We start from the raw sequence: 72,089 nt of genomic DNA, 5'->3' as shown, positions 1-72,089 counted from the left end.
GGACAGATTGCGATTTATTCTACCGTGCACGAATTACATAGGGTAAATTTAATTATTGTTACCGTTATTATTTCCGACTGGTCTTGCATGAAGCCTATTGGATTGTTTTCTCTCGCTCAGTGTCGCTCTAACTACGTCGTATTTTCAGATAAAACTATCAAACTTCACGTTTATGTGGTATATTTATAGTATTGCAGTGACTGTAAATATCGTATATTAATATACAAACTGTTAATACATTCAACAAACTTTTTAATTATCCACCACGCCTATTCACCCTGCTAACCTCCCCTTCTATGGATATTAAATTTAGTGACACTACTACGAGAGATGCCATTTCACCGAAAATTCTTTAATGAGCGTTATCATTATTAATTCGTAATATAGATAAAAATAATATATCGTCGTTTCCATTGCAAAATTGTATATCAGCAAAATTTCATTTTGTTCAGGGGAGCATAAGAACAGTTTAAAAAATGAATGGCACTTGAATCAATTCAAAAAAGGTTTTCATAATTTCAACGAAAATGCAATTTTGTAAATTGTGTTATTTTGCATGTGTGTAAAGGCGATTTTTGCATTTTTAATTATACAAAAATATAAAAAATTCATATTTTGCAGATATACAATTTTGCAATGGAAATGACGATATTATGTTTCTTCATTCATAGATAAGAAGGCGAAAGGCTTCAATAGGGCCTTCTAAATAAGAGTCGCCTAGACTCTTAACAAACATTTTTCAATTTTGTCATTTTTGAGTTAAATATACCAAGTAGTGATTCTAACGGCATTAATATATTTAAATAAAAATAGTTGGCTATCAAAAGTCACTTTAAGCCAAGTAAAAATCGTTGACCAAGAGTCATAACTCACATATTTTTTCAATGAATAACGAAATGCCGTCATCAAGGCCTTTCTAACCAATCAGGGAGCTCTATTTCTCATAGTGTTCTATGGTCTGCAGCCTTAGGAGTAAATTAGTATATATTTTTAATAAATAATGTAAATCGACTCACTCACTCATTAATATTGAAGTGGGTTCAATGGGTACTTTTCTTCTTATTACAATCGATTTTTGGAATATGTGAGTTATGACTAGGCAATTTATTAAAAGAAACGAAAATAGCACTTGTTGACAAAGTTAATTCCTATGTATCTACATATTATATTTTTACATAATCCAAGTACTTTATTTTTTTGTAGTTTTTTTTCTGTGCATAGCTCTATGCTAAAGAAACGTTCACAGTTGTTTTCTCCGATAAAATTTACTGCTCGGTGAATACATTTTTTTTTCATAGTATGTTTATGATTTTCTTAACGTTTATGTATTTTTTATGATTACCAAAAAAAGCTTTACTTAAATATACAAACATTTATATCGCACGCAACAGATTGCGTGATTTTTATTCAACAAAATTTCGATAATTCGTGTGAAGTAGCTATTATAAAATAATATATTTCCGTATTAATAAATAAGAAATAAACATATTAAATGTACCCAATTTTACTCATATTCTACATTACATGTTCGTAGAAGTTAACATAAATTTTAATTTGTGTAGTTCTATGGTAACCTACCGCATGGTAGAAATATTATAGTTCAGTGAATATTCCGGTCACGAAAATTCCAGACACAGAAAACTCTGGACACAGAAAATTAGAATTAAAATAGAAAATTTAAAACTTGAAAATAGTCGTCACAAACATGCCTATATTCAGTTTTTTTTAATTCTACATTATAATTATCGAGTGTTTTTCTATGTATATAAGATTTTCTATGTCCGGATTTTTCGCTAACCTAAATTTTCTGTCCGAAATCTTCCGTTAACCGTATATTATATATTAATAATAAAACATATTAAATTATGATTTATTTTTGGGTAAAAGTTAACTGTTCTCTGAATATTCAAAATCGATCATTCGAACATTTATTATCAATAACTTTTTTTGGATAGTTTTCACAAGGATTAGGTACTCGATCTTTCTTATTGTTGAACGAATATAATTTAATCACTTTTTAATAGTCAAATATATTCTGAATGTCTGATATTGATAGATTTCCTGTACATTTTAATCTTTGCAGCATATGTTGATGAAATAGTAAAAATTTTAAGAGCAGACCCTAAATGTCTAGGAATAGAGTTTTTAGAACAGGCTCGGTTTCTTCAAGGGCAGACTTCTAAATACAAAGTAAAACATAGAAATAACTAGATCGGCTGCAGACCATTTTACTTCTTATTATTTTTAACCGGACACGGAAGTTTTCCCTTCCAATCTCTGTCAGCTAGGCCTAACAAAATCGCCGACTTGCTTATGTGACGAATTGCAGTTTGCAGATGACATCCTCTGAGAGTGTACCCATATGTCGGTTGAAAGGAAAGAGCTTTTAAAGTTTGTCCGACCCTCATTTGAACCGAACAGCCGATGCAACGAGGGAAAAAAATTCAGATCGTTTCTCATACGAATCAGAATAGGAATCACACATACCTACTAGTACACGCCAACTTGAACCTTGGAAAATTACTCCATTGACACTGTCAGCATAACATTTAATAGCACCTAAAGTTCGTTACGCCGTGGTATACGGATGTGGAGACGTGGCGGGTGGTGGAGGAAAACGTAAGTATACATTTCCAAAAAAAAAAATCATGTCCAATTGGTTTAAAAGTATCTATACTTCATCGTATCGATTTTTACTTTAATGTATTAGCTTCAATATAAATATTTATTTTACGTATTATGAAAAAAAAATGAGCGATATGTTTTATGAGTAAAAAATGAAATGTTATATAACAAGTCAGAATATAATAGTAGGTATATTAACAATTAGCATTTTTTCTGTATAGCTTCTATATAAATTAAGACATATAATAGGTACCTATAATGATTTTTTCCGCACAAACAATGCTTTATTAGTCAGCAGAAATTATGTTCGTGTTGTTAATGTCAGATAGGATTGAAATAAAAGTGTTTGTTCACTTTTGCTAAGGCCATGCTTTTATTTTTGATCGTAAAATATTACGCCAATGATGGTGAACAAACGGTAACATTTAAATTCCGATACACCTAATTATTATCAATATCATATTATTATAAAAAAAACATTAAAAACATAATAATAAAATTATATTCTCTATTTTCTCTACCCCCTTCACGATCATTATTTCATCACAGATTTCTTATAAATGTATATCATTCATTCGCTCAAACTACTAAATCAATGTTCTGGGTCCAACATAGATACTTAATAATAACAGATATTTGAGCCGTGACTGGCGGCTTCAGAAACTTATCTTAAATCCTAAATAATTATTATACAACTTGATCAAATGGCTAACAACTAATCTTAACAAAAAGCTGTTATAAGGTAGTTACCTACATCAACATTCGCAACTCAATGTGCGTCTAGAGTGGACATGGCGATATTATTTTTTTTTACTTCATGTTTCATCAATTGGCCTGACCTGCTTTATTTTATTGAAATACATAAAACGTATTGTATTGATCAGTTTAATATATATTATATATATATATATATTGTGAGTTAATAGAAAATATCCTAACAAGCTAAATCAGTAATAATTTATTAAACAAAGTATTAAAAATAAAAATAAATCAAAACGTGATACGTATTACTGTGGTTAATCCGTATGTATAACTACAGATTAATGATAAAAAAAATAATTAACTAAGTATATAATAATGTAACTAAGTATATTTAACTCCCACGGTGGCCGCGCGGCTTAAGCATTGGACTATCACGCCGTGGGTCCCAGGTTCGAATCCTGGGTCTGGCAAGTACACATATTGTTTTTCAATTTGTGTGTGAGTCAGGGTATGGACCTAATTGGTTAAGCAAGTGGCTAACATCCATTTCTCGTAAAAAACAAAATCTGTTAATACAAACCTCTACTCTGTGGAGGCCCATATGATCCTATTAGGATCAAACATGGTCGAAAAAAAAATATATATATATATATAATACCTAATATTAAGTCCAATAATGTTGAATATGTTCGTATAGTATTCTTACATTTCGATTCGATTTAGTTCATTATTGTGTTTGATATAGTGTAATGTTATTTAATTTTAATTTGTGCGAATTACCACATCGTCAAAGAGCTGTTCTATGAAAATTAGTTTCAATTTGATTGCTTTCCAGCATTTTGTAAATCGTCGTCATTGTATCGCCTAATTTTCTAAATAAAACAGATTTCATATACATTTCCACATAACTGAACAAAGAGTTGATAGAATATGACAATTAGATTAAATTGAAATAACTATCCAAATTTTCGGAATCAACCTGATGATTTAGGCAAATTTTTATTCGTAGAAATGACATGAAAATTCCTATTCAGTTTTAATGCTTTTCCGCCTTTCATGGATGGTTTCGGTCAATTTACTTTCGTACTTATAACAAAATAATACATATTTACTGTACTGATATCACACTAGTTTCCATGACAATTGTTTCATTGAAACATAGTCACCATAGTTTCTAAGACTAAGTTGGCGAATTCTTGATTGATTCATCCAAGGTATCTTAAACGGAAGTTCCGTATAGAGTATTACGCAGATATTATGAGAGAGAAAAAATGTCAAATCTGTTCACCTTCACTTCTCTGAGCCGAACGTACCTACCCGACGTGGAAAACTATTGTGGAAAATTGGAACCGGTCCAAGAAAATTTTTTTCGCCTCGCAAACGACAAGAAAAGCCGAAATCATCGTATTTTTCTCTTCGTCCTTCTCATTTATTTTTCGTTTCACCATCGCCATTAAGCGCCAATTTTTGTAAGCTCTCACCAATTCACTTACACGTTATGCATAATATGTGTTGGAATAGGCCATTTGTATGACATTAAGAAGGCATTTATTTCGTTTCCATCAGCCATTATCAAATTGAAGACCTGGCTCATACTATCTGATTCTATTTATTGATCCAACATCAACACACGACAGAGTAAATAACAAAATACTTTACCACTCTAAAAACATCTTGAATACTAACAGGATAAAAATTATTATTATTAAAACATTTATAATTATATATAACATAATATATTTATTCTGTAAAATGTATATTATATCGACATATCCAATAGGAACAAAAAAATATTGGGAAATTACTTTATAGATGTAGGATTCTCAAGTGTGTAGAAATATAGGATAAATTTGAACACACCGTGTTAAAGAATATGTTATTTTTATAATTACGTCTGTATCATAAGATAGTAGTGATATGATTGTGAAATATGGAACCACACAGCTTTTCTGAAGGTGCTAGGTGAAATTCTTTCACCTGGGAATACGCAGGACAGTACTTAGACGAGACCACGCTACGCCAGCCTTAATTGCGTTCGCTACGAAGGTGCATACCTAACAATGGACCACAAAAAAGGAACCAACACTGATCCAGACAAATTCTTCAACTGCGGAGGGCCTCATCCGACCGGGGGATTTCCGAGGTACCCAAAGCATACGCGAGTAGCATACACAGGCACTGACAGAGCACTCGCAGATAGATCATCAGCAAACCCAGCTTAGCCCCGCCCTCCCTGGCGACAAAACCAGTTTAGCCTTTGACCTTACAGACCGATTTTAATTCCAAAACACACTGAACACAGACCACAATCAAATCCAGATGAAATCAAAAACGTGATTACCCACCTCAGTGGCACCATTGCCCATTGACAAAGAAAAGAAAGTTTACTGCGCCGTTTAAACACTTAAAAAGTTCAACCAAGCAAGATCATCTCGCTGAACATGAGAACGATAATTCCCTCAATGATATTTACTAAGATGCAGGGGATAAAGAGCCTAAATCAGGTGCTCAACAGACAAGGAGACCACAAGCAAAAAGATAAACCAGAACACCGAAAATTATGAGGAAATGGAGATAATTCAATAATCCAACATCCGTACCATCGTCATCGTCGATCCATCAATAATACACAGTTGGGGTGGAGATAAAGATACGAGCCGTACGATTTGCGCGGGGGCCATATACTGCACAGTCCATCAAATTGAACCGCCTTAGAGCCTGCTCACAAGGCGCGTTTTGGCGCGCGAGTAACAAGTCGCGCGTTCTCCAGGTACATGTGACCCAATTCAGCTGTCCACAAGTACTCGCGCGTGACGACTCTCGCGCAACAATCGCCTGCAAACGCCAGACTCTGGAATTGTGCGGCGACACCCATTCATTCAATAGCCATTACAAATTGAATTACAACCGCTTGGCGCTCGAATGCGAGACTTTTTATTGCTACTCCAAAATAAATTACGTCACTTAGGTTGTAAAGTGTTGAGAATAGGTATTTGGAGTAATCGCGAAATACAAAATCTCATAGAAACCGACTAACACCATTGAGTTGTTCCGCTTTTTTTCTACACTCGCGTTTTTTATACTGATTCAAAAATGAATTACGCCACCTAATTGTTTCAAACGTGCAAACTACGCCGTTTCTGGATGGAAGACATTTCTGGTTCTCGAGCGTAAATCGCAATGGGACTCGCGCCTTGTAGACAGGCTCTTACATGGCTGGTCCATGTATACAGGATGGACGAGACACGCACGACAAGGAAACTGACATTCTGGAACCCGAAAGGCAAACATAGACCTAATCGACCTCGTACGTAGGGCGCCCTAAACTAGAGAGAAGCAACTGGATGGAGGCAGAAACTGGAGGAGACAAAGACTCACATAATATGATTGTAACATCAGGAAGAATAAGAAGAATTATAGTTTTTACTATATTCAACGTAAAAATGTAATGTGTTTATAAAAATTATCTTTTTATTGTCTTCAATAAATTCTAAAACTGACTAATAGACACAGAAGTTTTACAATATTATGGGTATACTTTTTCGTTCCTCTAATTAAAGTGACACAAAAAATATAAGTATTATGATGTTTAATGAATTGATCACTAATTTGACGTAAGCCAATATTTAATAACTCGCTATATAATGCTAGACAAATAGGTAACAAACACGTAATAAAATAGTTTAAAAAAATATGTTTGTTTTTTTCGGTACGATCTCCCTTTGCATAATCTGTTTGCATTTAACCGAAGACGCCTCTATGACCGGCTAAACTGCCCGTTAATGCACTAACTTATACTATAATAATACTTCAACAGTTCGTAGTTTGCAACTAATCATTTCCAGTTTACTGGGGATAATGATAATGTACCCCACAGTTTGGGCAATGACTGCATTTTGGGTTTGCGGCGATGGCCAATATAAAATCCCCGCATTGCTACTTTTTTTATAATATTTAATGTAAATTATTATGTAAATTGATCAACACACGTCATCACAGATTTCAATTACCAAACTTAATAACAATATATTACATACCTAATATCTTCTTATAGCAGAGAAAAAAATATAGTGGTTTATTAATTAATCACATACGGTGCCATAAATTTAATATGAACAAATAATACTACGGCTTTTATCCAACCCCTGTAAAAATTCCACAGTTGTGTCATTATTTGTTACAAATTATTAAGTTATCGTCAGTTGAAAGTCTACCATATAACATAAAGGATCGTTTCTCCACAGCATAACACATCGTATAATCATTCTACTGCGAAAATTAAGGCTACATTTTTGCAAGCTGGTTAAAATTGGAGACAATCGGCGCCAACTTAGTGCCGCTGTTACAGGGTACAGGACATGGTGAAAATTGAATATTTTTAATCATATTATGTTGATTTCTTTTTAAATTGAAGTTACTTAATAATAGATGTAGCGATAATTTTATGGTGTTAATTATATAAAATACGATATATTTTTAAAGAATTATTTGAGTTATAAAATCTATTTTTATTTAAATTTGACAAAATAATGACCAGTTTGGTAGGTATGAGGTGTTTGAGTGAGTAAAACACATATAACGGTCTCCATTTTCTAAATATCTTGAAGAGTATTATATTTAGCTCCAGTTTTAGTATATCTTATCGTTTAATTCTATCATAGACTGTTTATTTTACCTTTGTCATTTTGTATAAAAAACGGCTAAAAAAACCTATATTTAATATATTTTCTTGATTCTACTAATACACAAAATTAACTTGAAATATAAATAAATAACAGAAGAATTCAATACCTACAAATATTTAAATGATTTATTTGAATTAAATAAATAATAATTGAGTTATATCAATTTTAGTAATCAGTTTGCCTTTTAAAGTGATACTCAAAAATTAATTCTGTCTCCAATGGGTTCTTCAAGAGACTTCTAGTTCTTCCAGTTCGTTCACGCGAAAATACTATTGATGTAAGCGAAGTGTGACCGATGGAACAGAAAATGTCGTTTCTAAGAAGATCACAGTAACCTGGCCTCTCATACAGCTCTTTATGGCGATTTTTGCATAAACCTTCACATAGATCCATATTAGATCCGGCTCACAATAACTAAAACCAACGGACTACGAACTGATCTTACGCCATACACGTAAATGCGTATACAGACAGCGTCGTTACTTTGTTGTGTGATTAACTGCACACGAAGGATATTCTCTGAAAATAAAAATAACGAGAAAAAAAGAATCTTGTTTCTCGAGAAATTACTTTTTTGTTCAAAATTCGCTGTTAATCTTTGGACAGGGAGGATAACAAAAAAAAAACTGGACAAAAAAAGTTTGAAGGAAATAGACCGTAAAAAGAAATTTCTCAAGAATTCTCGAGAAATAAATATTCGTGAATTTGAGAATCGAAAAAAGTATAGAAATGAAACTAGTGTTGTGAATTTTTAGATGTAAAGTGAACCGTAAAATAATTTGACATTACTTCGCCATACTACTTAAATATAAACATAAAAGTACCCTAGGATATCCAACGTGAAAAGTAAAATACAGTTTTAAAATATATTTTAAACTGTCATAATATAATATTATTGGTCGAACTATTATTATCTTGGCAAAAATTATGATTCAAAGCTTAGGCTGACTGATTAGCAAAACTATCGAATTTTTTGGTAAACTTTTAAATCCAGTTCAATGTCAATAATGTTCTTAAAAATTAGGCAAATAAAATGGTTGCCCATGGTTTCCGTTACCTTTCTATGCCCCCTTTTCCCCAACCCCTATCCTCCCCCACAGCTTGCGCGATATCTGTGACCCGGATCTTAATGTTTTTTCTTTACTTTTGTGAGCGAAGCGAAATATATATTTTATGAACAGTGCCTTTATGTTATGAATTTCATTCAACTTACAAAGGCAGACACTTAAATTTATGTGGAAATTGTGAAAAAAGTGGGATTACGACTAAATCTACACCTTTCAATACGGAATAACGAATATAATAGTACCATCATACATAAATAAACAGCCAATGGATATCATTATTTAAGATTATATTAGAAACTTAATATTGCATACGTCAGTATCGCCATCTCTTTTTATGTTGAAGATATCGTCTCTGTTCTGACAGAACACACTAACTGGAGAATACTAGTTTTGGGTAATTTGACTTTGGAGTTGTTAAAATGTTTGAAATGGTCTATCATGTGAGTTTATTAAGTAATCGTAAAAAGGATGACTTTAAAATTAAGACTGTTTATTTATTAAGAAGGTTTCCAGACGGTAAAGTTTGAAATAAGGAACATTTTGGTATAACTAACTCAGTATGTAATTTTTTCGAATTCGTGTCTTCTGCCAGAACAGTAATGATATTATAATATCTCAAAGATAAGTAGATCTTTTGTTGCCATGTTCGATTCTAAGAAGATCAATCGTGGCTGCTTCTAAAAGTTGGTAGTAAGTCGATAATTTAGGTATTTAGAGTTAACAACATAAATATGTACGCTAGAAAAACAATTCAAATAGGTATATAACATGCACATAAAGCATAAAGAAATAAGCATTATGCCTGATTTTAGAGGGCTTGTCAAACTTCAAATTGCAATTACTGGATAACAATATTTCAAGACTTACCAACTTATGGCAGTAACGAGAAATAAATGATAGCCACTTTCTCAACCCAATGGGTCTATACCTAATCTGGTTTCAAACACACATTGAAACATGTGACTTTTTATCAGATCTGGGATTCAAACCCGGGACCCACGATATTATAAGCCAACACGTTACTGGCTGACGCTCGGCCATAGTAGGTATAAATTTAAAATATATATATACCACGCTGTAACATACACTAAATTGACCGCGTTTCGGGGATAAGGCAGTAACTGGCTTTCGAAATAATCTTTAAATAAGGAGTCGGCTGCTACGCAGACAGAATATTAATATTACGTGTTATTTAAACAGTGTTATAAATATCCAAGATTGGTTATAAGGTGTGTAACAAACATTTTACTAAGTCTTCTATTCCGAAAAAAATAAGGCTCAGGTAACGGCTCGGTTAAAAATAATTGCTACAAAAAACATTTAATTTTTATAATAGGTATATTTACGTCATTTAAAAAAATTTCTACACCTGTTTTAGTTAAGTACCTACTACCAACATGAGCATAATTAAATCATCGATTGTATGACGCTAATCCATGCCAGGATACTGCATTGCAGATTATTTTATATTTTTTTTTTCCATGAAACTAATTACAAAATTTGACTAATTACACCAAATTAACCAGGTTTAAAGAATGTCCGTATTTTATAAAAAGGCTACTGTAAATGAAAATATTTAATAAACATAACAATAATTATTTGTGTGTTAACATGAGAATATTATACCAAGACAGAATTTCTAATAAATTTTTAATTTATAAATAAAATATATCTTTGTACCAATTAAACAATACAAAAAGCATTTTGAAATCACTATTAAATCTTTTAACATACAATTATCGCATTTCTGGTTTTATTATAGTATTTATTTCAATCAGTTATAGTTATATGGTTGTTCCATCATTAAACAAATTCAAATTCATCATAAAATTAGCTATATAAATTCTGCTTCTAATTACCTATTACCTATATAAAAAAAAGCTTAAATCGCAACAAGTACTCTGAAAGGTGGTCTAATAAATTCAACAATTTTTACCTGTTGTGCAACAAGTGACCTGCTTTTGGCTTTCGCGAAATTTAAATGTTAATTTAAGTACTTACCTAATGCCTAACGCGCTTAAATTGAAGCACGCTTATTTTTAATTCTTTATTAAACTTTATATCTGTACCAATAGTGTATGTTCAAGACTTTGTACATATCATTAGGTATATCTTTCATGCAATTCGCCTACTCATTCTATTCAAAACAGAAACCCGAAATTATTAAAACCATGTAAGTACATTAACGGTTTTCAAAATCTTTAATTAATTAAGCCAGGTCTCAAGTATATCAGTAGCGAAGGATGGATGTAGGCTGTTAAGATTCGACATACATAGTGCACAGTAAGCTTTGCCAGTGATACGTATTTGTTTTCATTGATCTAAGACTACAAATTGCAGATAATAATGTTAATTTGTTTTCAAAAATATTTTTCACCTATTATGTTTTGGTCGAGGTATGGCTTATTGAATTTTAAAAATCGAACCAATACCATCTGTAATGTAGTATTAATCCAACGAAAACAAATAAGTACGAATGAAAAAAGTGTGCACTATTTTTGTCGGGTCGCCCACACCACACCTAAACTATTATGATTTTGTTTAAGCAGGGTTCAATTGATTTTTCAAAACTAACCATCAGTAGGTACAGTTTGTATTATTAGTTCAATGAAAATAAATACGTACAGGAAAGGAAAGTACAAAAAACACGTTTTAATGAATCACATTAAAGTCCCTGAGTAATAGTAGTATTTATGTTACGCCGAATGTGTAAAATTACGTATTACATGAAATCGGAAAATTTTTGCCTATTTCATGAAAAATGCAAGCCATTGCTTATTGACGAATTAGGCAAAATATCTGCCGAGTGCGTGAATTCGGCAGTATTTTTTTCTGCCTAGTTCATGCATTGGTCAAAATAGATGGTGGAGCTCCGGTGGTGTTTTTTGCAACTAATCAAACTAACCAAATGACGTTCATTTCCATTTACTATGCCCAAAAAAAAGTCTAGAACTATAATATGATAACGGAAGAATTTTATTAAAAGGTATATTCGCGATTCGTGCTTGGGTATCAATCGTGAAATGGTCGATTGTTTGTTTGTGATAATATGATTTGATAGTTTGTTGACAGTTGTTAACTAACCTCAAAATGGACATTCAGTTGAATTCAGAACTATAAAACCTAACCTAACTTAACCTTATATTATGATATAATTATATTATGTCCAATTATAACTAATAAAACCATCCGTATTAAAGTTACTTTTTCTACTGTCATGTTGACAGTTTAAGAATTCCATACCCTGCCAAATTCACGCACTCATTAATTCTAATTCCTTATTCATGAATAATTCCTAATTCATGAATAAGGCAAGGGGCTTGCATTTTTCATGAATTAGGCAAAATTTTGCCGATTTCACGTAATATGCAATTTCACGCATTCGGTGTAATATTTTTGGTGCAAATTGAAAATAATAGATTGGTGCAAATTTATTTCAAGTTTTAAAACATTTTTTTTTAATTCAACATTCACCTCAAGGCATTATAAATGACATTATCAAAACGGATTTTAAGCTTCCTGTATGTTGATATAAGACAAAAATTTGCCAGTCAAAGTATAGTAGCACCACAAAAATAAACTTCAATAAAAATGCGCGCATGTGTTTATAAATGTATGGTGATCTCACACGACAGAATGAAAACTCTTTTGTTATAAAATAAATAGTTGATAAACTAAATAGTTGCTCACAGGATTCTCATTATCACTGTAATCCACTCCTCCTTGACGCCCACTTAGTTTCTCCAGTCACATAGTTACTCATAAGTAACATAGGTAAATAATCTCTGGGACATACTTTTTTGTATACCTACATAAAAGAAGAAATAACCAAAATAAATAATACGTATTGCTGCATGTATATGTTACTTCAAACGCTGATTTTAACCTTAAGATTTAAATTTAAATATCTACCGGCGATTTTTTCTCTTTTGATATTATTGAAATTTTTATGAGAGCAATTTACGCGGTTGGCCGGTAGAAAAATCAAAGCAATCTGCCTTGTCCATTTTTATCCACTCCATCAAGTAGTTGTGTTTAAAATAAAATTACATTTCCCACGTCTACGATCGTGCATTTGCTAGCGAGTTTGACTCTCTACCGAAATGTTGGTAGTTCGACGGGGATTAGTGTATTTTTCGTTTTTTTTTATTTTCAAAAAGATGCACTGGAATTGTGTATATACTTTTTTATTGCATGATTAATGACAATCTTTATAACAATCGGTGTTTTCAACTGCCATTCGATTGACAAAAATATGCCAGATAGGGTAAGAAAATAACCTAATTTACGGGAAAAAACACTAGATTTACTTATAATTAAAAAATGTCCACACACAAAGATTTACTCCTTGACAATAATAAGTAATATACAAATAGTAATAATTTTAATATAACATTATAATAACATTGTTTTGCGAGAAGAATAATTAATTACCTAAGTCATACAATCAAAAATTAATCAGGTTTGGTCATTACTTTAAATATCGTATGTTACATTTAATTTATTGGTAAAATATTATTAGGCACGAGAAGTCAGCATGTTGATTTTCAAGGAAATTGGTGTAATAGTCAAGCTTTTAACCCTTATGTCAGATACGTATTTCTCAAGTTAGGTGTATATTAAAAATACCAGATCTGGCAATAAAAATGCTAAGTTGACAACGCCTCAACGTATAAAAATAATATGAAATATACTAGTACGCCTTATTTATTAAACTTTGCATAGTACGACAGCAATAGTTGGAACATGCTTTTAAAGTGGTGTAATACATAACAAGTGTTCGGGGTAAGGGTAAAAGTCCATTACTTCAAGTGCGCAAATGTGTTTTGACGCGACAGATTCAACTTATATTTCACGGCGTTGCGAATGGACACTCGAGATTTCCCATTGGCATACAGCCCATTCATATCATAGACTGCATCAATACGATTGCAATCAACCAAGCAAATAATATGCTATCTATTCAATAAAAATCATCTTCGAATTTGTTGCAATATATGCAAGAATATATTAAGGCTCTGGAAACAAAAACGGCACAGTCTCCGTGTTCGCAATATTTTGGCTAGTCATTAAAAATGTATTACATCTTTCTTATAGGTATAATGTCTGAATCAATTCTGTCAATATTTTCGACAATAGTGTCCGGCGCGGACCGGACAACCTGGAGAGACCATGGCCCCCATAAGGGGGGGGGACTGACAGGGCTCTAGCCTGGGGGCCCGGGCTTTGGGAGGGTCCGGCGCGGAGGGTTAATCAGATAAGTGAGATCAACACACATCATAAATAAAATTAGCGTTAATAGTTTTTAAAAAAAGTCTCCTTGGGCGCTATTATCCTTCATGAACACTAACATTATAATTTACTTATATGATTGTGCGTTGTAATTTTTAATTATTGTGTGTCGATACTCGACAACTCCATGATTAAAGTAGATGTGATAAAAATCGCTAATAATTACCTTTAATTTGACCTAAAACACAATTTGAAAAACGTTAATATAGTGCATGACACTGCTTTTAACTTAACCGATAGGTAGGGGGGGCGCCAAAGATCCTAGCCTGAGGGCCCGCTTTAGGATGTGGGAGGCATGAGAGAGACTGGTGGCTTTGGGTGGCTTCCAGGGAAGGCGAAGCAGACAAAGAGCGTCTGCGCACTGGAGCGACCAAGTGAAAGAGCTAACTGAGGGCACCATTCATTCTGCCCTGAGAGAAGCGGAATATTGAGAAGGATGGAAAGTCTTGGTCGCTCAAAGCATGGCAAAATTAAAAAGTGGTCATGATCCTCAGCCATGAATGTACGACCAAGAAGAAGAGTGCTATAATAAAGTATTCACAAATTTATTTATTTATACAAAATATGATAAAATAATAAAATTGAACATCGGTCTTAAATATTTTCTGATAAAATAATATTTCAAATGAAACTGTGCAGAACCATATGGATTAACTTGACAATATACACCATCCAGAGTTGCTAATTTAACTCGACTTTTTTATTCGTGTCTTGACAGTAATTGAAATGGTTTTGTTCTGGGCCATTGCCTTTTTCATAGATTTATTACCTTCTGTAATATGACAAATTATTATGTATGAATACTGTAGGCAACGCAATTCAAGTTGCTGATATTGGCCTCTTAAAGATAGGCGTATATCTTAAGGACAGGGTGTCTCTATGGTTCTGTATAGCGCTCTTAAAATACTTCCACATTCATGTGAATCAGTCCAAACACAATTGATGATACGTTTGTACGACATCTGAAGCCTTGAACTTTTCGTGATATAAACTGTTTTAAAATATGTAGTTATAATTTAACTTTTAATTTGTAATATATACGTTATCTCTAATGTAGTTTCGGATATGTGAAAATTCAAAACACGGTCCAATTACCGTACCTACCTGAATTTAGCCTATTTCTCGTCGTAGTATTTTATCAAAAGTAGTTAATGTAGTAAAATAGGGTATGTAATATTTTCCTTTATTTTGTTAACTGTCAATTCATGGTGGAACTGCATTGTATTGTTGTTTTTATTTAATAAAACGCAATTTTTTTTTATAGTACTTATTCCACTTTTAATTAATATATTAGGACCGGTTTCAGTCGAAAATGTCCCACTGAAGCGGACGAAACCGGTCCTAATATATTAATTAAAAGTGGAATAAGTACTATAAAAAAAATTGCGTTTTATTAAATAAAAACAACAAATATGTAATATTTCTCCGGCGGCGAGCGTCGTGAATAATGGTGTACACGCGCCCTGAACAATTCGCCTCTCTCTCACGAGTTTGCCGGAAAACTCACTTCGTGCAATACACCATGCGTTAAATTGATACAACATACAAACTGTACAGATTTCGTTTTTTTCAAACTAAAGTTTTTATATGATAGTACCTATGAATGTATTTTACATTTTTTCATCAACTTTCCCACGTTAGGTTTTTGATAATATTTTACTTAAACTGTCCAATCAAATTGATTGATAATTTCCATTTAAATAAAATATATTTAGTCGGATTTAAACGGATCAGTTTATATGCCAAAAATTCCAAGGAATGACGATGTATTTAAAAAAATATATATATTATATCAATATAGTTGCATATCAGAGGAATATTTTCCACTTTGCAAAAAAAAAAATTGGTGCTGACGTCAACCAGAAAGTTTTGAACGTTTGAAGTCAACATTCAAACGTTCAAAACTTTATTCATTTTATCTTGGAAATGAGGATACTAGTGAAGGCAATCTATGGATTAATAATCCCTTAAAGGAAAACGTTAATAATTATGCATACAAGAGAAAAGGGAAACCTTGTCGAGTTGTCTTGACGAAAAGCTTAGTCTTAGCTTAGTTTAAACAAAAACTGGTCTTAGTTTTGAATATTACAAAAGCCATTTATTTATTGTCCGCATTTTTGACTACCTATTCATGTGAGCTTCAACGCTTCTTCTCTCCAAGGCAACACTGAAGTCACCGTTAACTAGTCAACTAGTCTAGTAAAGATGGAGTAGCATATTATGCACTATTTAAAAAAAATATAATATTCCTTAATTATTTTGCTAATTAATATCAGACAGAAACTTAACAATTCATTTTCGGATCGGTTTTTGACTATTTCCAGTAACATGAGAATTTTCTTGGAAAGTATGTATTTTTTTATATTCGCAATCAGACTGTTATACCTAGGTTCTTAAAAACTAAAAATCAAAATACTATATAAATAAATAGTTTTTATTTTTTATTAGCGATCCGCGAAATGATATTTGTTTTATTTTCACCGGTCCGCATGTGTAAAAAGGTTGGCAAACACTGTTGTGCACTGTGCGTCTACCATTCTGATGTTTTCTACTTCTTGAGTATCAATACAAAGATTTGTCCAGCGATTGTCTATCTGCAAGATTATTCCACGATATTTAATAAATATTATAATATAATAATATTGTGTTTTATATTCACCAATACACATTTACACAAAGCATTGACGCTTAACAAAAATAAATGATTTTTTTCAGTTTTGATTTATTAATTTAATTATATTAGATATTTTTGAAGATAGATTCATAGCTTGAAGCAACCGTCAACATAGATATTATATACCTCAAATTTCGTAGAATTTACAAAAAAACTTGATTCAAAGCCATAATTTGTAATAATTGAAATTAATTTGTTTGAACGGTGGAAAGCTATTATAAAAGATAATCAATAAAAAACGATTATTGAGGACAGGAATAAATTAAGGGTCGTCACAACACCTATTTATGGGTTACATGTACCTAAATTATACGTCTTTCATTTCGCCGTATCATAATTCAGAATAAGATGTCGTACCGGAAGGAGGTGGTCACATAGCATTGGGATAAAAAAAATGATGCACAGAGAGTAATGTTACAATATTATCAGACTTAATAATACTTGCGAGCACCTACTCGCTAATCTATTTTTCAATCATTCAGAATGTTATATAAATATATATGATTCCTAATATGAATGTATTTCTTTTTTTTTCTTCTGTTTTTCTCTTGTATTCTGTGGTTTTTATTACGTATTGAATTTGATCATAATACTATACGATCATTGGTTTGCGATACCAAATCTCACGATAAACTGTGATACGGCTAACTTCATATATATAATTTTCTGATGTGCTATAATTGAAACTCATAAAATGATAACTAATTAACTAGGTTACCTTTAAAATTGAATCATTTTAATCCTCACTTTCAGCTCTTCCTCTCTCTCTAATCCTCATTTCACCAATAATTTTGCATATAAACAAATATTTTCCCTGTGATTTTTTTTATTTTTATCATTTATATTACATTACTACCTTAAGTGGGCCTTGACCGCCCCCGGAAAATAAATTTACCCACTCATTCTCTCTCTTTCGTAAGTAGATGTAAGTACTGTCATTCTCGTAGAAGCTGTGTACTTTTCTAAACAGTCTAAAAACCTCAGTTTAGATCTCCTAAGCGTTCTTTTCTAGTACATTGGAGGAGCTTTCTCGATGGTTGAATGTCTTCAACACTTGAGACATAGACTGCCAAACGAATACGCGTCACTATCACTCGCAATACGATAGAGATCATTGTACAATACATACAGTGTTGCCATATTTTTCTATGCTGATTATAGTACAAAGGCGTAAAAATTATAATATTTCTGTAAAAAATATAGTACAGGAACATTTTTCAGCTTAAATTCTTTAAAATTCTAGTATTTTGGCATATTTGGCGTAAAATTGCAACACTAAATACATACCATTCTATAAAAGTTCTATATAGTATTAATTCACAAAATATAAATTAAGAGTCAAGGTTCTGTGTGTAGGTACGTCGCAAATTAAAAATTAGGGATATCTTTCCGAGCTTATCTTAAATTATATGTAGACTTTGTAAGAACACGAATTTATGTGTCATTATGATTCTATGTCTTTTCTCATTTAATAAATAATGTTTAATTAGGCGAACATCGAAGATATCTTTTTATACTATAATTTAAAGAATATATTTGGATGTGGCTACCGTCGCGTCGGTTTTTCTTTATACAAATCCACACGCGCAGTCGGATTTCAACAAAATTTGGAGGGTAGACGGAGGCCAACGAGCCAGAGTGCGTGGTCTGGGTCTCACATTTCAGATTTAACCCGGTTCGTCTTCTTCTTCATTCTATCTTCTTTTATTCGTATGGGTCCTATACCATTCATCCGATTGCGATGAAACTTTGGTAAGTTGTTGTGTGCACACCTGCGAAGGTTTCTGAATTAGAAAAACCATCTTCTTCTTCATTCTATCTTCTTTTATTCTTATGGTTCCTATACCATTCATCCGATTACGATGAAACTTTTGTCAGTTGTGGTGCGCACACCCGCGAAGGTTTCTAAATTAGTATTATATAAAATACAAAGTGTTTTTGTTTGTTTGTTCCATCCAATTAAAAAAAAAATACTACATATTAATACTATTTCTAACGTTTGCATATCTGGATTCGATTTTAATTTAGTATTCTTTTGTTTGACCTTTACTCCTATTAGAATTATTTTCATATTGCCATATTGTGTTACACAGATATTTTAATATTAAAAAAAATACTTATTATTATTTTTTAAATATCTAAGATAAATGTATCCACGAAGCGACCCTGTGCAAAGCCGGGTACTTCAACTAGTAATGCATATGTTGAAAATATTTTTTTTAAAAAGAGGTAAGTATAATAATTATTATAGACATCTGATGTACTATATATGGCTTTATTCTCAATTTTAACATGAAGACCTTTTAATATCATCATCATCAGCCTGAATCTATCCACTGCTGGATGAAGGCGTCTTCAAGCTGCTTCCACTTCCCTTAGTACTGTACGTTGCGTTGCCACGTACTTCCGCAGAACTTTGTCATTTCATCGATCCAGTGGCCTCTAAGCCTACCTTGCGGACGTTTTGTACCTCTTAGATACCACTAAATGACTAAATTCGTCCAACGATTGTCTCTTCTTCTAGCAATGTGTCCAGCCTATCTGCATTAGAGAGTTTTAATGAACTCTATCACATCGCAAACCCTTGTCTGCTTCCTTATCCACTCATTCCTATTTTTTTCCTTTCGCATTATGCCCAGCATGCGCCTCTCCATACCACGTTGTGCTACTCGAAGTTTCTGGATCTCTCTTTTACTTAGGGTCCATGTTTCACACGCATATGTGATTACGGGAAGCACACACTGGTTGAATACTTTGCGCTATAGGCACAATTTAATATAATATTACTATGTTATAATATCGTTATTAAATATTAATTTATAATATGATAAAAGACAATGTTTCATATAGACATACTCGTATTATAATCTACAGATTATCTATGCTAAGATCGCAAAAATACTTTTTTTTATTTTATTTTCGACCTTCACACAGCATCCGGGCCCTTAAATACCTATATAAATCGTTACTTCTATAAATTTAATTTATAGATACTTGTAGCCCTCTCTACTCAGTATGTGTATATATATACACATAAAACGTTGTATCAATAATTTTGCTTGAATGATTTCCATGTGAATTGAAGCGTAGACTTGTTTGACTGTATTAGAGATACATTATACTATAAACGCATACCGCTACGTAGACACATTATAGATAATACAATTTGTGTACCAACATCAAATCTCACTCCAAGTACACGCAAAACGTATATAAATAGATTCGTGTCGCTAGAAGCTTAAGGGGGAGAGGCATGACAGCAGAGAACCCAGCGGAAAAATAAGAAGCTTGCAATTTGAGATTTTTTTGTTGTTGATAATATACAATTTCAACTGTATTATAATTAATAAATTTAATATGTATCTGAAAACATTAAAAAGATTTTTAATTTTTTTTAATTCAAAGATAAACTACTCGCTATTGTAAAAAAACATATCTTATTATTACATTGTAATATTTATTTCATATATTCATATTTATTATTAAAATTTAAGTTTTTAATTTTTTACAGTTTAGATTTTTGACTAATTCATCGTTTTAATAATTTTTATATTTATTAAAAAAAAACATCGATTTTGATAAAAATATAAATTTGTATAACTTGAAGTCCTTTTTATTTATATCAAATCGAGTTTCAATATTAGTACAATACCTAAAATAAATTTCGATAAAAATAAAAAGGATTTCAAGTTATACAAATTTATATTTATATAAAAATCGATGTATTTTAAAATAAATATAAAAAAAATATTAAACGATGAATTAGTCAAAAATCTAAACGGTCAAAAATTGAAAACCCTATTTTTTCATCAGTGCAGTGCCCAGTTATTTTGGCACACAGTCGGCGGTTTGAAAACTACCCATTCCCTTTTCCAAATACTCGTGATGCACTGTTTGGGAAGCTATGCATTAATAACTCTTTTTCGCTAAAAAAAACTCTACGTTTTTTTCGATTAGTAACATTGATATTACCTGCGCTCTATATTAAAATTATTATATTTTTTATGTAAAAAGTTATAAAAAATACTCAAAGACATTTATTATGTACATTATTTTCCAACACTACGACAGGCCTAGAGGCGCAATGACAATATTGTAATTAAACAGTAGCGTATTTCAGTAATAGAAATTATGAAACAATCACAAACACCCAGGCTTTGATAAGATGACATAAATATGTCGGTCCTCGCCGGGCTTGAATCCGGAGCCCCCGGACGAAAATCCAGCGCCTTACGTACTGCACGTAAGAGCCGCCATTAACTGCATTATGTAACTTTCACCTCATTCTGATATAATTATTATGTAGGTTCATATAACTTATCGAAAATGGATAGTGTGAATCTATATTAAGGTGTTAGGCGGGCCTAATGAGTTGACAGAGATAATTTCCGTCGCCGTACGCCGCCCTTACTCTGTGGAGTTTGGCCCCACTTGGCCCCACTCTACACCGAGTTCGGCCCCGAACGCCATTTCATCTGGCAAGGGGGCCCACTCACTGAACTGACTAATCTCCGCTCACTGATTCTAGTTTCGTTTCGTTTTATTCCTTGTTTTACAGTTCGGTAGTTTCGAATCGCGGTGCAACTTTGCAAATTAGTTCTGTTTTGTTTTACTTACAAATCCCATAATACAACACCATAGTCGTCGTGATCATCGTATAGATATACCTTGAACTATTTTCAAAATTATATTGAAATTGAAGTAATAAATAGTGGTTAAAAACAGTGGTATTCTAAATAACTTGTCGGAGTAATCCACATAATTATGTTCAGAATTGTTTTGTTGATTAAATCTGCGGATTGTTTTAAAAATAAGTTCTATATAAGTTAGTTGAATCTTGAATAGTAAAATAATACATAGTATTATTTCGTCTCTGTTCTGGCAGAACACACTAACTGGAGAATACTAGTTTTGAGTAATTTGACTTTGAAGTTGTTAAAATGTTTGAAATGGTCTATCATGTGAGTTTCAGTAATCGTAAGAAGGATGACTTTAAAATAAAGACTGTTTATTTATTAAGAAGGTTTCCAGACGCTAAAGTTTGAAATAAGAAACATTTTGGTATAACTAACTCAATTTATGTCATTTTTTCAAATAAGTGTCTTCTGCCAGAACAGTGACGATTTACAGTGCGTGAATATAATGAAGGTGAAAGCAGGCCAATGAACTGAACTGAACAAAAAGGCTTAACATTTTTGAAGAATTTTGGAAAAATGGCTAATTTAATGGATTTTATTAACACGTGTCTTTCGTAAGGCTTAAATATACAATACATCAGTAGCGAAGTATGGAGGTAGGCTGTTAAGAGCTGCCATAAATAATTATAATATGCTGACAGCATGTATTATCGCGGCCATAACAAGAAAATACAGGTGTAACCACATATCACCGTGCAGGTTGCAAGATTGAATGCATGGATCAAAAAAGTTCAGAAGTATCTGAATTTTCACTCGACAGTTGGAATTTGTGATATATATTCGCCTGCGTATGACGAACCTTCCTAAAAAAAACGAACTACACCGCGCAAAACATTTTTGACGTTTACCAATTTTCACAACCGTTCAAATAGCAACATACAATGACAACATCGCATATTGCTTAGAATGATATTGGCAATATAGTCAGTACTTTTACACGTAAACAGTTATTATCGCAACAGTTTAAAATACACACTATCGGTGCCAGTAAATCCGCGGTATACAGACGCTATACAACAAACTTGCATTGTTGTCTTTGATAGTGGTAGGTGATATGTACAATTTTACAGTTCCAGGGCAATTAAAAAGATTCACAAGCTTATTAATACATAATTAGCGTAATATTAAAATAATAACTACTAAGACAGTAATTCTTTTTTTCAGTATTATTTGAAAAATTTGCAGCGTCATATTATGGAGGACGAAATAATTCCGATCCCTCCTTAGATTCATCACTTTCAACTCCTGACTTCTGTTTCGACACAGGTACAGAGGACAGTTCATATTATTAAAGATAAATGATGGCCGAACAAGTCAAGATTCTTCTTTTATTTTCTAAACTCTGTTTTGAGCACCAAGGTGCACGGTTACTACATCATTTCCGTGCAGCTTCGTTTCGGAACAAGAAAGTGTGGCACTAAAATATTTTTATTCTGACACGTTTATAGCGTCATGGAAGACGATCGTGCACAAATCGCGGCTGTATATACATGCCGTGTGGAGATGGGGTAACGGAAATGCTATTATTTTGTGGAAGAACATGAAATAATAAACACTAATTATGTAAATTATTTTATATTAAATATTTTTTTTCATTAAAAATACAGTTTATTTTCAAAATAATTGTCAGTATTTCAATCCACTCAGTAAGTACCTATTCCAAATCGGCACGTCAATTTTATTATTCATACTAGCCGACCAAATAATGCGGAGAATCGACCTGACGGTCGTGTCCGGAAACTTGTACATATGCAGTTTGCCGTATTACATACATTTCACCGTGAAATGTTGTATCGAAAATATATTGCGGTATGTTAAAGACAGTCGCACCACTTTGGTCGTATAGTACTGACATAAAATGTCTAAATAAAACACGGTTCTTGTCGGTTTACACTTTACAAGAAGCCAGCAGTAAACAAATTTTGAAAATAGCCGATATATTGGATTATTTCTTAAGTTGGGTTAGGTTTTCATTCTTGAATTCATGAATTTTGCCAAAATCAGCTATGAAAATTGAATTAATATTCACATTGAATCTAACAAAATTGGAGACCGTATAGTATACGGTCATCACTTTCCGATGGAAAGCTTACGGCGAGCTGTGCCAAGGAGAAATATTTTACGTACAATTCGCATGTAACCCCAGACGGTGCAGTCTACATTTCCCAAGTGTGTATGCGTCGATCGGATGGAACTCGCTACAGAGTTCAGAAACTAATAGCTTGCCGTCGTAACTGACGTCTTCTTTTACCCCACCCATTACCTTACCGTGACTCGTCACTTTTACAACTTACCCACGCACCCTCACTAGTTCATTCCTCATGTCCGGACAGATTGAGATTCGCGACCTGTTGTAACCAAATTATCGTATCAACGTGGTCTTAAATTGTTACTCAATACTACACACTATTTTTAATTCTAAATGAATGTAATATAGTATAATATAATATATGACAAGTGTATCCAACTGTCATTGACAAAAATATGCCAGATTGGGTAAAAAATAAGATATTAGACAAAAAAACGATAGATTTACCTTTAATTAAAAAATCTCTACAAATTAGCTTACTAGCACTTTACAAAAATAAGTAGTAATTTTGAACATTGTTTTGCTAGAAGAAAATATTTTGAAAAATAATTAATTCTTTTCCCAACAATAAATACATAAATCATAAAATAATCAAAAATCAATCATACGAGAGGCAAACGTGTTGATTTTCAAGGAAATTAGTTTAATATTATCGTAGCTTTTTTAAGCTGTTTGCAATGAGGAAAAACGCTAGGTTTAAATCCGGCAAGACTACAGATAAGTAGACAACGCTAAATGTAACTGTATCTATTTATCAATGAGAAATAAAAAATGTCTCAATTAACAAGGTAACTGCTTAGTTTATTTTCTATATTGTAAAATATATTGCATTTCGAACAAATTATTGCATATTCCGGATTATTAATAAATGAAAGTACACCGAAGTACACTGCCCTGCTAAGTAAAAATATTGTCTTTGTTATAGTTATATTATGACGTAGATTAATAAATACAACTGAGAATATCGGTTTTCAACAGCTGTTTATTTTTGTAGATACATAATCCATTTAATCTTAACAAAGAAAAACAATGTTAGCCGATACCGAAGGATCAGTGTTACCCGTCTAGATATTGCTATAATGTATTTTACCAGTGGCGTGTACAGGCTTTGAAGACAAGGCAGGCGCGTATTTAAAAATCATTTGAAAGTGGAAAGAGCGAAATATTTTTAATGTGTCGATATAAATTTATCGCACTAGTTTATTTTTCCTTGCGACTAGTCTCAACATATCTTTGTACAGCCTCTGACTGAGTAAAGTTGTATAAATACTGTTTGCAAATATATATTTTTTATTTTTAAAAACAATTTAAATATTTTTATACAAATGTCTATTTTTTTTATTCCACCAGAAATGGAAAATATGTGTAAATTTTTTGATTAAAGCTCGCTAATTTTTGAGATGTGTACTGTTGAAACTACGTTTCATTTGATAGCAATGTTTGCAAGCGTGGGCATACGTTAAGTTTCGATCAAATCTTTGTGCACATGTATTTGTGTAGCGGCAAAAGTAAATAAACATTCGTATAATTTGCTTAGGAGAAGGTGTGTGTTTGTTTAAACTAGGCTTGAGGCAGTGTATGTATCTGGGACCTATTGCTAGAAGTACCATTGTCAAATATATCCATTGTTATTAAGTTAATATTAAGTTAATATATTGTTGTTGTTAAGTACAAACAGGCGATTGTTTATTTCTCATCAATAATTAATTTATTAATATTATTTACAATACACATGAAAATCTGGTTATAAAAATATAAATTAATAAACTCAAGGCCGATAATCAGACAAATGAGGAAATCTCAAAGTTTGAATTGCAACGTCAACATACTTGATCAAAAAATATGCCAACACATTATTTTTACATAGGTACACTTTAAACTAATGTGCTCTTATCGGCTGATATAGGCATTTCTAGCATTGAAAGAAGGAACATTTTAAAGTACTTTCTCATACTTAACTCAAAACAGCCAAAATCTGACATAGGTACTTCTAGCACTAGGCCCCAGATATATACATATTATTATATTGGTAAATTGTAGTATAGTATGAGTAAGATTTATCCTGACTGCGCAAAATAAGGCACAAGAGACAGGAGTAGAATTAATACAGTTAAGAAGCTTTTCGAGGCAGCCCCACAACTTGAAATACTTCCAAGAAATACTCTGCCAGAATCAATAAGATAATCAGCCAAATAGAAAGAAGTGTAATACAGTGTTTGATGTGTAAATGATTAAAACCTGAACGGAAATACGCCGCACGCGTCAAACTGGTAGGGGAGAGGATAAATGACTTTCGCCGTGGATTTATCACATGGAAACAGTGACAAAATCTCGAACCACCCACGTTATGTGTATGCTCCAGTAATAACGCCTTTTTATGTGGACGATTACAATACTTTGTAGTTATGTTATGCTGTTGGTGGCTGTTACATTAATGAAGTTGTGACATATCTCAACAAATTTTTAATTTTTAATGAAACTGTTGCTATTATAACAATTTTTGAATATCAAGAGAACCATAAAATAAATTGATATTACCTACGTCAGAGTTTATCAATTAAATTATAATCACGGAACTTTTTTTTATGTTTTGTACAATAAATAACGTAGCCCCATCGATCAGTCTTATTTTTCTCCACAACTGAAATTTACAATTGTAACTTACGAGATAGCGAAAATGTTTATGAGTGTACCATTCTAATTATTGAACATACATAATTTTGAAAAAACTTTTGAGAAAATATATTATAACCAATAAAAAAAATCTTTTAGAAAAAAGTAAGATAATCGGCAGGATTCGAACCTGCATCTCATGGATTTACGCCCCGTGCACATTGTCCACAATGTTAGTAGGTGACATACTAATTACGACAAATTTTAACTATTGGGCTTTATAATACCTGCCCATCAGTGCTCTTCCAAATCAAGCTACTTGTGCAATCGTTTTTTGTTTATTAAATCAAAGTAGGTACCTACTACTTTAATTACTAACCGACGTCACCGATCTCTCCTAAACCAATAAATAAATGCGTTATCGTTCTTCACACAAAACAGCCAACTAACTGCAGGTGCCAAATTTTCAATATCGTAAATGAAACAACTCCGCTCTTTATACAATTTTTCTTTATATATGAAAAGGAAGCAAAAATAGTGTAATAATTAATTCATAGTAAAGCTTATTTGTGAAAAAAATACAAGTGTATTTTTTGGGATTGTTAAATTCCGCTCGATAGTTAAATTATTAAGTTGTTTCTACTTCCTGAAAAAGTTGTCGAAGTGGAGTTAGCCGGTTTGCAGATAAAGCAGTCGAACTTTTTCTATTAATTTCGATTTTTTGGTTGTTCTACGTAATCGTACTGCCCTGATACATATTATTTATAATTCGTGTAAAGTTTTCATTCGAATAAATAAATAAAATCGAACTTGAATGCTTACTATAATCCCAACGGTGAAGGATATTAATTCGCTTCAATTCAAAAGTGTTCTCAAACTTTTGTGTTGTTTGACATGGAAGTGGTATTAGAAAAAAATCAGACTTATGGATAGATAGATTACGTTTATAAGATTTGCATTTTTCGAGAATCAACAAAGTTTTAGGTGCTAAAAAAGGCGCTCTCGGGGTATGGCTCAACTTAATATTTATCGTTCTCCAAGGTATCGAGAAAAGTGAGCCATAAATTTATGTGTTGAAAAAGTTTTTGGTTGTCGGGCAGAGGAAAGCGGGGTGTCTGGCGCATCGTGCCCACCGTTTCAACTCGCTCGCGCCTTTTCATATTTCAAAGGGACGACTTCTAACTTCCATTATGCAAAGTGAGAAAAAGTATCGACTCTGTTTGTGCAAAAATCGATACTATCCTTAGTCAACAATAGTTACTTACTAACTAACCGATATAACTCTCATAAATAAAGCGCATCCTAATTATCGTGTTAGTTTGTTACCAAGTTTGAAATCCCACTACTATGCCGAAAAGGCGTTAGTTACAATTTACAACTTTACATGTGATTAGATTTTAAAAAAGTTGTATTTTTTTCATTTATCAAAAAATGGTCTTTTGGGAAGCCAAAAATTACATTCTAAATAAAAACAATATAACCCCATAAATGATTGATATTCTTCGCAACTTCTTAAACACTATTTTGGTTTAGCATCTTTGATAATTATACTTACATATATTATATTTATTTAGACATATTTGTATTATAATATAAATAAATATATTGCTGATTTTTTATTTTACTGTTATTGTGGGGATAGTTTTAAAATAATTTATCTTATATTATGTAATAGTTTTAAAATAAAATGTCGAATAATACGATTTCATGTAAAATGTTGTTATAAAAGTATTGATACGTATATATTGTATTGATGGTACTGAAGTGTATGAAAAATCATCCCTATTGGGGGCTCGCGCGGCCGATACCGGCGGAAGCACCCTCGGAATAAGCTTCGGTAACAGGTGTCGGCATATTGAAAATCGATCCGCGGAGTGCCAACTTCAGGGGTGCGGGAAGGCGGCAAGGGAGACCCCTCGCGCATGCGCCACCACCAGTTGCCCGCGCACTCCGCCAACTGTAGCGCAGTAGAAGGGAGTGGTGCGTCATGAACGACACACGCCCGCCACGGCGCCCTCACGCACGACGACAACACTCGAATCAATCCGCTCAATCCCGTTCGCAATCGTTCACCTGTGGATAATAAAAAAAACAACGCCCGGCGAAAGTGAAAAGTGCGCGAGGCGGTTCTGGCGTGTGTCGGGCGTCGCGGCGCCCACGGACGCGGTCGACGCCGATCGCCGCTTCCGGATTTTCGACGACGCTCGTCCGCACCACGTGTCGGCGTCGCTTTCCAATCTTCGATGACATAGATCGGAAAAGGCGGCCTGCGGACCGAGCGGAGCAGACCAGAGTGAGTACCCAACAAAAAACACCACTTCTCATAACAAACAATTTTAACACATTTATTGCGTGAATGTTATAATATACTGCTATGCGTAATTTTAAAATCTGTACCGCAGCATCATACTGAAATAGTTTTAAAAATTCGCGCTTGGCGCTGTGTTTTGGTTTTAAGATTTGAGTGATCTTTAAATAATATAATATAAAGTTGGACGATTGTTAAGGTGAGGTGGTTTTCTCTCTCGCTGTTTTCCCCTCTCCTCTTTACCTGTGGCTCTCGTCACTACTTGTTGCTTACACCCTCTGCGGATAACTTGTTTGCTACAAAATTGCACAGGTCGCCTCGACTCACTTCGGCTCCAACATCAAATATCAACATAATAATTGACGAGGTAATTTACTCTGTTACCTGCTTTCCAGCCAATTTGCCTTCTCAGCATTTCCGTTAGTTTAATAGTTTAATGGTGTTGTATGATTAATATATATGTGTGTGTATATTATATTAGTTGCTTATTTATTATGTATAATATATTATTGAGAATACTACTATGAACATTATTTATTTCATATCATTCATCAAATCAGTTACTTAAATTATTATTTCTAACATCAGGTTGCTATTTATTTTATAAATATTTGTGTATATTTTATATTATTATTATTATTATTATGGTATATAACTGAAAATAACCTTAATAGGTATATAATATTTGAGGCTTTCACGGTTGTTTTTTATCGTAGTAGATTTTTGGGTTTCCACCGTGTGTCCTTCTTCCTTCTTTACTCGGCGTTTCGGGCTTGTTGCAGAGGCCATTATCAAGAGATGATATATAATGGCCCCTGCAACGAGCCCGAAACGTCGAGTAAAGAAGGAAGAAGGACACACGGTGGAAACCCAAAAATCTACTACGATACCCTTAATAGGTGATTGCATTTTTCTTTAGATCATTATTTACATATGCATATTTATCACATAATTAATTACTTACATAATTTTGAAAACATTTATTAATCATTCTAAATTCTGTATAATTACAAATTTTTAATATATTTTTCTTTGAATAGGTACCTACCTAATTAGTTTCATCTGTACTCGATGCATGCTTTAAAATAATATTTAAGTGCTTATCTATAATATTATCATCACCTGCCTCTTTCAATTGACTAGAATAAAGACCGCCACAAGCTCTTTTCACTCTTATCGGTCCCATGCTCTTCATTGCCACTTAACTCCGCCGGAACTTAATATTTCATCAATTCAGCTTACCTTTGAATGGCCTTTCGGTTATTTTATATCCGTCAGATACCATTGAATAATTGCGTTCATCCAACGGCCATCATATTATCTTTCTATAGGTTTTCGTTCAGCCCATCTAAATTAAAGCATTTTGGTATTCTCTCATTTGCTCACTTGAAGCGTAAATACTATCCAAATCACTTCTCCTATACAAATAACATCGTCGTCTTTTCAAGTAATCCAAAGGACGTACGTATATATAATATAGGTATAATTAATGTAATCATATAATAACATTTTTGTGAGAATCAACACTTAGTTTCTAATATAAGCATCTGCCGAAAACTTATGTATAATATGAATCATCATGCACAAAATCCACTCTCCATATTTTTAAAACTCTATTTCTGTACATGTCATGTTCTGTATGACAATTCCATGCAAATAGGGGTAGTTATCATCATCGTTTTATGTATGTAATAGGCGCGCACATATAGAGTGGGGAGGTTCGGGTACGCACCCCTTCCCCAGAAATGTAAAAAATACAAATTAATTAGGCATATGAAATATTACTTCAGTAATATACTTATTCTTTGCCACTCATGACGGAGGATCGTGACCGGGATGATTTGGCTTTCAAACAACTTATAAACTAGTTGGCCGCACTCTTTCCGATATTTTATGACCTGTGGTCACCAGAGGACCTATATTACTCATAAATTGGTGCAACTATTTGAGGTATCCAATGGTCGCTTTCATATTCCGATGCAGCATGTCAATAAGACAAGATAAGGCGGACGACACAAACGGGCACTACCAATCCTAATAATTATGACCGTTAAGCCACGCGCATTCGATAACCACTTGTGGATGCGAAAGCTTTCAATAACTCATCATACCTGCAGGCCAGGTGTATATCGCAAGACTCAAAGCACGGAGTGCCTGGGTGTGCGGAATGTACCTGGACAAGTGGTATTTTGCTGTTAAGGTAACAAGAAGCTTTATCAAGTTGGCAGGATAAATTTGGAAGTCAGTAGCACCTAAATTCAATAAAAAAAACTATTATGATTATATTTTTTTTAAATCGAACCCCAAACCATTTTTCTGTCCGCGCACCTCGTCAGTAAATATAACGATAAAATAAAATTCTATACTTATATTATGTTATGATGTGAACTGTTTTTAAGATTATACTACAAAAAAAATCTTCAGAGCGAGTTTTGTGACTGTGTGTCTCAATATACTGGTGGATTAAGACTTCTCCAAGTTAATTACATTCTAATTGGTTCTTCGCATCACTTAACGTCGTACTTGCACGGAGCTTAAATAACATCATCTAGTTATATCTTTCAAAAGATTTCTACCCCAGGATTTCTAAGTGTATCCCGTGATTGTAATATATTATATTATATTACCGGTATTATAAAATGATTTTAACACAAATTACATGATAGATAACAATTGCAAGAAATGCTGGAAAATATAAAAATACATTGTTGTCATTTTTCCCAGTAGAATAACATTATAAAATATGATCTGTAATTACTTGTATGCATGGCGTGATATTTAATTGACATACAAATGGATTTAACCTATTAACTTTACTTACCTTCATAAATCAATCAATGAATCCGCTACTGAAAAGAAAATTTACGAAAATTCAAATATTATTTAACATTGTTTTTATATAAGTAAGTAATATTACTTAAATCGATTTACAAATATTTATTCGTCAAAGTGCTAATAATATACGTTGAAAATGATTAAAATCAGCCATTCTAATAAGAAGCTCATATTTATTGAATCAAAAATCCACAATAAATAAAAAAGTACTACATATTTAAAAATAATTTACATTGCCTTGCATTGAGTGAGATTTATACCTTTATTAATATCGCATTCCACTTCGCGCAATGATATGTTATGAAAAATTGGTATTTTACATAAAAATGAATGTTTGTTTGTTTGTTTGTTTGTTTGTCCCGTATGCGTTCCTATACCATTCATCCGATTGCGATGAAACTTTGGTGAGTTGTTGTGTGCACACCCGCGAAAGTTTCTGAATTAGAAAAACCACCTTCTTCATCTTCATTCCATCTTCTTTTATTAGTATGGTTCCTATACCATTCATCCAATTGCAATGGAACTTTCGTCAGTTGTTGTGCGCACACCTGCAAAGCATTCTAAATTAGAAAAACCATCTTATTCTGCTTCTTCAATCTACTTTCTTTTAATCGTATGGTTCCTATACCATTCATCCGATTGCGATGAAACTCTCGTCAGTTGTTGTGCCCACACCCGCGAAGGTTTCTGAATTAGTACAACCATCTTCTTCTTCTTCGTCTATTCCAGGGCTCGAAATAGATCGAATCGCACCGGAGCGCCGTTCCGGTTCGTGAAATAGATAAAATTATCGCTCCGTCTCGTGGAGAAATTAATTTGGCCGTCTGAGCTAGATAAGTCACATAACAAAAATACTAACACACTTATTTTTATAAAATACACATTTAAGTTTATAACTATGTTAATATCTTCGGAAAATTGTCGAGCGCTCCGGTTAGAAAACCTTTCCATTTCGAGCGCTAGTCTATTCGGTCTTCTTCTATTCGTATGGGTTCCTATACCATTCATCCGATTGCAACGAAACTTTGATGAGTTGTTGTGCGCACGCCCGCGAAGGTTTCTGAATTAGTACAACTACCTTCTTCTTCATCTATTCGTATACATTCCTATACCAAATTTGGAAAATCCATGCTTCTCACATGGACAGCTGTATGTGGCCTGCTCACGCGTTGGAAAACATTCTGATTTATTCGAGTACGCACTAGACGGAAAAGCAAAAAATATTGTGTATCCAAAAGCACTTCAATAAACAGAATTAAAACACAAACACTTTATTTCTTTGAGTAGCATTGCAACGCATGCCGGCTACTCACCAGTATTCAATAAATAATATTGCGTATTGTTGTTTTCAATAAAGGAAACTTTTGATATTGTAATTTGAAAACGGTTACTGCTTTTTTAACTAAATGTGGACTACTAAATATTTAAATATAGTATTTTATGAAACATGCTTAATATTGACAATAATTATTATATTGTAGTGGTGAAGGGTGGAGGTCGGCTATTAATATCCGCTATAAATAGTGCATACTAAACTTTGTCAGTCATGCGTATTTGTTTTCATTGAAATAAGAATACAAAAAACTTACAGATGGTGTTAATAAGCTTTTAAAATAGAATTAAACCCTGTTAAACCAAGCCATAATAGATAATAGTCAAATAAATACTCTATATATTATACAATATCTAAAATTATGAAATTAAATCATACATAACTTTATGAAATTAAAAAATGAACCAACAATATGTGTATTATGTATTCTTAATCCAACAAAAACAAATAAGTATGAATGAAAAAGTGTGTACAAATTTGTCGTATCGTCCAAAGTATACCAAAACTATTATGGATTGGTTAAGGCAGGGTTTAATTGATTTTAAAAAACTTATCAATACCATCTCTAAATTGTAGTCTTAGTTCATTAAGAAGAACTTAGTTCAACGTATGACTAACAAAGTTTAATTTTCATTATTTATGGCGGATCTTAGCAGCCTACCTCCACTCTTTGCTACCGTTATATTTAAATTTCTTTTAGCTAGCATGTTGGTCTTTCCACTAAAAATTAACACTAAATAAATTAATAATATATTTAATGGAGTTATACCATTGTATTGTACATTTTAAAATATTTCAAAATAATTCCGCTTGTATATATTATTATTAAATCGTAAATATTAATAAGTTTTCTTTTATCCTGAACATGGTGAGATCCTTTATAGTTTTCTCTTGCTTACAATTTATTAAGCACCCTTAAAATAATAAATCATTTCCACCCAATTATGCAATTCAAATTATATTTATTCATTAAATAATCCTAAGTGAAATTTGTAATATTCACATAATAACGTTATAAAAAATAATCATAGGGAATAAATACGTGCACAGATATTATTGCGCGACTTGCTTTTTTGTTTAGCCAACGAAAATGCCATTGGTAATTTTATTATTTACCAATATCTCAATTATTATAAATGACAACCGTGTCCATATCTAATTAATATAGAATAATCGAACAATAATTATTATTCTTCGAGTAAATTGGCATTTACCTTCTTAACAAGATTCTCTTAAAAGTATATTATGAACTATATACTATAATCGTCCGTATCGACTTAATAAGTGTTTATATCAATTAAGGATTGCAATACCGGTATTACGAAACCAATATATCAATACCGAAATACCTGTTTTAAAAATCCAAAATACCGGAATTTTCGGTATTAATAAAACACACTCATTTACGTTTTGAAAATGAATTTAATGTTATTTTTTCATTACTTTGTTCTGTATTAATTGCCTATTAATTTGAATGTATAAGTTATGTGCTGCTAAATGAAAATATATTTACTGAATTAGATTCATCAAGATCGGAGAGGTGAATAATTAACAACAAAACAAAATCCATCAAATATACTTATTTATAAAATTGTCCAGATAAATTAACATAATATTATTTCGAAATAGAAAACATCCGTGAGGAATTTTCAATTATTCTATAATACAATTATTGATATGACTGTATAAGTGTTGAAGGAGCTTTTCCTGCACCCGCTCTTATTTTCATTTAATGAACTAGCGTTTTAGAGGGCTTTAGTTATCAATATACTGAAATTATTTGTGAAAATCACCAGTTCTACAATATTATGATCAATACACATTTTTAAATGTCAACATAATAAATGTAGGTAGATAGGTAGGTTTTTGCTACAAAATAATGTTTTATAGAGATTGTAATAACTATATTTACTGTTTTTTATGTTTTAACGAATACCGGTATTCAATAATAAATACCGAAAAACCGGTATTGATATTTTCATTCGGTATTGCAATCCCTAATATCAATGTTAGATAGACTTCTACGATATGAAGTTATCTTAACACGTTTTTTTAAGAAATAGTTGTCCTTGCTCTGGATTAAAGATATTTTTTCAAAAAAAAAATCATGCCAGGTTTACCATAAACTACAACAGTATCCATACATAAGACCCATCAAAAAGAAGTGAACATTACAATCGCTGCTTCACCGGAGATATAATAAAATAATACATTTTAATTTTTAAAATTCAATATTTTTATAAATTAATATAAGCTGGTTTTCTAATAATTATTAATGTATCATTAGATATATAGATACATACCTAATTGTTTTTTTTGTTTAAATAATAAAATAAAATTTCTTGCTTAATTACTTCTTCTTCGTTGGGATCTCATGACTGGGGGATCACGACTTTACTCCAAAGACTTCGGCATTCAGCAGCACATAGTACATTTGCCAATGTGAATACTGTGCCACTCACGGGTTGATCGATCAATTTGGAGGGAGATTTTCCGCGTCCTCTCCGACCTTAGACCTGACGTAATATCGCGAGTTTTACCAGGTTCTCATATTCTCCGCGTGCTATATTACCAGAACATTTAATAGTCCGGCGAAAGCAAACCGAGGAGTCTGTCTCGAATTTGGGGTTCACTGATTATGGAATCTTTGGTTCGTTTGGCCATCCATGAGATTCTCAGCATCCGCCTCCAGCAGCACATTTCAAAAACGTCTGTCCTCTGCCTTTATCTTGCTTTTACTGTCCAAGTCTTCAAAAATATATAGTCATATTATATGTAACAATATTATAAGTAACATATATTTATAAAGATTAAAAAAAATGTCAAAACATAAAAGACATTTGAAATAATACATTTTGGTAATAAAATAAAGTATGGTAAATCACTATTTTCGCTCCTATATAGAGCATATTATGAACCTCCAGAAAAATTTGGATGTATTATATATCACTTACTTAAGCCGACATTACAGTCGATTAATGTCCATGACCGACTGCATAACTATCGTCTAGGAAACTCCATCCCGAGCACTTTTTCTCCAGTCTGTCACATTCATTCTCATGGCGTCCCTCGTAACGTTATCCACCTGCCTCCTCGGGGGCAGCCACTGGCCAAGTCCCTAGAGGGGTTTTTTCATAAACTTTATGAAGATCTTTATATCCATCGCATCTAACAACATGACCGCCCCATCTGAATTGTTCATATAACTCAGAATTCCAACGGATATGCGTTTTATTTTAACCAAGCTAAGTATTCTTCGGGGAATTTTGTTTTCGAATACTTGGATAGTCTTATCTTGTTTTTCCATTTATTAGGCTCCAGGTTTCACACCTATTCAAAGCGATTGGTTTCACGGTCACCTTCCATTCCCGAAATGTCTTTTTCGTCAGTAGTTTAGACCTGGAGAGGCTTGCGAATAACGCTGCTATACCATTCTTTTAACAAACTTTCAACGAGGTGTAGCTTGTTGCAATTCACCAAACCCATCAAACTCCAACTTGTAATTAAACACTCACTAAATATATAACGCGTATTTTTTTTCCAAACTCGGAATTCGAGCCTGCATCCAAGGCTCAGAGATGGATGCTCCAACAACTATTCCACCGTTGAATGATAAAATAAAATATCTCACCGTTTCGCCGTTTTATTTACAATATTGATGTAATATTATTATTAACTTTGTTAAATGGGTGGATACAGATCATTCAGTGGCGAAAGGTGGAGGCAGGCTGTTAAGATCCGCCATAAAATAGTGCACACTAAACTTTATCAGTCATACGTATTTGTTTTCATTGAAATTTAATAATACTACAGTTTACAGATGCTGTCGGTTAGTTTTTAAAATTCAATTAAACCCTGCGAAAACCAAACCATAATAGATATTAGTCAAAAAATACTCGTCTATCTATAAAATATCTAAAATTATGAAATTAAATCATTTATAACTTTGGATATTTCATAGATATAATAATATTTTGTATCTATTATCGTTCGGTGTAGGTTTATGTGTAATATGTATTCTTAATCCAACAAAAACAAACAAGAGTGTGAATGAAAAACTGTGCACAATTTTTTCTAATCGCCCAAAGTACCAAAACTATTATGGTTTGGTTAGGCAGGGTTTAATTGGTTTTTAAAAACTGACCAACACCATCTGAAAAGTATAGTCTTAGTTCAATAAAAACAAATACGTATGACTAACAAAGTTTAATGTGCACTATTTATGGCGAATTTTAACAGCCTACCTCCATCCTTCGCTACTGAAAATCAATATATTCACTACTCGAAACCGCATTTATATATTATTACAGGTCGTGAGGCCCAGTGTAAGTAGTGTAGTAATAGAAGTGAAACACCCAAACTTTGATAAAATCACATAAATATATTGTGAACTCGCCGGAAATCGAACCTTACGCACTGGACAACGAGGAAATACGGGCATCGTGAAACGAGTAATTTTGCCGCTGGTTTAGTTGTACCTTCCCTAGCCAAAGTTTATGTGAATATTCCAACGAATTACAATCAAATGACATCGGGAAACTACGTTATTTAGATCAGTGCTTCCCAACATGTGGGTCACTAATTTTCATTTAATTTGTTTTATAAATCATATTATATGTTTAAACTAATATGTCCGTACCCTCTTCTATTATAATAAATTTGTTCTACTCATAAAAAGTAGCGTAAAAAACTCTATTTTTACTTAAGGCCATGCATTAGTTGAGGCACGGTCTAAAAAGATCGTCGCTAGGTGATGCGCGGATTGCGGGTGGCGGGTGAAAATGACGCCTGTCAAACGAAATATTAATTGTAATATAAATCCAACATACGTCCATTTTATGTTCTGTTTATTGTTCTATTAGTAACAATAATAATATATTCATTGACATGTTTTCTTTTTAAAGTAAATGGGTAACGTTTTTAGTCATCTTTACACGATTTTAGAATTAATTGACCCGTCGCCATCACGCAGCAAAGTGACGTGTTCCTGGGTCAACATTCTCTCAGTGAATGGCAGCGAGTCCAAAATTTCGTCGCGCGTACAGTTGAAAATTATTTGGCGTTTCACTGATGCGTCACCTTAAGGCGATACTTCAGTGAAACGCCAAATAATTTTCAACTATGGGTGTGACGAAATTTTGGACTCGCTGGCAGTCTGAGAGCGAACGTCTAAGTGTCAATACGTCAATTTGTTTCGTGATGGCGACGGGGGTATTAATTCTTAAATCGTGTAAAGATGACTAAAAACGTTACCCATTTACTTTAAAAAGAAAACATGTCAATGAATATATTATTATTGTTACTAATAAAACATACGTTAAAGTGCCCACCACCACCCGTCATATATGCACAGCCGTGGATATGTACGGCCGCTTTCTATGACGCTTTAAACGTGTCTGAAAGAAGTGATTTTAAGTGCTCATTCCGTCCCGAGACGGAGCCGCACGGGACTGATGCTGCAACCATGCACCGTAGTGCTTAAAGAAGAAAGTTAAGAAAGAAAATTTTTGTTTTTTGGTCTGGCTCTGTTGTCCGCTGACGTTAAGCGCTTTGTGTACCCGCATACTGAGTGTCACGAATTGAAATGGATGAGTCTACATAAGAGTTGGGACTATCCCGCTCCCCATACGACGCTGCAAATTTCTCAAATGCCGTAAAGTTGGCCTCGGTTGCCACCAGATCGACCCGCAATCCGCGCATCGCCTAGCCACGATCTTTTTAGACCATGCGTCAACTGAGGTATAGCGTTAAATATAGTTAAAAGTCGCCATATGTGTAATATTCTATGGTTACCTACCAATACTGTGGCGGAACCACTTTACCATGATCACGTGCAGATGTGATTTCTTCTAGTACGCAGTATTCAGTATAATATGATTATTGTTAGGTACGGTTAGTATTGTCGACTTTACTTGGTCCAGCGAGTCTCGTATTTCAGAGCATAAGGCGCTGGCCTTTATAATAATTATATGTAGATGTCAGTTGAAGCCAAGTAGGAAAAGAAAATTAAACAAACATTTTAATTTATATTTATTACATAATAGAAATATTAACTATTATTGCGTGTATGTGTTGGCCAAGACGTTACAAATTCAATATAATATACTTAATTGTTCACTTCATTGTAGATGAATATATATTACAAGTCAGCAGTCCTCGTAGTCCAGTACGTAAGATCCTGGCCTCTCATCTGGGGGCACCAAGTTTGATTCCCGGTGAGGTCATAATATTATATTTATGTGATTTTCTCAAAGCCTGGATGTTTGTGATTGTTTCACTGATAAGATCCATGATAAGACCGGGTGTGGTGCGGGGCAGGTATAGTTTTTTAGGCAATTAATTTCAATATTGGTTTACATTCGAATGAAATAATCATATTATGTAAATGCACTTGATTTAACGCAAAAATTATATACCTACACATAATACGTATGAAAATATCAGCGGTAGCAATCGGCGATTCCCAGCTGATCTGTTAAGCCTAGCATCCTGGGGTGGTATCGGATGACACCCCAAAGGCCGAAATCGCAAATGGCCGAAATTGCGAAAAGCTAAATGACTACGCACATGACCCCAAATTTATATTCACGTAACGACTTGCAAATCGTAAAAGTGACAAATCAGGGAAATGTCAAACTGTCTGAGTTGAGTGAAAGTTCATCTCAAAGGAAAAAATACGGTGCCATCAATGCATATATATTTTTTAGGTTTATTCATAATTATAATAAAATCCACCACCATGTCGTGAGGACGCCAAGCTGGCTCTGCTAGTGTGGCTAATTATCATTGTTTTCTTAAGTAAGATAATTAATGTATATCGATCAATGAAGCCATCTCTTATGAAACTGGGTACTTACTTCAACTAGTACCTAATTAATATATAAGTAATATTTTTCTCCTAAGAACGAGTTATCAATTATGGTAATTTTGATATATTTTTTTGTTATTGTGTTCATAAATGTACCTATAACTTATATAATGAAAATGTTGTATTTACACTTTATACAATTATAGTCAGTAACAGAACCGATAGAACGTAATTAATAATAACGTTGTTTTTTTTTCATTTAACACTACAACAGGGCATGAGACCCAGTGTCAGTAGTGTAGCAGGTAAATAATTACAGAAACACTCTAAGTTTGAGAAAATTACAGTGTATTTTTACTGCCCCCATAAGGAAAAGGGCAACTTTTAGACAAAAATCACATATTGAGTTAGTGTACGGATAATGCTCTACGTAAAATTCTGAACCATTTGACATTAAGTTAAAAGCAGTATAACATTTATTCCAGTATATAAATCGACATATTGTGTTTCATTTTTTTTTTGGGAAAACGGTAGTTATTCTAAACAAGAAGACGGTATAAAGAGATTCGTAAGCAAAAACACAGCATGTATTAGAAATAAACCGGTTTTTGCTTTTGCCATTAATCAAAAGATTCATCCACATTATCGAAAATTTTCTTAATAAAAGTTGAAAAAATGTAAATGTCTCATTATCTCAAAATGTGACTTTGGCAAATAGGTAGCTGCCTTTTCTGCTTATGGGGGGATCTATAATAGATCATATCTGCTCATCGTCAATTTTATCGAATGATTATGAAATCTCAATTGATATCCGTGAACAGACAATAATTATATTTCTTCACACCATAAAATCGTTGTCACACTCAACGCTGCTAAAATTTATTAAAAACAATATATATTTTTTTTTATATTCATCAATTTAAAATTAGTTGAATTATAAAAATACATTTCTTGTGAGCTGGCTTATATTTAATCCTCTTCAAACCTTCATTTTGTCATGCACCCACGTAGCCTACGGCTATATAGGAAAATAATAATATACATACGCAAACAATTGCTAATTGTTTCGCATTGCATTGTAACGTAAACAAACAACATTCGGCAAAAATTCATAGAATTATACTCAATCCTTTTGGCGTAAAACAACCGCCAATCCATGTACCAAAATCGGCCGACGGATATTGAAATTGATTGGTCTGGAACGGAGTTGCTCTACCGGGAATACGCGGGTGCTCCCCAGGGAATAACGCAAGAGATTAATAAAAATAATATTTTATAACAATTGAATCATATTTTTTATTCAACCAAATTTTGTGGTGATTACACTATTTTCATTATTAAGCCAACTGATGATTTATGGCTTATTCGATTTTATTGATTTGTTTCATTACAGTAGACATACACATTATACATGTAGGGGGTAAAAAACCTTCTTATCTCCTTTTGAGTTATGCGAATAATTAAAAATAATTACGCATGTCAAAAATCTAAACTAGAGGCTGTTGTACAGTCGATTATATTATAAAGTCCTTCGATAATATAAATGTCCTTTAAGACGAATTATAATATGAACTTTACAATTGAACTGCGCAATTCGCTCAAACGCATGCACCCATGCCCCTAATCTAAATATGAATACATATCGATGGAAAATATAACACATTGTGAATTCGGAATTAAATAAATGCGACCAAGCATTAAAATTATGCGTTACGTTACTATTGAGTACTATTTGCAAATAGGTTTTTTTTCTCGAGTATTAGCCGTGGCAAAATGTCTGTCTCGAAAGCCCTGGGTCTCCGGTTTCAGATCCCGTCTCCTTTAATAAATTAAGGGGGGACGTGCGCCGCGTGGGTCAAAATAGAGATTTTATGGTATTTTCAAAGTGTGATCCTGGACATTCCTTAAACGTTGTAGATAATCTATTTATATAATTTTGAAGGCTTATCTTTTATATTTATTTTAAACATTTGATGACTGCATAAAGTATTTGTATTACATAAAATAGTATTCTTTTAAACCTCTCGATCTAACGTTTTAGAATATAGTCATATTTCAGTACATCCATGTGCAGTGGTGTTAAGATTTTGTTATATTTATTAATTTTTAAAAGCATTTATAAAACCATTAGTATAATTTATATCGACGTTATTACAGTGAAATATTTACGATAAAAAATTATATTGATAATCTCTGTGATCCCAAATTTGACAAGAATTAGGCATTTTATTATTCAAAAAATGGGCAAGATTTACACATTTAAAGATACTGATTATAAGCTATGTTTTTGACCATTCAAATGTGATAAACAGTCTACGAATAATGTTTGCTTTATAATAATTATTGACCTAAGAATAATGTAGTATTTTTTTGAAATACGCCATTTCTATTGGCATTTCCCAATGGTTAAGCTATAACATACGGCTGTAGCCATAAATTGACAAACAATAAATGAAGTAGGGAGTAAGATCATGGTATCGCGCGTGTTTGAACATGTACCGTTTTAAAAAAAAAATCTCGGTTAGGTAGAATAAATAAATAAATTATATAAAAATAGATTATCTACAACGTTTGAGGAATGTCCAGGACCACGCTTTGAAAACACCATAAAAGCTCCATTTTGACCTACGCGGAGCACGTGGGCCGTTAAGTGACACTCTTTTGATTGATAATTTAATTTAAATACAATAGGCTTAAGGGGGGACATGCTCGTCGAAGGTCAAAATTGAGTTTTTATTGTATTTTCAAACCATGATCCTGGACACTCCTTAAACGTTGTAGATAATCTATTTATATCATTTTGAAGCCTTATTATCCTTTATTGTTATTTTAAACATTTGATGACTGCATAAAATATTTTTGTTACATAAAATAGTATTCTTTTAAACCTCTCGCTCTAATGTTTTAGAATATAGTCATATTTCGGTACATAACTGTGCAGTGGTGTTAAGATTTTTTACATTTATTAATTTTTAAACGCATTTATAAAACCATTAGTATAATTTATTACGAGATAATTTTTGTAAAATATTCACGATAAAAAATTATATTGATAATCTCTGTGATCCCAAATTTGACAAGAATTAGGCATTTTATTATTCAGAAAATGGGCAAGATTAACACATTTGAAGATAATTCTAAAGATATTTATTATAAGCTATATCTTTGACCATTCAAGTGTGATAAACATCTTATGAATAATGATTGCTTTATAATAATTATTGACCTAAGAATAAGGTAGTGTTTTTTTGAAATACGCCATTTCTTTTGTCATTCCCCAGTAGTTAAGCTACAACATACGGCCGTAGCCATAAATTGACAAACTATAATTAAAGTAGGGAGTAAAATGATATTGACGCGCGTGTTTGAACATGTACCGTTTAAAAAAAAATAAAAAAAAATCGGTTAGGTACATGTTCAAACACGCGCGTTAACATAATTTTACTCCCCACTTCAATTATAGTTTGTCAATTTATAGCTACGGTCGTATGTTGTAGCTTAACCACTGGGGAATGACAAAAGAAATGGCGTATTTCAAAAAAAACACTACCTTATTCTTAGGTCAATAATTATTATAAAGCAATCATTATTCATAAGATGTTTATCATACTTGAATGGTCAAAGACATAGCTTATAATAAATATCTTTAGAATCATCTTCAAATGTGTTAATCTTGCCGATTTTTTGAATAATAAAATGCCTAATTCTTGTCAAATTTGGGATCACAGAGATTATCAATATAATTTTTTATCGTGAATATTTTACAAAAATTATCTCGTAATAAATTATACTAATGGTTTTATAAATGCGTTTAAAAATTAATAAATGTAAAAAATCTTAACACCACTGCACAGTTATGTACCGAAATATGACTATATACTGAAACATTAGAGCGAGAGGTTTAAAAGAATACTATTTTATGTAATAAAAATACTTTATGCAGTCATCAAATGTTTAAAATAACTATAAAGGATAATAAGGCTTCAAAATTATATAAATAGATTATCTACACCGTTTAAGGAGTGTCCAGGATGATGGTTTGAAAATACAATAAAAACTCAATTTCGACCTACGACGAGCACGTGGGCCGTTAATGATAATCATTAATCACACATATATTTAATCCCGTATGCATTAATGAGAATTTTAATTTTATTATAAAAATACATCACTTCATACTAATTTCGGTTCTTGTAGAAACACAAAAATGTGTCGCTTCTGGTAAAATTTATATGAGCCCATTGGAAATAAAAACGGAGGTTTCCATTTTTTTTAATGTTGGCAAGTCAACTAAAATATTTGATTTCTCTCTTTTATAATTATTATATACCTATATGACGTACGTATTCTAAAATATTGTTTTTATCTATATTAATAATAAATAAAAGTTTATATGACTTGCCAACGTTGTATGAGAATGGAAACTGCTATTTTTGTTTCTAAAGTCATCATGTAAAGTACCTATAATCTTTAATATATCGGGATCCTGAGATCAAATTATCAATTTGGTTTTAAAATTGATAATTTAGCTAGTATTTAATATTTTACCAAATTTACTATGTGCAATGTCGGTAAAGTGTACAGTGTTTAACGCATGGCAGTCGTCTAATGCAAAATAACATTTTTTTAAAACGCATTTTGAAACATAAATAATTATTATTATACGTCTGACAACTTTGGCAACATTGCACGCTATTTGTTTCATGCATGTATTTATTCGTACGTATTGAGTGTGTGTCTGCATTTTAGGTGTTCCCCCACAGCAGCGGTGAGATTTCCACCCTCCTAGCGACGCCGGGGCCATTGTGATTGGGCAAACCAGATCGGGAAGGCACCCCGAACAAAAGGTTGGCGGCGTCCGCAACCATTCACTCGGACGGTAAGCTATAGTTCCAATCTGAAAGCGGACATTTAAACATAACCCATTTTATACAAACACTCCGTGACATCAATAATTCACAGCTCTATTACTTGTACATGGATCATTGTACTTAATTTAACTAAATTATTCTAAAATATTGATGCAGACCAGTGAAAACAAATCGACAATTCTACATGGTAACTGTATCCTAAATAATTATTGCAGTATACAAATGTTATAAAATAATATACGATTTAACTTTGTTTATCTGTATGTGTTGCGCGATCCGAGGTTATTTATTTTCATTTTTTGAAGTTAGAAGTATAACTAGGTAACTAGGTAGAGGACATTCAGAGGGCTTTGTATTTCTAATGTTTTATAACCTGACCGTCGTTAAATCACAAACCAAAACCAGTTTCAAACAGTCTTGGCCGACGTCGACTGGTTTTCACTTTCCTCTGTTATTATCATTTATAATTATTATATTCTGTGATGTCAAATAAGTATGTATACCAGTAAAATCCATGTCTCTAAAGAAGTGCATATGAGCATGTTTTTTGGAAACTCTGCATTAATGGATCCATCCGTATTCTTAACATAAAATCATTACTTCATTTGTAGGGCTACAGTTTATCAATGGTTTAGGTCGACTGCCTATTACGACAGCTAGACACAACCACAAGTCGCAGAAAGTAGCAGTATAGGTGAATTTTTAAAAATGATCAACGTGGAATAGTTCGTATTTTTTCTGCCAGGGGCCTTATGTTCTAACTTGTGACATTAAGTCACCCGACGACATGACGTAATTGTGACGTAAGCCAATACACGGTCGAGGCAAGCCGCCCAACGCACACAGCTCAAACATGCTGAAACACCTATTTGTGTATGGGGACAATGGATAACGCCAGTGTTTGACCAGAGTTAATTTCTCGAATGCTATTATCACTCCGGTAATACCTACGTCACAATGATGTCATATGACGTCATGTCGACCGGATGACTTGGACTCGCAAGTTCTAACATAAGGCCCCTGGTTCGCCACTATATTTCTACTGCGCGTGCGCAGATATCGTGCAAGTTGTAAGCGTGAAAATTCCAAAGCCGCTAAACTTTTTTGATCCATGTATGCAGTCTTGCAACTTATACTATAGTAATAGCCATGATAATTATGTACAGACAAATCTACTTATTCGTGAAAAAAAATATATAAGTGTATAAGTTCTACTTGATAATCATTTCCGGTTGTGGTATCAATATTTTCCTATAGTATTTTGGTACAATTGGCGTAAAATTATTGTAATTATAGTATTCCTTCATTTTACGTAAGACTAAAATAATAACTCAATAGTCTTATTAAAACACGGTTGGCAACATTGGTGGAGGTTTTTTGTTATTCCTACCTTGAGCGAATTTCTCAAGAATTTCCTTTGCTCATATCGACTTTGCTGACATGTAGCTTTTAACTAGTGGATAATGATGTTTCATTTGACAACTTGGCGTTGTCATAGACAGAGTGTATAACTCAAGTCATGTGAGTGAAGCTATTATAAAATAGCCACCATTAAGCAGATTTTGAATACTTCCCTCATTCGTTTTTACTATCGTTAGGTACCTATTTTACTATTTAATTAATATATATTTTTTTAAATAATCCTATACAGACAAGTATACCAAATATCTTTCAATTGACATTCATACCATATACTGAGAATTGGATCATTTCCACAAAACTTACTCTCAAACAGTGATAGTTATAGTTACGTGAAGATCTGTAGCGCTGACAGATTTGGAGACACCCTTGTGAAAAATTGCCGCTGCGATAAACCGCCAGTACATACACAATGAAGATTTTTGAAATTCGATTATTTTTTTTAACTAATCTAATAAAGCGACCCCGCATCGTCTGCTTCTTCTCCCATAAGTTGTAATATTTGTATTCGTTCTTTATAATGTGCCGTACTCTACGCACCGCATGACCTGCCTGCCCCCACGGGACGTCACTCATCTAGTCGGTGGCGTCGACGAATGTCTGCCACCTAGCAAATTCATTGCGCCCCTTCTCACAGTATGCTAAAGTTGACTCTGAGTTTTACTGAGTCGTATTAACAAAAACAAAACAAAAACGAAAAAATACTTTTAATAACAAATAACTAAATTAGAAATAAACTGAGTTTGAATGAAGTTTGATTTATACCCATATGTAAGTTGCCGATTCATTTTATTTTTTCATATAAATTAATAAAAATGAGAAAGATTGGAAAAAAACAATGCTTCGCACTTTTAACAAAGTAATTCCACCATGATCTCATACGTTTTACGGCAGTTTCATATTTAGCTGGCTAATTAGATTTATGAAGCGGAAAGGCCATAAGTACACCAGGATTTGCTTTATTATTTTAAATCTCGTTAACCCATTCATTAAGTCTTTAATATCAGAAACATCTCATATTAAATTCACATTATTATTTATATTAAAATATTATTTACTCCATTAAACTTATGTATTTTCATGAATGAACAATATTAACAATAAAAATGTCGTAAATAGTATAAATTATACTAGATATATTTTCAAATTGTAATCCCGAAATCCCGGGATCAGTATTTGGCTCGGGATTGGATTCCCTACTTCCTACCTATATATTATATGGCAGGGAAAATACTTATGGATTTGAAATAATTTTAGTGTCTATATTAACTCAGATTGTTTTTGATCAGGCAGCGTTTTCCAAAGTGAGAAAGATAATTATGGATTCCGTGAAAAGTCATACGTTATAAATTTCAATTATTGTATTTACTAAATTCATGCAATTTTAGAATATTACATTATTTATTGAACATTTTTCAAAAAGATTTTTCTAGTACTTATGTATGTATGTATCATAATAATATATCTAATTTTGTATATAATTGTACTTACGTGTATATCTGGCGGACAATACACTATTTAGGTAAAGACGCTTTTAATCAGCGTTGCCAACTAAGCGTTTATCTTACCAGATATAGATAGCATTTCTGAAACTAGCTTGCAAAATACACATCTGGCATATGGCGTTAAATCTAGTTTTTGTCGTCACGACAAACAACTTTAAAATTCTCACGAAAAATGTAGAATAATATACTATATTTTCTTGAAGATCAACATACTAGTCTAACTTACCAACAAACTAAACGTAGCATATTTCTTTATATATTTCCATATTTTCTCCCTTAATTTTTTAGTTATATGCTTTTGTTTAGTCACGAAACCCTCAATATTCTTATTCAATGTTCAATGTGACTTAATTTATGAAATGATAGTTTCTATTTTTTTTTTTTTTTTAATCTAGATATTATATATAGATCAGCCAACTAGCTTATTTTCTTACTTTCTTACAGTTCGCAATGCACACTTTGTGTAATGTACTGCATTTGAGTTGTAATCCAGAACCTGCACAATACATTTGAGTTTTTAGACTGATTTAAAATTGTGGTGATTTTTTTGCCTATGCTACTTCAAATCAGCTGACAACCGATCTTGAAGAGGAACTTTTTTGAACATAACAAATATTTCTATTGCAATGTTGATTTTTCTCCAAAATTTAAGAAAGACCAATAATTGTTTCTATTATATTTCTGTCTAATTATTTTAGCACTGGACCGCACCGAAATGCAAAGTGAGACTGTAATCGGTTAAATTTGATGGAAATTGAAGATATAATCCGTATGCTGACTAAATCCGCGGAAATCATTCTGGTGTACCAAATTTTATGGCTTCATTCTCAATTTCAGCACGACGATGGTTACAGCAATACTCTATTATGTTATTAATATAAGTATCTTATGTAGTCATTACATGTTATTTTTAAAAAATAAAAAAAGATATTAAAGAGCTCGCAAAGATATCCCAAATTCTTAATTTTCGACCTTCACACAATATTACGGCCTTTAAGCAGTGGGTTCACGATAATAATAGTATTATATCACTAGAAGTATCACCCGGCGCTGCCGGGAGTGGAATGATTTAATATTTGAAAATAAATGCAAATGATTGAATTTAATAAAGTAAAAAATACAATATTACAGATTTTTATTTTAACATAATATAGTATAGTATATGTTTGTAAATTTGTTGCATTTAAATATTTTAAAAAGTAGTAGGTACATATTCAATTTATTATTGTAAAACTGTCCCGGGCAGCAACGGGTTAAATCTGAAATTCAAGACCCCGACCACGCACTCCACGTGTCCGTGAGTGAAGCATTCCGATCTAATGTAGCAGCACTGCGTCGCCCGCGCCCATCTGCCGATTAGCGATTCTAATAACACAATTATTTGCATCTAACTTTGCCATTTGACCTCCGATCGAGCTTAAATAAACGCCAATATTTTTTTAAATGTACACATTCAATCGACATTTTCAATAAAAAATGAAGGTTGCAGCATTAACGTCCGCGTTTCAAAGCCCTGTACGCGGTGCCCTTTTTTCGCAAAAACCGTAAAACTGTCCCAGGGGTGCAACGGATTAAATCTGAAATGTCCAAATTTTGTCGAAATCCGACTGCGCGCGTGAAAAATCCAAAAATATTCTTAAAAAATTATAGTATAGACTGTATTTATAATTGATTTGTTTTCAGTATTGTGGAATACCGTTGTTTAAAAACTGTATGAAAACTAAACATTACATAATAAATAATATTTGTTATTGTGTGTTGACATAAACATAAAACCTATTTGCTAATGTGAATAGTGATAATAATATACCAATTAATATTACATTAAGAATCTTATTAATCTAGTGACAATTAATTAATCTAAAATGGTTCATGGGTCTGTAAATGAATTGTTGCAAAAAGTTATACGATAACAGTCAAATAACACATACAATCACGTCATTGTGAGTTAATCCGTTTCTTAGTTTAACTTATCAACCATTCTCGATGTAATTGTATTGTTGTTCATTGGACCGCATAGTCTGTTGTAGTCATAGCCTCCACAGAGGGGGGGCTGACAGGGCTCTAGCCTGGGGCCCTGTCTCAGGAAGGGCCCGGTGTGGCGAGTCGACCAGATAAATGAGATAAACATAGATCACAACTTTGCTCTAATAGTAAAAAAAAGTTGCTAAAAAAAATATAAAAAATCGCTTAAAAATACAACTTAATTTTACCGCGTACACCATTTTGGAAAACGATACTGCAGCGCGTCACACTGCATTTAATCTTAGCGATAGGTAGGGGGGCCGCCAAACATCCTAGCCAGGGGCCCGCTACAGGATAGGGGGCCATGGTTGTAGTGTAGGTAAAAATTAAAGTATAAGTAAATAATATTAATATTAAAGTAATTAAACACATACATTCATATACTACAAACAAAATTATTCGGGATGAAATCGAGCTAAATTACAAAATTGCATGACGTCACACAATATGACAACACTATAATATTATTCTTATATTATAAATATGGAGCATAAAATGTCACGGATAATATCATTAACGAGAAATCAGCTAGACCTAAATAGTATGTGATGTTTCTCTCTTCAAACTGATCTCTTGTGATTTTAGCTATATGAAAAATCGTTTGCATTTAACGACAACTTTAATTGACATGAAAATTAAACCTTTAATTTTCTATTTCATATTATTATTTTTATTTATGATTCTTTCTACTATTATTGATTATAAATTGGTCTTACGATATTGACTATGGGTGGGCCAACTATAACTTTTTAAAACACCTTATGTTGGATTGACAATGTTAAAGACATTATGGTTGATATTAAATGCATTTAAGTATGGCCTTATGGTTGAGAGGGTTCAGAAGAAATTCTTGAGACTCCTTTACGTGAGGTTGTATGGATACTATCCGTGGCTTTATCCAACTGACTTTCTCTTAGGTATGCTTACATACTGCAGTCTGCAATTTAGAAGAGATATTTATTTAGTTACGTATTTTTTTCGACATATACGATGTATAAATGGGAACTCTGCTATTCTGAACAGTATTGACCCTGATAACTAGCTTAGAAATAGAGAGCATCAGTTTTTTATTCTCCCAAGGTGCAAAACCAACCTACCACTGGTAATGCCAATTGGGTGGGCGATAACTATGTTCAACCAAATTTCTTCGGGTGTTGATATATTCCACTTGCGTGAGATTAGTTAGGTGGGCGCTATTTTACAAATTCTTAACCTCCTTAACAAACTCGGTGTACTTTGAACTAATATAGATGTATAATTATTGTAGTATTGTCAGTATTGTCACTGCTTTTGTTTGTATAATATTATGTTTTCTTTTTATATTTTCATTTTTATCGCTTTTATTACTCTTTTTTCTTCTTTAAGTATAATAATGTTTCATGTCATATTGTGAACATCTTAAACTTATAATTTGTAATGTCCACAATATGCTAAAAATAATTGAATTGAAATAAATTAAAATATTAGATAAAAAAATGTTCCTACAAGCTTCCATTTTCACGCGTTACTGCCAAAAGTTTGTAAGTCTCGAAATCATGTTATGGTTTAATTGCAATTTGAAGTTTGATATGCATTCTAAAATCAGACATAATGCTGGTTTCTTTGTGCTGTGTGTATAATAGATATATCTGATGATCTTGATTTTTTTCTAGCATAATTACATATTTATATACATATTGACAGAATACATAATTTATATAATAAAACTTAATCCTTTGTCAACTCTAAATACCTAAATTAATGACTTACCAACTTATGACAGCAATATATATTAAATTATAATTAAATTTGTCGTGCAAATTGGCCCTCAAAATTATTATTGACGTGCACAAATTTGTGTGAAAACAGCAGTATATTGTCCACTGCCCAATATTGCCTTCACCACTAATTTAACGGTATATTGTGTAACGTTGTAGGTACCCTATATTCGACGCGTGATAATTGCTTAGTACTCCAGTGTTGTCAACCGCACTATAATTGTAGTAAAATACTATAATTTTGGTTTTTCAATAAAAAGTAAAATAGTAAGTTATAGGTACTTTAATTTTACACCAAATATATTAAAATGTTACAATTTTGAATGATGTTTAGAAAAATTTGAAATTATTATAGATTTTTTTCAGAAATTCAATCAATTTTACACCTTTGTACTATATAATCAGCATATAATAAGATGGCAATACTCTAGCGCTTTCATAGTACCTACTTATATAAAAAAAATCAATAGTAAAAAACCATGTTCGCTTTTAACCGGAGCACATAGACCTCCACAGAATAGAGGTTATATTATTAACAGATTTCTTCGAGAAATGATTGTTAGCCATTCACCCAACCAACTGGTTCCATGCATAAGATCATATACACGTTTAAAAAACTACATGGGTGTTAATTAATAATTAAAGACAATAATATGAACTGATAAAAAATTAGGACTATTTTCATCAGTTGAAAATATCGGTTTAATTGAAAAAACCCGGCCCTAATCTTTATTACATAGGTACTTTTTTTTAAATTTCATCTTATAAAATGACCGTGATTGTCTATTTCTTTGTAAAACGGTAAATGTCAGAAAACGTTTTGAAGTTATACTTCTTTAGGCGCGTGTAGGGAAACAGATCAGAGTGTATTTTTGGCGCGGGCCGAAGTTGCACGCGCAAATGTAACGCGTTAATTGCGCCACACGAGCCTTGCCGGTGCGTCCTCACTCGCTCACCCAAACTGCATCGAGCAAGAATTACGGACCTTGAAACTTTTTCGGTTCAACCAATTTACTCGATCTCGAACAAAAAACTATCGAGCCAGGTGGTACACACGTTGAGACATGTTGGAATACGCGTAAAACTATCGAGCAAGAACGTGCGCATGTACTTACTAATATAGTATAGGTTTGTATTAACAGTGTATTTTTATACGAAAAATGAGTGTTAACCACTTGCCCAACCTATTAGGTCCATACTCTAACTCTAAACACAAATTGAAAAACAATGTGTGTATTTGCAAGAACAAGGATCCGAAGCTGGGACCCACGATATTATGAGCCGACGCCTAAGCCGCTCGGCCATCGTGGGTGTCAATTTTTTGTAAAATAAGTGGATATCAAAATATTACGGTTTGAATTTAGAATGGTTACATTTAAAGTTACACATATATATCAGAAAATACCCCTTATAAATTTAATATATATAATAAGTAGGTATATATAGATTCACACCGCACGTTGTGTCGTTTTCAACGTATGATATGGAGGCGTGCCTTTGGCAATAAAAATTATCTTCCGCCAAGCGAACATCGACTTAGCAGCACTTAACCCAACAGGTTAATATCGTATTTGAGACGTAAAATTATTTTAATATAAACATAATTTTATGTTATACTAATGTGGGAGTAGTTCCGAACTCACCAAAAACCCTCTCCCCCTCCTACCACCACCCTAAATACATCGCGTATTTCGACTTGATTTTGAGAACCGGTTCATAATAAATTACTATAATGGCACTATTGATTATAAATGAAGGGTTAAAGGCATATAAATACTGATTACCACTTTTTTTTCAATTTCGAAACTACGTAAGGCGTTAATTATAAATTATTATTAATATCAACCGCAGTCTGAAAGAGGATAATGTATGTTGCCACCGATGCTGCATATTGCTGTGGCGAAGGGTGACTTTTGGAAAGAGGTAGGCTGTGGAGACCTGATAAAAAGAACACACTTGTCAGGTATACTTACGAAAAATAAGAAGATAATACGATATTACTACTAATGAATAGGTACCTTGCCTAACCCAAATTAACCTAACCTAAACTAACCCAAACTAACAAATAATCCAGTATATCGGGTATTTTCAAAATGTGTTTTCCGCTGTATTCCTCATAACCGAACAGTACCAAAAAGTTTTATACATATAAACTCTCGTTAATTTATTAATATAAAATATAACAAAGGTAATAGAAATAAAATAAAAAATACATATTTTTAAAATAAATTTCCGTCTTGCTTTATTTCTTGCAAATTCGTCAATTCGGTTTAAAATTTCTTGCTCTATATACAAAATGGCCATACTATTTAATCTTTCTTCTCCCATAGTACTTCTCAAATATTTTTTTACACGCTTTAAAACAGAAAACGATCTTTGACCAGCATTAAATAAGGGATTGTTAAAAAAATTTCAATAATATTTCTACATTTGGGAATGTGCAAGACATTTCTTTGGAGGCTCGATAGATGTCTAGTGTGGTTTTGATAGTGTCCTTAATATTAAAAAACGGTCAAATTCATCTTCAAAAGTACAAACACAATGGCTCCTTTGTAAATATCCATCTACTATTTTATCGCGTTCTTTTTTTCTTCCATTGATAGATTCCAATCAAAAAATATTCGACAAGGCTCTATAACTATTTCATATGTTTGTGTTCTTTGCGATAGTTCTTGCGGACTTGGTCTTATCACATATGACATAAAATGAATTTACTTTGAAATCTTCTCTAGTTGTAAATTCATTGGCATTAGACCAATGTAAATGATGAACTGCACCCAATCACAGAAATTATCAGAAAAATATCAGAAATTATCAAAATCCGTCTGTAAGACAATTCTTTAAAGAGATTCCAAGATCTCGGGGCCCTTAGGGGCCCTTTGGTACCTCGGGGCCGTTTAGTCCGCTTACCGCTAGACCCGCCCCTGGGTACACACTAATGACAACGACACAATAATTTAATGAAACTTCAAAAACTCACTGATGACATAAAATTAAGCGCAAACTGATCGCTTACGTATTTTTTCAAAACATTTATACACATTAAAAATCATTAGATAAAAGTTATTTTTATTATTAAAAACAGTCTATATTTATTAATATTTGATTAAACACCATAGAAATAATTTTTTTAATTACCTACCTAATTATTAATTATTTAATTTTAGGCTCTGCGATCAGAGATAAACTTAGTTCATATAATTCGATGGACTGGGCGGGGCTCCAAAAAAGTCCATATGGAAAAAAAATCGGTGTGTGTACTTATGTACGCGCGTTAGAAGTTATACTTCTTTGGCGTAACAAAACAAAAAAAATCTCAAAACCTATGTTTGAAAAAATTAGCAAACCGCTATTTCGACCATCTTTGCTTAAACAGATGACTGTACAACTATTTTCGTTAACAATTATAATTTATTACAAATCAAAAGTAAAACATAGCCTATTTAATGGTTTAGCTGAAACGTGATATTGGCTTTTTTGATGAAACATAATAATTATTATTGTCTTATATAAACCGGTAATAAATAAATTAACTTTGAGATATGCGACAAATATTATCATAAACTGTAAAAATATGTATTGTTGTGTATGACGTGTCTAAATATTGTAAATTTATAACATACCATTGTTTGAATTATTTACCAACTCAACATTCACAAAATTTATTTATTTATTGATATATATAATTTTACTCATAAATAATACTTACATAAATAATATAGTCTCAAACCTTGATACACAACCTTTACAATGAAAAATAAATATACACTCCAATATAAATAAAGTTTTATGAATATAAAATAACAGTATAGAATATTAGTCTCCAGAAATTTGTTTATAAACATATATATTTTTATGACATTATATTGGTTATGTTTACAACACGTGCTGTTTACTTGTTTGTAATGAACTACTATGCGCAGGCGCATGTACGCTTGAGACCGAAATGAAAAATGAATAATCATAATAAAAGTTGCAACATTCAGTCTTTACCCAACTGGCCCAAGCCACAGCTGAAAATTACAAACCTCCAGCATTTAGAACACCCGAACGTCGCCGCGCAAAATAAATTATGTTGCATCGGCAGGGAAAACTTCCGTCCCATGCCAAATTAATACGTTACATTTGCGCGCGCAACTTCATCACACGCCAAAAATACACTCTGATCTGTTTTCCCAAACGCGCCTAAAGAAGTATAACTTCAAAAATTCAGAAATATTTGAAACATAATCTGACCTTTATTTACGTTAAGACAGGTGGCGCGCTGTGGTATATTTAACCTTTGCAGATTGTTTTGTAATTATCTGTGTAATACATTCCTACACATACGGCATCTCTCGTTGGCAAAATAAATTATTTTATAGAATATAATATAATCAAGTTATTATATAAATAAGTCAATATGCAATTTAAAAATATTTTTCTTAAGAAAGTAGGCTTCAAACAATCGCCTAGTATGGACTCTTTGCCACTGGCATATTGGGACATGAGGTGATGCATGCACAGATTCAACTTAGTGCGATTCTGACATTCAAAGTAACAACATAACAAGCGGATTCTTATGTGACTCTACTAATAAATTGTATGGAAGTATGAACGTTAAACAAAAAAAGTTAAGAGTCTAAACTTTAGAGACATGGCTGTGTAGACACATCCTCAACATTTCTTCGACTGACCGAATGACAAATGTTATTGTTCTTAAGGGCCCACATGTGCCACATAGGTCAAAATAGAGATTTTTTGGTATTTTCAGAGCATAAGCCTGGATAATACTTAAACGTTGTAGAAAATCTATTTATATACTTTTAAAGCATTATTTCTATGTATGTATGTTAAACATTTTATGACTGCATAAAGTATTTTTATTACATAAACTAGTATTCTTTAAAACCTCTCGATCTAATAATTTAGAATATAGTCATATTTTACATAGTACATTCATGTGTCGTGGTTTTATAATTTTTTTAAATTATTAATTTTTTAACGCATTCATAAAACCATAAAATAAAATTGTTGTTAACATTATATGTTAAAATATTTACGGTAAAAATTTATATTTATAATAAGTGTGAACCCAAATCTGACAGAGATATAACAAGAATTAGGCATTTTGCTATTCAGAAAATGGACACGATTTACATGTTTTAATATCTATCTAAAGATAGTGATTATAAGCTATGTCTTTAACCTTACAAATTTCATCAAATATCTTACGAATTATAATTGATTTGTAATAATTATCGAACTTAGAAGAAGTAGTATTTTTTTTAAATACGCCATGTTTTTTGCTGGATTTCTTCATTATATTCAGTGGTCGATCCGTTTCAAACAGACGTGAGATTTATGCTCGTCTGAAATGTATTTTTTTTTGTCAAAAATTAACTTAAACACTTTGGAATTGTATTCATATAATATGTTTATAAAGTCGTGTATTATGAATTCAACTAGAAAAATATCAACAAAACAATGGCATGTCTATATTATTCCAAATTAATAAAATATAGCCTCACACTCCGACATCTAAATGAATTGTCAACGAATTTTATCAATGAAATTAAGCCTTCGTAATTTTTACGTATTTCTTTAAATATAAAAACTTTTTTAATAAAAAAAAAAAAAAAAACATTTAATTATTACAGTATGTTTTTAAATGCGTGGAAACGATTATGCTTTATTTTTTGTTTGCAATCATTCAATAACAATTTTTAGTACCATTTTTTCATCGTCTTAATTTTTCAAAATAAAAACAATACACTAATCGGTCATATTATAATAATATTCTACTGTTGCCAGTACCAGTGCTGCGTTATACGTATTGTGCATGGCGACATTTTAATTTTCTAAATATAATCAGTTTAATTGCGTAGATCAAAAAATCAATTTTACAATATTAACAATTATTTAAAATAGTAATAGTTTCTATTTTTTATATATATAATTAATTATCTTCATTATATTTCGTACGCCGGGTACAGCCGTGGATACGTATGTACTGAATCAAAATGTAGGTATCAAGCAAAGATACTATTCCAGGAGGTTTATGATTCTGTGGCGCTCTAATGCAGTTATTTATAAAGTTCGATATTTAAAACAATATAGGTAATGACATCTTTCCCATTTTTTTGTAGGTACATTTATTTTATCTCTTGATATTTCTAAGCTCCCCGGTATATTGAAACCAAATCAAAAAGTATCAAGAGACAATAATATGCGAAGAGATTATCGATTTGGTTGACGGAGCTCTAACGGTCTAACGTTAGATGCATTTGCAAATAATGATATCTCTTTCATGGAGGTACAAATACCTGATCTGATAATCTGATACACTGATGCTAAATCAAAAAGTATCCGGAGACGTAATTAGCTAGGAAGTGTTCGATTTGATTGATATTGTACTAAATTGACTAAATGTTATTGTCATATATTTAAAAATGAAACTATTTGGTATTAAGTTTTACATTCCACAAAAAGTAAGAAATTCGTACGGCGTTTTTGCGATTTGGCGGTAAAATATCAGCTGTGACTAGTCCGCCATTTTTTTCAGAGTGTTGGGTCATAAACAATGACATTATTAATGGACGACGCACTCAATACAGTAGCTAGCAAGTAAATTCGCATGTATAGGTAGACGTCACGCAATTTCCATTATGCGATATCACGCATCGGGAATTTATAGCAATATGACCTTTATTGTAATGGCGTTAGAGCAGTGTTTCTAATGTCAATGTTCATTTGAGCGAACCCGTTCGAACCGAACCATTCGGCAGACCCAACAAAAAGCATCAGGAATTTATAGCAATATCACCTTTATTGTAATGGCGTTAGAACAGATTATGCCATTCGGCAGACCCGACAATAAAGTGAGTGTCATTTTCTTTTCCAGATGATTCGTCCATATTAATGTCATTGGTCATAAAATATAGAAGGCTGTTAAGATAATAATATGGTCTGTTGAATTACTGATTTTAATTTAGTATTTATATTGAATTAATATATAAATAGCTGAAAATTAAATTATTTTTGATGTTTTTACGTGTTAAAAAATAATTACGCGCGTTCAATGTTGGTTATTTTTTTTTTCAGAGAATGCAATACGAGAGAGGAAGACAATATTTTTTTTAAATCATGTTAGCAAGTATAAGCAAGATGTAAAATAATATCGTTTTCATTTTAAAACGCAGTTCATTAATAATTTTCGTGGTTGCTACTTTGAAGGAAAACACAAAAAATCTTGTACACACGTGGCCCCTTAAACGAATAAGAAAAATCTTAGGAGTCGTTGGCCACATTATGAGAGAACAAAATTACAGCATTCCCCGGCTTTCATCTAAGAAAAGATCAATGGTAAGCGTAGCAGAAGACGACGCCGCATTTCGTACTTTAAAAACCTTCTTGATTAATAGGAGTGTAGCCCCACCGAACTTTTTCATGTAGCCAATAGCGCGTTTATGCGCGACGCATTGACTGATTTCGAGTCCGTCCCCCCACTATAAAAAAATGAACAATCTAAGTTTTACTTTAAAAATAAATCCATATCCAATCCATATAATATAATCCATATAACACCATTTATAATAAGATATATATTCAATTTGAAAAAAGTGTGCACTATTTTTGTACATAGTGTCATAACATACCTAATAATTATTGTGGTTTGGTACGGCAGTGATTAATTTAATTTTAAAAACTAACCATCACCAACTGCAAATTGGATTTTTGGTTCAATGAAAACAAATAATTATGACTGACAAAGTTTAGTGTGCATTATTTATATCAAATCTAATCAAATCAAATCCACCCTTCGTCACTGCTACTTACGGTAGTATAATTATGTTACCACTAAATGAGTAAAGTTAATGGACAAAGTGTATGTAACTGTCTTGGTACTATATTAAAAAGTAAATCGGTTGTATGCTGAGGTGGATAATGTAATAAATAAGTTTATGCCAATATAACTAAATGGAGTGAGTATCGAATCACAATATAATTACCGAAACGATTGATCTTCATAGTAGACATTTGTTCGTGCAGACAGATTCACAATTTTTGTTCAAAAAACCAATAAATACATACCCACTACAATATTGACGAAAAATAATAATCACTGACATTCTAAAACATCAATGAAATTTTGTTGTATGGAGTGTCTCCTTTAGAGGTTTGAATAACTGGAGTGGCTAATGAGTCCGTTGTTGAATAAATTTGTGTTTCATGTGCGGGATAATGTCCACGGCGAACTGGGAACCTATTTACTCTAGTACAGCCACGAGCATCGTTTGCACACTTATCATTTTTCTTCCTAGATCTAATATTTTTGGGTGCCGGACGAAATCCCGAAGGCCGAAATCCCGAATGCTGAAATCCCGAATGGCCGAAATCCCGAAAGCCTAAATCCCGAATGCCGAAATCCCGAAGGCCGAAATCCCGAATGCTGAAATCCCGAATGGCCGAAATCCCGAATGGCCGGAATCCCGAAGGCCGACATCCCGAAAAATAAAAAAATACAATCATCAATAATTGCGCAATTTTAAAAAGAGACAAAAACCCATTTTTGTGGAAATATAAAAAATCGAAAAAAAAAATATACAAACATCAATATTTGCGCAATCTTGAATTGCGCAATTTTTGCAAGAGAGACAAAAAAACCATTTTGTGAAGTGGGTTTTTGTCTCTCCTGCAAAAATTGCGCAATCTTAACACTTATCTTGAATTATAATATAATTAATATTATTGAATTGCGCAATTATTGATGTTTGCATTTTTTTTTATTTTTCGGGATTTCGGCCTTCGGGATTCCGGCCATTCGGGATTTCGGCCATTCGGGATTTCAGCGTTCGGGATTTCGGTATTCGGGATTTCGGCTATCGGGATTTAGGCTTTCGGGATTTCGGCCATTCGGGATTTCAGCATTCGGGATTTCGGCCTGCGGGATTCCGGCCTTCGGGATTTCGACCCAAGCCCAATATTTTTGATTCATTGCAAAATACGGATCTGGCGCAGCCTTAAATTTTCTCGCAAAAATACAAGAATATAATATTTTGATGGTGTCACACAAGACTGACATACTTTTCAGGCGCTGATTGATTTTAAGGTCCCCTACAATATAAAGTATCCCAGTTCATTTTTAAAATGAAAAAATATAAATAATTTATTTTATTTTTTTATTATTCAATACTGAATATAAATAGCTACATAAGTATATATTTCTTGGGTTTTTCAAAATAATGTTTTATCTAATATCTACAGATAGTTTTTTCATTGCATTGCGTTGACATATTGATGTACGTAAATGCGCCATGTTTTGTTTATTCATATTTTACGACAGGCTTCGAACCCCTTGCGAGATTGTCACGTGTACTGCTACTACTATTAAATATTGCATTATACTACAAATAGTGGGAAAACTATATTCACCAAGACCCAGCACTCGAAATAAAAGTTTACGAACCGGAGCGCTCGACAATTTTATGAAGATATTTACATAGTTATGAAATGTAATTGTATTTTATAAAAATAAGTGTCAGATTTTTTTTATATGGTCTATCGTGCTCAGGCGGTCAAAATATATTTTTTACGAACCGGAACGGCGCTCCGGTATGCTCCAGTCCATTTCGAGCCCTGTGTCCGAGGAAAAATAATAAATCATTGAGGGTAGATGCAGCATTTGAGTTTTTTTATTCTCTGCTTCGAAATTTCACTGTTAATCAGACATGAGAAACGAATTCAGTGGGCTATAGTTTTTAAATCAAAATACGCATGCATAAACCAATCAACATCAGCAAATAATACTTTAGTATAATTAAGGATATATTTATATGAATATTTTATTTTGCGGGACCTAACTGTAATAAATATAACTTTATAAACTGAAATATATTCTTATTGTTACGACAGCGACTGGCCCGGTTCGTGGCTGTCCTCAACGTCTGCAAGTACCGGCCCGAAGATGCCTCGCTGCTACATGGTGAAGAAACACTGCGGGAAGTCATGCTCGTCTCCGGAAAGAGACTCATGGAGTCCCGCCGCTCAAGATGGGGCCCCAGGGCCAGTCAGCCCCACAGAGGCGTGCGTCGCTCCACCGTATTACAGCCCCCAGCCTACCATCGCAAGGAACGGTAAGCTAGCATACTGACATTTTTGTATAGGCAACTTATTTACATGCGGTAGCATAAAATTACGATAAGGAATAGATTGTGAGACAAAAAATATCAAAAATTATCAGGAAGAATATTCGAAGAGGTGTATGATTCAAATGCAGAAATAGACAAATTTAATTTAAAGAACATTCAACACAAACTTAATGAATTTTCAAATAATTAATTTTTAGGCACATAGACAAATGATTTTATTAACCATGTCATTTTTATACGGTATAAGAAATACATTTTTTTATGCAAATGTTTAAAATTTCTCACACACAAAACACAAAACAAAAAAGCAATGTTTTATAACGTATAAACATACAAGCATAATAATTATATCTAAACTATACCTAATCTTTGAGAGAAAAATGAGGAAACAGTCAGGTTACTCAAACACTGGTTATCTGGACACATTCTTTTTTATACGAGACTCGTACTATTTTTAGACATTGACATAGTCCAAAATGCATACTTCATAAGCAAATATGTTTAAATATTAGATACTTAGGTACTTTTCGCTTGTACTTCTTCACAGGTTAAAAACACTTACGTGGTATTGCACGGCAGTGGTTAATCCCTTTATATCGTGACTCGTGCCGCACGCCATTCACTCATAATAATATAATAATTTACAGTGATATAAAACATTTTCTAATTGCGTGTCATAAAAAAACCGTAATTGTACATACCTACCTATTATAAGAATATTAACAACCATCATTAAAATCGTTGTCATAACTTATTGACATTTTTCCATAGTTATCCCAATATAAGGCCCAAATACACCAGCAGACTCGCAGACCCAACCAGATTCAACGATCGTCGACTTTAATTATCAATTAGACTGAAAGATTCAGCTACCAACTCGATCATGTAAACGCTTGATTTGATTGGTTCGTAATATACGCTCAGTTGCTAGTATCAACATTAATAATTTAACCGAAAGATATATACATATTGGTCAGCTTGGTGGCTACACTAAATAGTCTTCCCTCATTCTGTTGATACTTTAAATAGCAATTGGAGATAACATTTAGACAAGTAACGAGTTGCTGATTGTATTTACTAGGATTTTTTTGTTTTGTATTAGGTATTGATTTGAGTTGCCCCATCTCCACCCGCCATGTATATGCAGCCGCGGTTTGTGCACGGCCGCCATCCATGATGATATAAACGTATCAGAATGAAAAATAATTAGTGCCACACTTCCCTGTCCCGAATGCTACATGGGACTGATGTAGCAACCATGCACCTTAGTGCTAAAGAAAGAGTTTTAGAAAATAAAAAGAATATTAACTTGCTCTGCCGTCATTTATCTTTAATGACATGAGGTGTCTTCTATACCCGTGTACTGAAACTTTTCCGAAACAGAGGAGTCATGAGTTGAAAGTGATGAATCTAAGGAGGGATCGGAATTATTCCGTCCTCCATATGACGCAGCAAATTTTTCAAATGCCTCAAAGTTGGCCTTGGTTGATATCGAGTCGGCGTGGCCAATCATTGTCTGTTATAATAATGAATAAAGTCAGGCACTCCTCGTAAACGTCAAATTTGTATTGTTATGTCAAACTCAAAACAGGACGCGCCACGTGCAGCAACACTTAGAAACTCAAGGCTAATTCGGATATTTTCGTACGAATTGTTCGAATCAGTCACGACTAAATCCAGGGAATGACTCGAAGGCGACTTTTGATGATCGAAGCCGATCATAGCAGACGATCAGCCAAACAAAACAAAAATTAGCCTGATAATCTGCCAATGAGTTTAGGAATGTTGTCAAATTTGACACAGTAAATATTTCATTTAATTTTACATAAAACGCCGTCAGTGGCGTAACGTAACATCAATTAGGATCGAAACTTAGCACAACGCTTTACTTTAGTATGTTCCTAACGATAGTAATTGATTCCTGCAAAAAGATCGGTTAGATTTAACTAGTAAAAAATCGATTCTACAAAAAACTAAAGCACAATATTGATTCATTAATTTATAACTATTCAAACTATTTTCCATAATATAAAATATTTGGATTTCAAATTTTGAAGTACAATATTGAAATTTAATTTATATTGTATTTTTTTTTTAATTTTTACCTATATTATATGTCTACAACAACATTAAAAATAAAATTAATTCACAAATAAGTGGGAATTAATAATTCGTCACTTTTTCTTCTTTTGACCATGTCCGATCCTAATAGGATCGTATGGGCCTCCACAGAGAGGAGGTTTGTATTAACAGATTTTATTTTTACGAGAAATGGATGTCAGCCACTTCCTCAACCTATTAGGTCCATACTCTGACTCATACACAAATTGAAAAACAATATGTGTACTTGCCAGACCCAGGATTCGAACCTGGGACCCTCGGCAATATAGACCGGCGCTTAAGGTGAAGTCTTTACTGAGCCTTTTTTAAAGAGGCACTTAGCGGAAAAATACGAAGCTTGCAATTTGAGACATTTTTTTGATAATTTACAATTTACATTTTTTTGATAATTTTAATGAATAAATATGTATCTGAAAACATTAAAAAGAAAAATATTTTTTATTTTAAGTCAAAGATAAACTTACAATTTTATTGTAAAAAATGTAATAAAATGTGAATTTGTTGAATCGGACCGCACCCTATTATTACATATATTTTATGGTCATATTTATTATTAAGTTTTCTAAGCATCATTTAAGCGATTTTTGACTAATTAATTAAATTTAATTAATTTAATATAATTTACATTATTTCCAGTAAGGATGTACTTAGTTATCAATGAATTTATTTAGCAAATGGACCTTGTTAATGTCATTATATTTCTGATAAATCTTCTAATTTTGGTTAAAAGTCGCAATTGCTTACAACTTTCTTATAACTTTGTTCCATGAGCCTATAGTAAAATAATTCACCTGCGAGGAAATTTCTTTTAGTAGTCATAGGCTTTTGTGATATTTCTTTTACGTATTACGGAGGGGGCAGAGTTTAAAGTTGCGTTACTGTATAATACACAAGTCTGAATGCTACTTTAAAAAATATATTTGACATTTCAGATTACATGGAGGAGTTCGTACCACAAGTGCAGAGGGAACACGAAAACATGCCTCTGTCTCGCTTAAACATAGGCGAGCGCACACCAGAAGAAACTGAAGCTGCACACGATCTACTATCACTCTCACAGAGCGCCCCCAACATCAACGCCCCCAGCGTTCTAACAATACTCCACCCGATATCATACTACAACCCACACCTCTCAGAAATCCATGAAATTACCCCCACCTACTCTCGTCCAGAACTTATGGTGCACGAACAAAATACGGAGACTGTCATCGTAGAGCCATCACGCAACAATGGCCCGAATTACCCCTCATCGATGCCGCTTCCTCTGGCGTTGCCATGTTATCAGCCCGCGCAAGTTTATATCATGTCAACACTACCCGACAGCAACCAACTGCAAACTATCTCTCAAATATCTTCTTCCAATTGTGAATATCCTCAAGATAGCGAAAGCAATACCCCCACTATTAGGATATTAGAGCACCGAGATGTTCAAATTGCAACAACCCACGAAACGGCACGTGACGATAAGCCTGCAGTGGCTTATTCCTACGACACTCTACTTGTGACCGATGGCCGCTCAAAAAATAAAAACAAAAAGGAATCCAAGAAAGCTACCTCAGACGATTCGGAAAGCGACGAAATGCAAGCCGGGGCTGGCGAAATGTGTAATGAAAGCGGAGGCCCCTCACGCAGATACTCCTGTAGCGAATGCCGCAAGCAATACGCGACATCCAGCAATCTTTCCAGACACAAACAAACTCATCGCAGCCTTGATTCGGTGGCAGCAAAAAAATGTGTCACGTGTGGAAAGGCGTACGTATCTATGCCTGCGCTTGCTATGCACGAATTAACCCATAAACTGTCACACGTCTGCGGGGTGTGTGGAAAACCATTCTCGAGACCGTGGCTACTGCAGGGCCACCTGAGATCACACACAGGGGAGAAACCTTACGGTTGTCCACACTGCGGTAAGGCGTTCGCAGACCGGTCGAACCTTCGCGCGCACATGCAGACGCACTCGCAGGACAAGAACTTCGAGTGCCCGAGGTGCCACAGGTCCTTCGCGTTGAAGAGCTACCTCAACAAGCATCTGGAGTCCGCCTGCTTCAGGGACGGGGAAACCGAAGAAGACTCCGATGACATCGAAGTGGCATAACCTCTTATGATCGACGTCAACCCTTATTCAAAATTAGAAGTCTGAGCGTGAGCATATTGTGCTTTATTGATATGTAAATGCTAAAATTAATATTTAGGACATGGTCTCACGGGAAATGTTTCGGCAATAAAAAGCAATACTAAAATTTAGCACACTAGGTTGATTATTAAGCAATGCTTGGTTAGAATTAGTTGGATTTAGATTGAGCTTAGATGAAAACGGTGAATATCGGATACAAACAAACAATGGCAATTTATTCTTACAATTATTAAAAATGTATTTATAGTTATACGGTAGCAAACAATTTTTAAAAATCACATTTAAGAGTAAAATCTTTTCAATTATATTGAACGTTTAATTTCTGTACTTGCCTTTTCATAACATATCAGTAGCATATTCCACAAAGTAGTATATTTCCAAAAACCGATATGTCCACATTATATGATCAAATCTAACAAAAAATAATATATACTATACGTGATGATCTATATCTATCGAACAAAATCATACAAAAATAAATTATAAATATATTGATCTACAGAAATCGATAAATTTAAAAATAACTTATTTTAATATGTCAAATCTTCATTTATGGTCATATTGTTCTAAAATGATTATACTATACGATATAAAAAAGAAACCAACGTTAAATCCACCCATTTACGATTGAAACACAAAAACTTCGTTTACCACAAACATTAAATAGTATACATGTAGGTATTTGTAAATAGACTCCTCTTATTTTCGTAAACCTATTATTTTCAGTGGAAAATTATGAAATATATTATGTAGGTATTTAAAAATAGTCAATTTATCATTATAGAATCCCCAAATATGTAGGTTGTTCACTTTAAGTATGAAAATATTTAAAGTATCAAGTACTACAAATTGGTTTAATATTATAGCTATCTACATACATGAAAGGAAATAATATATTATATATGACGTATACCACGATTTACTGTTGAACACCGCCATAGATCAAGTCCATTAAATATTTAGATAATTCAAATAAAAGTTAAAATAAAATTAACTCAATGCAATCAACGAATAAAACTTCTATAGAAACCCGAATTTTACTGGAACTTCTACATGTTAATAGTAAAAATAGAAATATTATTTATGCATACCCCATTATTTGTGTTATTAGCAGTTATGCACTAAGAAAGAAAAAGGCGTTTGTCACTTCCATGATTTTTACAAATCGCATAATTATTATGATGATTTATTATATAAAAACAATCGACATTTTATTCTAAACTCCCTATAGCACCTAATATGGTAACATGATTTAACGAGCATTAGTCGGTATGTAATATAAAAATACATTACATAATATTTAGGTCATGTTAGTGAAAGGATCTTCATTGTAACACCCTCCTAGTCTGCTACTAGATTAAAAGGCAAGTATAGAAAATATGTTTGACTATTTTTGAAATTGTGGCTTGTTTTCTATTTGTCAATTAACAAAATTATTTATTATAACAAAAATATAGGACGTTTGGTTGGAGTTAGTGTTGTTTAAGAATATTGTTTATAGTCACCATGGTACAACCTATGATATTTTGAAACGTAGAGCTTTTTGATACTTCGAATAAATAAGTATATTTTATGTTACAAAAGTTGTATAAAATATGTATATCGACCAAATTATATCAATTGGCCAATGAATAAGCAACGAATATTGCGATTTCCCTATGTTCTTCTATACATCTTTGATTGGAAAATATGTAGTTTACAATATTATAATTATTATTAACACATTTAGTTACTAAATGAAAAAAATTAATATCCAGTTTCTTTTCAAAGCTAGTAAATAGAATAATAAATTACTAAAACATATTATAATTATAAGAAATTCAATCGTAGATTATTTTCTCAGCGCTTTGAACAACCGAAAAAACGATGGCGTAGTGGTAATCAATGACAAGCAGGTGTCTATAAACGAAGAATGGTAAATAATTATTATTATCGTCTGGTTTGTTTAATCAATAATTATCGATTTTTTAGTTAAGTTCAATAATTGTGATGGAATATGGTGTAACATTCTATATTTTGTAATCGGTTTAAGAAGAAACGTTCACGATTCAGCTGATATATGCTGACGGAGACATATGTAGTTGTCATAATGTACAAGAGACTATAAAATTTTAGAGACTGAAGACATAATTAATATGTTTGTGATATTCATTACTGTTGCCTGGTCATGACCTCTGTTTGATCAATAAGCAACCAAATTACTACTTTCACGAATTTATTATTTCATTATCAAAATTTATAATTTGTAATCTTTCGTCGATATTATGTTTCATTTTTATAATATTGTTTTATTACTACTACAACATTCCTATGTTTAATTAGAGTCAATTGGAGCTTTATTTATGAATAGTTATAAGAAAAAGTCATTCGTTGCAGAATTTTCTTTGCTAAGAATTTGTTTAGCACAAGAAGAAAGAAACTGAATAATGAATAGAAAGATATTTCTTTCTTTAATAAAACAACCATAAAAAATCTGGTCTAAATATATTATAATAATGATTGATATAATTAAATAAAAACCATGTCTAGTCTTCTCCCAGTTTGTCATAGTGTAATGGATATTTTTCTATTAATTATATATCACCAAAAACTTTATTTGATATTAATTTATATAGGTACTCTGAAATATATAAATAATATATTACTTACTCTTTATAATAAGATACTTTATTCTGCTAAGTTAAACTTCATATTCAATTGAAAACTGCCAGTAGTTAGATTCCAAAGAAGAAAGAAATAAAATATGCTACAGCAATATGTATTTTTTATATTTTTTCGAGAGGCCTAATAAAACATATTCCATTTATATGGACAATTACACAGTGTTGTATAAAAACAATTACTTAATTTTAAACATGAATAGGTTACAACTTGTTTACGGAACATTTTCATAGAATTATCACGATCATTCACGTATCTGAAAAAATGAAAACATGTAAAATAAACTATTGATGATAGGTATACAATAATATTTTAAGTGTGTTAATAACACAAGCAATTAATTTCTGATAAATATAACGGCTGACATATTTGATGTTTTTTGATTGTTTGATTTTTTTTTTAAATATTTTGAATGTTTCGCTGACCGCAGGCAGAAAAAAGCTGATATGTAGGTATGGTGCTTTTACATGGTACCCTACGGTGGAGTAGTGCCAGAGCACCCGCCTCAGAAACCGTGGGTCCTTTTGAATAACAATTTTGATTATTTGATTATCAAATAATAAAATTCTTTATATTATTTATAATATCTTGATTATATTATAAAAAGATATTGATTAAATTAAATGGATTATTTAAAAAATGGGATTTGATGAAAATGTTCTATAAAACAATGTTATTGACATACCTAGATAGATGTAATAAAAATATGCAATTTCAATATTGAATAATAAAAATGTAATCTGCTATTGTATTCATTATAGACTTTAGCGATTTTTTGATATACATACCTACTGTTATGGTGAAATTTTATGTATTGTCCATTTGAATATAACCACTCTTTTTTGTCTTTTGCCCTCAGATTATAGAATAATGGAAAATATGCTTGGAGTTAACAATGAGTTTTCTTTTCAAATCGCAACAAAAAATTTCGCTTTTATAGAATTATTGATTTAGTTTAATTGATTAGAATATACCTTCAATACAGAGAACTAGGACTAGGTCATATTCCGTTTCTGCTATTTTATCAAAAGATACTGTTCTATAATCATTGATATGAAGATAAACTTTCTTTTTATAAGTCACTGAATAACTAGATTAATTTATTATCTAAATTCTAAATACTACGTAGAGAAGGGCTTGTTATCATCGAGTGTTTGTAATATCACCAATGTGATGACTATTTTGGTACATTAGAGATATTACAATCTTCTTTAAATGAGACCTGCTAAATCTGAGATGACCGTAATTAAGTAGGTATATTTTCATTTTGGTGGTATATAGTACATTGACAGTTTTACGAAACAATGTGGTATTATGTATATAAATGAAGATAAAACATAAGAACAACTACTTGACAAAAGTGTCACATCGGTGGTTTTAACTCCTCAATGACGATATTGCAGAAATCCCTCAACTTCACCTGCGAACACAACAGCGCTCGTAAAATATTTTACTATTAGTGAAAAACGTTAATGTTAACAAACAAAACATGACATTGTCGATGTTAGTTAAGAACTACAGAAGGGTTGAGAAAAGCTCGCGTATGAACATGATAGTTAGGTACCTTATAACTAGAATTTCTTACCCTGAATATCCCAGTGGCAAAGACTGCCTATTAGATGTAAGTAAATGGTTATAATAAACCAAAAGAATAACAATACAATAGATCAGCGATTTCCAAACCGGGAGGCTATTGAAAATGGAGGCACGAACAGGATGATTAATTTGGATTGACCCTAGTACAATTTTGATGAAGTGAAGAATATAAAACTTTGTCAAACAAAGCAATGCAAGTACCTACTGCGGCCATTAGTAACATAATATTTATGCGAAACGAGATTTTCTGCATTAGCTGCAATGGAATCCAAATATCACACGCGTTTAGTATTAGAAAAAGAGCTATGAGTAGTACTCTCCTCAATGAAAACTATATTTGATATACTTTGTGCTAATAAACGAGCACATTCATCGCATTAATAACCAATTTAAAAAATTTAAATAGTAAAACCTTGTTATTATTCTGTAATTACGTTTTTTTTCTAATTTTTGGTGTTAATACATTTTTATACCATTTAAAAGTGTGTATATTAATTTATGATACAAAGGAGGGGCCGGGGCGCCAAGAATATATATTTTTTAAGACGGGTGTAGAATACAATATTTGGAGACCACTTGAATTGAATAGATAGTGACGCCAAGTAACATGAGGCAGTTTGTTCTGGTATATTGGGTGTAAATCAAAAAATACAGAGTAATCAGAATGCGTCCATTGGTTAATAAATAATTTTTAAATACAGATTTCATTATGTAATAGTATTTTTGTTGGCATACTTCGGAATTATTCTTATCTTTCCAAAGTAACTAACAATTTTACAATATTTAAAAATATAACTAGTTTCTCATGTTGTAGATTCATTGATCCATTATATTTTGGAATATAAAATTAATTTATACTATGTATCCCTGGTAATTGAATTATGTAGTTGTTAGGCCTAACCAATTCCTGTGTGGAGTCTTCGCCGCAGAAAACCAAATACAATTTTAAAACAATACTTACCTACCATTTTGAACTATCAGTTCTAATGAATTCTTCTATGAGTTTGGGGGCATAAGAATGTATGGATTTTATAACACAAACCGACATTAATTGCAATTTTACATAATAATATGCGAATTTATTAATAAAACTAATTAATTCCATTGTTCCGACGATTTATTACCTTTTTTGTGTAAATGCTAATGTCCAATATATTCATAATATATCATATATATTATATTATACTATATTTTCTCAAAATAATCCACTGTGGGTGAATCATCAGAAAAAGAATTAAAATAAATTTGTTCTATTTAAAATTTAAAGCAATTACAATGGCTTTTGCCGCAATTATAATCTTAGTGATATTTCGACATTGTCCGTATAAAAATATAGTCATTATGAGAGTTTCAAATTCCTTTTTATTTTCCAATGCTTAATGTTTTTGAGGTTACATAGATAATTAGATTCTAGTATACAGTAGGTTGACATAAGATGATAACTACAAAATAATAATTCAAGTAAATAAATAATATAATGACAAATTATTTTTCGTCATAAAGAATCTAGTTACATAATTAAGTATTATGCTGTTTAAAAAATAATACGTAATCCATAAATCGGAAGAATAGCTTATCTTGTATATCTATTCATTACCAACACAATAAAATGTAATTTATCTAATAAATCCCTAGAATTTCTTAAAAAGTATTGGTTTCATGTCGTAGTATGTACGTATGAAAAATCAGGTTAATTGATTTTCGATTCTGATGTTTTTCCGCCTGTTTAATGTCAATTATTTAATATTTTTCTTTTTAACTGTATTTTTTTATTAAAAATGTTCAATTGTATGATAATTTTCGATATCAAACTATCTACAATTTGACGCTAAGTCACATAACGAGTCAGCCATAATTGTTGTATACATATTATACTCAATATATTATATTTGTATCCTAAATACAAAAATTATATATATACACAATAATAAAATATTATGCACATAAAATTACATTAAATGTATTTAAGTATGGTAACCAAATAATGTGATGTGTTTGTACCTACTAAGTTTCCTACATATAGTCTCCCGTACTTATGTCCACATATTCTCTAATATTATGTATACTTTTACATTATTTTTATACAAACAAATTTAATTGTCTTGTAAATATATTGGTGATGGAAATAAAAAAAATTCGTCA

At 32.3% G+C, this 72,089-nt stretch overlaps 1 protein-coding gene across 1 annotated transcript; it reads left to right on the top strand.

Moving 5' to 3' along the window:
- Positions 1-28,408: 28,408 nt before the first annotated feature.
- LOC147079454 (uncharacterized) lies at positions 28,409-66,148 on the top strand. Its single transcript, XM_085941199.1, has 4 exons — positions 28,409-28,737; positions 44,478-44,607; positions 61,200-61,420; positions 64,489-66,148. Exons 3-4 carry the CDS (start codon positions 61,252-61,254, stop codon positions 65,649-65,651), a joined length of 1,332 nt encoding a protein of 443 aa, XP_085797325.1. The 5' UTR covers positions 28,409-28,737; positions 44,478-44,607; positions 61,200-61,251; the 3' UTR covers positions 65,652-66,148.
- The last annotated feature ends 5,941 nt before the right edge of the window (positions 66,149-72,089 follow it).

Source organism: Rhyacophila brunnea, unplaced genomic scaffold (assembly GCF_057557595.1).
Source record: "Rhyacophila brunnea isolate RB1 unplaced genomic scaffold, BYU_Rbru_1.0 scaffold_1, whole genome shotgun sequence".
Lineage (NCBI taxonomy): Eukaryota > Metazoa > Arthropoda > Insecta > Trichoptera > Rhyacophilidae > Rhyacophila > Rhyacophila brunnea.
This window is presented reverse-complemented; position numbering and strand designations above follow the sequence as displayed.

Bases quoted from the DNA above. Each gene is read 5' to 3' on its own strand.
- LOC147079454 (XM_085941199.1), top strand. From the start codon at position 61,252: ATGCCTCGCTGCTACATGGTGAAGAAACACTGCGGGAAGTCATGCTCG. The intron at 61,421-64,488 runs GTAAGCTAGCAT...TTGACATTTCAG, and splicing joins GCCTACCATCGCAAGGAACG to ATTACATGGAGGAGTTCGTA.